The sequence below is a fragment of the Triticum urartu genome, chromosome 3A, assembly GCF_056163025.1.
Source record: "Triticum urartu cultivar PI428250 chromosome 3A, HENAU_Tu73, whole genome shotgun sequence".
NCBI classification, from domain to species: Eukaryota; Viridiplantae; Streptophyta; class Magnoliopsida; order Poales; family Poaceae; genus Triticum; species Triticum urartu.
Genome location: NC_141875.1, coordinates 502,620,370 through 502,692,458, shown reverse-complemented (window position 1 = coordinate 502,692,458; position 72,089 = coordinate 502,620,370). Strand labels below are relative to the sequence as shown.

Genomic DNA, 72,089 nt, shown 5'->3' with positions numbered 1-72,089 from the left:
CGGGCAAACTTGAGGTTTGGTTTTACTCGTAGGATGTCTCATCCGGTGTTGCCCTGAGAACGAGATATGTGCAGCTCCTATCGAGATTGTCGGCACATCGGGCGGCTTTGCTGGTCTTGTTTTACCATTGTCGAAATGTCTTGTAACCGGGATTCCGAGTCTGATCGGGTCTTCCTGGGAGAAGGAATATCATTCGTTGACCGTGAGAGCTTGTGATGGGCTAAGTTGGGACACCCCTGCAGGGTTTTGAACTTTCAAAAGCCGTGCCCGCGGTTATGGGCAGATGGGAATTTGTTAATATCTGGTTGTTAAAAACCTGACACTTAACTTAATTAAAATGAATCAACTGCGTGTGTAGCCGTGATGGTCTCTTTCCGGCGGAGTCCGGGAAGTGAACACGGTTCTTGTGTTATGCTTGATCGTAAGTAGTTTCAGGATCACTTCTTGATCACTTCTAGTTCACGACCATGCTTTGCTTCTCTTCTCGCTCTCATTTGCGTAAGTTAGCCACCATATATGCTAGTGCTTGCTGCCGCTCCACCTTACTACCTTTTCCTACCCATAAGCTTAAATAGTCTTGATCGCGAGGGTGTGAGATTGCTGAGTCCCCGTGACTCATAGATTACTTCAAACGGTTGCAGGTGCGGATGATAACCGTGCAGGTGACGCAACCGAGCTCAAGGAGGAGCTCGATGAAGATCGTGTTCATTGTGTTGTTTCATTTCCAGTCGATTAGTAGTGGAGCCCAGTCGGGGCGATCGGGGATCTATTGCATTAGGGGTTGTCTTTCTTTATTTGGTTCTGTAGTCGGACCTTGATTGTATTCTAGATGATGTAATGCTATATTTATGTATTGTGTGAAGTGGCGATTGTAAGCCAACTCTTTATCCCTATCTTATTCAGTACATGGGATGTGTAAAGATTACCCCTCTTGCGACATGCCTACTATGCGGTTATGCCTCTAAGTCGTGCTCCGACACGTGGGAGATATAGCCGCATCGTGGGTGTTACAATTTGGTAATCAGAGCCTTCCCCGACTTAGGAGCCCCCTGCTTGATCGAATCGCTGGCGTTGTTGAGTCTAGAAAAATGTTTTGAGTCTTATAGGATTATATATATCGGAGAGTAGGATTCTTTTTACTCCTCAGTCCCTTCGTCGCTCTGGTGAGGCCTCCTGACATAGAGTTTTGACTCTTCTCTTCTCAAATTTCACAAAAAAAAATTAGGATCACGCGGGTATCTTGGAATCGTTCCGATGGTTTTGTGACGAGAACATTGTTCTTGGTGCCTCCTGACATTTAGGGGTTGTGGCAGTGTCCCGGGGAGTTGAGCTCCGAGGTGTTGTCGTCACAATTTTATCGTTGCAGTTCTGGAATACCTGATTTCGCCGACATTGAAAATCTCTTTTATGCAATTGTTGGTGACATAACCTCGACGCCACCCAGTACTGGGGCGGGAGTTCGGGAGTATTGCCATAACTCGTATAATGGATGCTTTTCGAAGGTTGAGGTAAATGATTTCCGAAGGTTTCTTGGTTATGTGTTGAAGGATGGATATAGCTGGATGTAGGATTTGCTAGTTTTGGGTGAGATATTATGCTTCCCCTGTATCCCTAATACCTGATTGCATAACCGGAAAGTTTCGGGAGTTTATAGGTGGGAATTCAAGTATATCGTATGATATCTTTCCAACAGACACATGATACGATATGGGATCTATCATACGTTTGTTTCAGCTTACTTTGCAAGCCAATCCTTTGTTTTGTTTTGGTTTGTGGTATTCGAGTTGCTTCAATGTCAAGTGTTGATTCCATGCCTTTTCCTAAGTGGTGTTCTCATACTTCTATGTGAATACTAATCCTTCATGATCATCGAGATTGTCATGCCAACCCTTTTCAACCGGCATGTTTCTCTTCAAGAGGATCCGATCATTTCAACATTCGCAAGATTACCTCTCAGTTTTTCCCAACGTTGTTTGTTTCATTCGTCCCAAATTGTCTTTATTTTCCCGCCCTCCCACCCTTTTTCTTCAAGGACTTGGATTTCTGAATCAAGTATCCATTTTATTCATGTGAAGTCTCTCCATTCTTTTCTGTCAATAGTCTTATCCGGTGATTCTCATGAAGATTCTAACGGAGCTTCAAGTTCATCATTCTTCGTTTTTTTCCTTCTCCGGTGGATTCAATGCAAGCTTTCGGTGTTGATCATATGTTTTTCATTGGTTCACATGCTTTCCATGTTGGAAGTGCTTATCGAAGACTCTCTTATTTATTCACCTCTCGCTATTCATTTGTTCCGGAGTGCTGAAGATATCTCAGAAGATTCGTGTTTCACTACTAATCCGTTCAACCTCTTTCGAGGATGTTATCTCATACAAGCTATTTAACTCAACCGGTGCAATCTCCTTTTCAAGCAATCTCTTCAACGGTGTTTCTTTTGAGTGGGCCCTAACCCACAGGTCTTTTCCCAGGATCTTACCTGGCTCTTCTAATTTTCCCGGAGTTATTCTCAAATTCATTTCTAAGTTTGACGTAAGAAGGAATTATCACTAGTCATATGTATTTCTCCAAGATCTGTCAAATTCTTATCACAGTTGGCTCAAACTTTAAATTCGTCATCCCGGAGTATCTCAACAATTCATGGTGGTGTTTCTCGTCGTCACTCTCATATTTTGAAGACCGAAGAAGAGTTTTCCTCCAAATTTTACCCATTCTTTCAAAGATTCGTGATTCTAACTTGTTGCCATCCTCTCATAATTATTTTCGATTGTGAGAATTCTTTCCACCTATCCGGAGCAATTCAAGATTCTTTTCAGTTTGATTCTCCAGATCCCATCATCTCAGAATTATGCATTCCACCTTTCAACTCTCGTTCTCCAAATCTTACCGTTGCATCGTTCAAGTGTTCTCTAATCAGCTCGTGATCTCTTCGTTCTCTTGTACCAAATTCCCTCAAGTATTTTCATTCGTTCTCTAATTCTTCCCGGTGTTTTCCTTATCTTTTCTTTGTTCATTTTTAATTCTTACGGTGGTTCTTCCAAGATTCTTCTTCCTTCGTTTGTCATATCAATGCATTCGTGCTTTCCAAATTCTACCGGTGGATCGTTGAAGACTTTCTCAAGTTGCGCTATATCTATCTTCATCCTTGCCACGAGAATAAGTAGTGTGCCAAATCTGTTGCTTGTCATCAATTTAAATTGGTGAAGGATAAGCATAATGTAATTCTTATTCTTGTTTCATCGAGTAACTTCAATTCCTGCTTTCCGGAGTGGTTCATCATATCACATTCTCGGTTCGAGATGCTTTATCTTTTCTTTTCCCGGAGTTCCAAGCTCTCTCAATTATCTCGTCGCGAAGCTTCATCTAAATCATCGGAAGGCTTCACCTTGTGTTTTCAACTTCTCTTTCCTTTTGTTTGATCGTCCTTTTGGTTACCGGAGTTGTTCATGGAGGCTACATGGTGGTTCGTCAAGGATCCTTTTCACTCTTCAATTGTTCTTCAAGATACCTCTCGAAGCTATGATCCGTCAAGCTAGACTTCAAGTATTCTTCATCTTGTGTTCCGAAGTCCAATTCGTTCTATCTTATCTTTTGAGGTGGTGTTATGTCATTGTTGATAATTTCCCTTCGTGTTTCATGATTCACAAGTTTTCAAGAGTGACATATCTAAATCCATCATTTTCTCTTCGCTAAAGACATATTTTCAACCAATCAACCTCGTCATTGGAATTATCTTGGTTATATTTCACCTAAAGCTTTCCCTAAGGATTGTTGCTATTTATGGTGCTTATAAATGATCCAAGTTCTTCATTTATCCTCCCGGGGAAATAAGTTTCTCGTCTCCTTGTTGATATCAATCCAATCTAGCGTTTTCGTCAGTGGCGGAATTTCACCTCAGTTTTGAGATGTTTTCCATAAGCCCACAACAAGCTTACTCTTTTCTTTGTTGGTTTTCCAACAACTCCATTCGACCCTTCTCCTAAGGATGCCTTTTCAAGCTCTTTTGTGGCAGAAATTGGCATTTTCTTCTCCATTCTTTTATTTCAATTATCTATCTTCTATTCTTTCATTCCGGAGGCATTGTGATGTTGCTTTTTCTCTCATCATATCGAATGGTGTTCTTTCGTGCTTATCCATTTAACCGGAGTGTTGTGCCCTCTGCTCTAGTTCTTTTCATCTTATCAATTTTCATATCACTTTTCAACCAGAGTGCTGCCCGAATTTGTTCTTCCTTGTTCCTCTTTCCTAACGGAGTGCTTTCAACTTCGTTCATCTCTGTTGTATTCTTTCTTTCTATTTGTTCAACCTTTCAAGGTTCTTTGGTTTCACTCATTTGTCAAAGAAGCAACTTAGTTTTTACCTCTTCTCTTCCTCTTCTATTTTCCCTCCGGTGCCATCCTAGATCTCGGGACGAGATCCTCTCGTAGTGGTGGAGTGTTGTGACGCACTGAGACCGTTGCGCCAGGTGTCTTCCAGTTATTCGCTGTTGTTCCCTTGTCATTTTTTTGCGTGTCATGCATTTCATATCATGTAATCATGTGCATCTCATTTGCATACGTGTTCGTCTCAGGCATCCGAGCATTTTCCCTGTTGTCCAGTTTGCAATCCGGCGCTCCTACGTCCTCCGCCATCCCCTTTTGCCTCTTTTCGTCAGCGGGTGTTAAACATTCTCGGAATGGACCGAGATTTGCCAAGCGGCCTTGGTACACCACCGATAGACCGCCTGTCAAGTTCTGTGCCATTTGGAGTTCGTTTGGTACTCCAACGGTTAACCGGGGAACCGTAAAGGCCTCGTGTGTGTTGCAGCCCAACACCCCTCCAAAGTGGCCCATTAAACCCATCCAAACCCCCTCCATCCTCTCGGCCGTTCGATCACGATCGCGTGGCCGAAAACCGCACTCCATTTGGACTGTCCTAGCTCCCTCTACCTATATATTTGTGTCTCCCCCGAATTTTCGCGGACAAAACCCTACATCTTCCTCCTCCGCGCGTCGGACATGTCCACTTTGCCGCCGGACATGTCCGCCTCCGCCCCTCTCGTCCAATCGGATCGCGCCACGTCGACACGCCGCCGCGGCCTGCGAAGCCCATCCAGGGCCCGCGCGAGCCCGTCCGCGCCGCCGCCCGGCCCGCGCGCGCCCGCGCCCCACCGCCCGCCGTCTCCGCCTCCTTCGCGCCACCGCCCGGCCCGCGCCCCACCGCCCGCCGCCTCTGCCTCCTTCGCGCCACCGCCCGCTCGCTGCCGGCGACCTGCTCCGCCGCGCGCCACCGCCGCCTTACTCCGCCCGGCCCGACGGCACCGCCCTAGCGTCGCCGCCGCCCTGCTCCTTCGCGCTGCTCTAGTCGCCGCCCTCCGCCGCCTTGCCAACGCCGCGCCGCCCGCACCTCCTCCGGCCGCCGCCACCGCGCGAGCTCGCCGGCCCCGCCACCGCGTCGTCCGCCGCGCCGGAGTGCGCCCCGATGCGCTCGTCCTCCGCTGTCGTGGCTCCCCGGCTCAGATTCGGCCGAGAGAGCCCCGGATCCGGCTGCCCCGACCTCCTCTGGCCATCTCCGGCGAGAACCTCCGTCGTTGACTTTTCCCCCTCGAGGTGATTTTTCTTCTAAGTCCTTGGATTTGTAACATTATATGCCCCTGATCATCATGCCATAACTCCTCATTCGTAGATCCGTTTTGCATGCATGATATATCAAAATGTTCATCTGGATGTGCTCTTCATTTTGTTCCATTGTACCATGCTTGTTTGAGTCCATATTGATGCCCTAATCGTTGATGCAAGAGTGATATAAAATGTTAGTTCCTCATTCTTATCAGTTTATGAGCATTTGTCATTTTTGCCATGATTATTGTGTGCTGCATATGGGCATGAGCTCTACATGTGCTTTGGGCTATGTCATGCCATCTTTACAGGGGTGTATGCCATGTATTTTTGTGATCAATGTGGTGAGTAGCACAAGCATGCAAAGTAGCTCTCGTGATATTGCTGATTTCACAGACTTAGAATTTCACTAAGTCATTTCCCTGCTGTTATTTTAATGCCATGTATTCATGTTGCTACAGAGAGTTTCATGCTTCTTTTGAGTATGTTCAGTAAGGATGATTTGGACATATGGTTGTGCTCTATCCATCCATGCTACTGTTTGCATTTATGGAGTAACCTAGCATGACTCAATCTTGCTTTACTTTTGCTATAAAATGTTCCTGGCAGATTGTTTACGTGTTAATCAATTTTCCAAGGTTGTTGCAGTTGATCCATGCATGCTATGAGATGGTTCTTGCCATGGTTAGCTTCTTGAACATGTATTCTTGCTGGTAGTATGCTTAGTTTGTCATGCAATGCCTTGTGTTGAGTGCATCGAGCTTGCAAACATGCCATCATAACTCTGTTTATGCCTTGTCCAGTTTTCTGCTAAATCTGAATCTGTTAACGAAACTTTCTATGTTTACATGGGTGCCATCATATTTTCTGTGCCCTTTTGGCTTATGGTCAGTAAGGGACTTTTGTTATATGCTTTGAGTAGATTCATGCCATGCCTTTGTTTGCTATGTTCTGTTCCTGTAGCATGTTGTTATCTTGCTCTAAACATTGCTTCCTGATGTTAGTTCCTGACATGTTAGTATTTTCACTAAGTCTGTCATGCTGTTATCTTTTGCACTTTTGTCATGCCTGTTTGAACCTTCTCTTGTGTGATTTAGCCGTAGCTCAGTGTGCATATTTTGTCAAGCATCTTGAGTAGATCACTGCCATGTGCTTTGTTGCTATGTTGGAGTGCAGTAGCTTAGTTTCTTGTTGCATTCTAGATGGCATCGTGCTGTTAATCGCAGAATTGTGTCATTCTTGTTTTGCTTGTCGTTTGCAAATCGTGCATCCGATTCCGGTGATCTTTAGATCGATTTCGACCGAAATCATCTCATCTTTCCAGCGGCACTCTTGGTTTGCAAAGTTGAGTCATGGTTCAATCTTTTCCTTCCGGAGCATGCATATGCATTGCATATCGCATCCCACATATCATGCCGTGTTTTGCATCATGTTGCTTGCGTATTGCACCATGATTGATTGTTGGTACTTTGTTTGTGTTCTTGCCTTGGGTAGAGCTGGGAGACGAGTACGTGATCGAGGAACCCGTTGAGTACGCTTACGAGGTTCAAGCTTTCGTCAACTCGGAGAACTTTGCAGGCAAGATGACCATACCCTCGAAATCACTTCTATCTTTGCTTGCTAGTTGCTCGCTCTTTTGCTATGATGTGATACCTACCACTTGCTATATCATGCCTCCCATATTGCCATGTCAAACCTCTAACCCACCTTGTCCTAGCAAACCATTGTTTGGCTATGTTACCGCTTTGCTCAGCCCCTCTTATAGCGTTGCTAGTTGCAGGTGAAGATGGAGTTTGTTCCATATTTGGAACATGGATATGTTGGGATATCATAATATCTCTTATTTAATTAATGCATCTATATACTTGGTAAAGGGTGGAAGGCTCGGCCTTATGCCTGGTGTTTTGTTCCACTCTTGCCGCCCTAGTTTTCGTCATACCGGTGTTATGTTCCTTGATTTTTCGTTCCTTACGCAGTTGGGTGTTATGGGAACCCCTTGATGGTTCGCTTTGAATAAAACTCCTCCAGCAAGGTGAAAGATCGTGGATGTCGCCTAGAGGGGGGTGAATAGGCGTTTTAAAATAATTATGGTTTAGGCTTGAACAAATGCGGAATAAACCTAGCGGTTAATTTATCAAGCACAAAACCTAAAACAACTAGGCTCACCTATGTGCACCACCAACTTAAGCTAAGCAAGATAAGCAACTATGTGATAGCAAGATATATGACAAGAAACAATATGGCTATCACAAAGCAAAGTGCATAAGTTAAGGGGCTCGGGTAAGAGATAACCGAGGCACGCGGAGACGACGATGTATCCCGAAGTTCATACCCTTGCGGATGCTAATCTCCGTTTGGAGTGGTGTGGAAGCACAATGCTCCAAAAGAATCCACTAGGGCCACCGTAATCTCCTCATGCCCTCGCACAATGCAAGATGTCGTGATTCCACTAAGGGACCCTTGAGGGCGGTCACCGAACCCGTACACTTTGGCAACCGTTGGAGGTGGTCACCGGTACCCGTCAAATTGCTCGGGGCGATCTCCACAACCTAATTGGAGAACCCGACGCTTTCCTGGAGCTTTACACCACAATGATTGAGCTCCAGACACCACCAACCGTCTAGGGTGCCCAAGCACCCAAGAGGAACAAGCTCTAGGGTGTCCAAACACCCAAGAGTAACAAGCTCAAGGGTACCAAGCACCCAAGAGTAATAAGCTTCTCAACTTGTAACTTCCACGTATCACCGTGGAGAACTCAAACCGATGCACCAAATGCAATGGCAAGGGCACACAGAGTGCCCAAGTCCTTCTCTCCCAAATCCCACCAAAGCAACAAATGCTAGGGAGGAAAATGAGATGAAGAACGAAAAGGAGAACACCAAGAACTCCAAGATCTAGATCCAAGAGGTTCCCCTCACATAGAGGAGAAAGTGATTGGTCGAAATGTGGATCTAGATCTCCTCTCTCTTTTCCCTCAAAAACTAGCAAGAATCCATGGAGGGATTGAGAGTTAGCAAGCTCGAAGAAGGTCAACAATGGGGGAAGAACATGAGCTCAAAGGATAAGGTTCATTGGGGAAGAAGACCCCCTTTTATAGGAGGGGGGAAATCCAACCGTTATGTGCTCAGCCCGCACACGAGCGGTACTACCGCTCCACGAGCGGTACTACCGCTCGGGCGGAAAAAACAGGGAAATGGAGCAACAACACATGAACCTTGGGGCGGTAGTACCGCATATGAGCGGTACTACCGCTCACCCCAGCGGTACTACCGCTGGAGGAGCAGAACATGGGACCAAACAAGGCAGGGCAGAGCAGGGTACGACGGCAGTAATGCAGTAGCGGTACTACCGCCCGACCGGAGTGGTACTACCGCTTAGGCGGTACTACCATGCCTTACTATCGTGCAACTACTGCTAAACCCGACACGAAAAGAGAAGGACCCAAAATCGAGGCGGTAGTAGAGCGGTACTGCAGCAGTACTACGGCTGAGAGCACCAAGCGGTACCACCGCTGGGACCAGACAAAAGCCACTCTCAAGAAAACAAGAACTGCCATAACTTCTGCATATGAGCTCCGAATTGAGCAAACTCAAGCTTGTTGGAAACAAGACGACGAGTAGCATCAAAACAGCGAAACCTCCAACTGAGAAGAGGCAGGGTAGCTTATAGTAAGAAGAGGCAGGGGAGGTATGCCTAAAAAATAGAGTAGTGAAACCTCCAACCGAGAAGAACCGGCAAAACCTCCAACATCGAAAACATCATAGAAGATGCGAGTGGACTCCGTTTTTGATGAACTCGAGCTTGTCACCAAGATGACCATAAGCTCCAAAACTCACAAAGAGAAGAACCAAACAAGAACCAATAAAGATGATGCAAGGATGCAATGGTTTGAGCTCTCTACGAACGATACGATCAAGCTACTCATCGAGAGCCCCCCTTGATAGTACGGTAATCGATCCTATAACCCGGTCTCGCAACTACCACTATGAGACCGGTAAAATAGAAAACCTATCAAGGGCAGACCTTTGTCTTGCACATAGTCCACTTGAGCTAGATGATGACGATCTTGACTTCCTCAAGTTGGACCACCTTTCTTGATTGTGTTGGCTCGGTGAAGACTAGTTGATTGCTCCCCCATACTCCACTATGGGTGAGCCACTCTTCGGCACATCTTCATAAATCCATTGTTACCATAGTGGACGGCAAGCTTCAAGCATTTGATCTCTTCATGATGCTCCACTTGAACTTGCACATCGCCACCTAACCCCACAAAGAACTCTCACGAAAACCATGGGTTAGCAAGCAAAGCGTAATGGACAATGCTTACCATACCATGGGATCACTTGATCCCTCAGTACATCTTGTATGCTTTGTGTGTTGATCAACTTGATTCATTCTTGACTTAATCTTGATCAACCTTTAATCTTTCCAATTCTCCTCATTTGGATGATGTCTTGAAGGTAGACATGAATGATCACACAATCTTCTTCTTCAAGACATGCTTGCAATAAGCTCAACACTCACATGACCAATCTTTGGATAATTCCTTGGATAGCGCCTTGGTCGACACCAACTCTCCTTGAAACCAACACATGTACTCCAAGAAAAGCCTATGGACAAAACCTTCAAGTATAACTCAAGGCAACCATTAGTCCATAGAGATTGTCATCAATTATCAAAACCAAACATGGGGGCACCGCATGTTCTTTCAATCTCCCCCATTTTGGTAATTGATGACAATCACTTTCAAGAGAGTTTATATAAGGAATTATGCATCACCATGCAATGCAACAACCAATAATGCATGTGAATGAGATGCAAATGCTTAGGAACAAAACCAAAGCAAGGAGAAAACTCTAAAGACTTCTCCACAAAACTCTCTGAAACTTCTCCCCCATTGGCATCGATTGCCAAAATGGGCGAAAAGCTAAGAAGACCAATATAAAAGGTGTTCCTCCAAAAGTTGTGTATTTCTCAACAAGAGAGTGGAATGCCATACACATATCCAAAGGTAATACTTGGAGGAAGACCAACTACATTGAGGCATCAAGATTGCTAAAGGAGGATATGCCACAAAGACATAACCGAGAGAGACACAAGCAATCAAGCAATCAAAAGAGACCGATTGAAGCAAGCTATCAAAAGATACCAATTGAACCAACTAGACCAATGATCCTACGTGCCACATGAATAAAGGAGTGTTCTAGAGAAACTAGAGAAGCTCCCCATGATTTGTGCACGCATAAGAATATTTGTATTTGGATACAAAGTGCACAAAATAGGATCATAGCTCCCCCAGAATCAATAGAAACTTATAACAAGTGCAAGTGAGCATATAGGAAACAAAGCCTAGAACTTGCAACAAACACATGGTTGAGCAACAAATAAAAGAGGCAATTTAAGAATGGGCTCAACCAAAAAGATGTGTGTGAGTCAAGGCAATGCACTTGAGAAGACTAATGTACGGATGAGCATTAAGCATCAATAAAGTCTTGAAAGAATGAGGCATATGGTGCAAGACCTATCATTCCAACACACCACTAGCAAATGGGTTCACAAGCTTACTAATAAGCAAATAAAGAACCTATGCTTGTGACAACCCGTGGTGAAGATAGAAGATGAAAGCCTCATCAAGACGAGGGATACCAATTAAGATTGCAAAAGCCTCGTAAAGATAAGCATGAGGAAAATAATCTCCACCACACAAGAGTGCATCAAGATGCAACGAAAGAAGACACGCACTCAAGGCAAAAGCTTTCACGGAGCCACCAAAGAAATAACATAAGAAAGACAAGGTGGATGTGAAAGAAAGGATATCATCTAGAGATATAATTTCTCTCAAGTGTATAAGGTTCTAGGTAGACGAAATCATGATGATATATATCTACAAAGAAGGATGTACACCCAAAATAGTTACAACACGAAGGAACAAGATATCCAAAAGGAAGTCATACATATACCAATAAGATATTTGCTTGGAAGCATAGCACTTGGCTAGATATGGTCTTATTGTATATAAATGAATTCCTACCACACCCCCATCAAAGACATCACAACTAGCAACATGAGATCATTGTTGAGATGCTTTGAGAAAGAAAACAAGTATCACACGATGGAATGAATATCATGCCAAGATGCAACCTACACAAGGTTGAATGCAAGAAAAGAATGCATGAATAGATACTTGTTACCGAGATATCATTGGAAGGATGTAGTAGATACCAATTAAAGGTAGATAGTAGTTCATTGATCATCCTAGCTTGACTCCAGTAAGTACATGGTGACACCACCTTCCTTGTGAGTGAGCCGAGCATCCAATGCATCTTCAATTGTTCCTAGAACAACAACACAAACAAAATGGTACACAAACTCATTGGGACCAAAGAGTTAGAGAACCAACAATACATAGGACAAACTCCACATAAATATGTGCATATAGAAATGAAGTAGAATTTCATGCACATCTCATCCAATTTGAGACTTGGTGGAGTTTCCCTTATATATTGGGTCAAGGAAAGAAAGCATGCCAAAGATACTACACGAAGAAAATATGCATGCTCAAGACTTTCAAGAACCGATACCAAATGACAAAGAAATGCCAAGATAAGAAAGGATACGAAATGAATAAATCATCACTTGGAGGATATCATTAAACGATACATCAAGGAATGAGATATCCATTGATACACAAAAAGAAAGATGTACAACTCCCAAAAGAGAGAATGGTTCCAAACAAAGCAAGTGCTCTACAAAGTTTCATGATGGCACAAAGTACCAAAAGAAACGATTTGCATTCCACCAACACACACTTGAAAAGGATCACAAGGTGAGCGTTCTAAGAAAAATAGGATAGCTCCCCCAAGCATTGTGCATTGTAGAGAATTTTCATTTGAATACAAAATGCACAAGGTGGGATCACCACTTTCACTATATCTAGAAAACACTAGACAAGATCAAGAAATAGACAAGATCCACAAGAAGTATGGAATACAATGGGAGTTGACACAAACTAGGCAAGAGATAAGGCAAATAAAAGCGAAGGCTAATGTAAAGATGATCAATAATTTCTACCACACAAGTGAGTACCAATTGTCAAAAGACAAGAAGTATTTGGAAATAATTCCCGGTGGTAGATTGCAAGGATATCCAACATCATCTTCACACCAAACACAAGCAAATTGCAACTTGTAGAGCTAACATGCCACCTAGGAACAAGATAATTTACAATATCAACTCTAGGTGACAATATCTCAAATGTACACATTTTCTAGGCTAGTAATATAAACATAGCATATTACTCCCCCATAATGTGATACCAATAAAGGATATACAAGAGGCAAAAGGAGGATCCAACAAGAGATAATTAATGGACTATTTAGAATTTGAATTTCTCATGAGAAGACATACCACATAGTGACTAGATAAGCTTGCAATATCAATTCTAAGTGGTATTTCCCATGTACCCACCTTTATAGAATTGTGAAGTGCACAAAGCACATCACTCCCCCATAATGGATATTCCATTAATCTCTCACAAGAGCCAACTAAGAAATAAACAAGATGCAAAAGGCTCAACGCATGACACACACGTACATGATGTGCAAACCAACACACACATACTTGATTGCTCAAGATAATCAAGTTGGAAGCACAACATATACAAACACATGCAAGGAACAAAGCCAAACATGGGGCACCGTATGTTCTTTCACAAGGCCCAACCTTGGTTTTACATTTGCACTAACAACCTATCACCTTCCCTTGGGTTCTGCAGACTCAAGGGTCATCTTTATTTTAACCCCCCCCCCCCGGTCAGTGCTTCTCTAAGTGTTGGTCAGAACCGAGTAGACTGCGGGGCCACCTCGGGAAACTTGAGGTTTGGTTTTACTCGTAGGATGTCTCATCCGGTGTTGCCCTGAGAACGAGATATGTGCAGCTCCTATCGGGATTGTCGGCACATCGGGCGGCTTTGCTGGTCTTGTTTTACCGTTGTCGAAATGTCTTGTAACCGGGATTCCGAGTCTGATCGGGTCTTCCTGGGAGAAGGAATATCCTTCGTTGACCGTGAGAGCTTGTGATGGGCTAAGTTGGGACACCCCTCCAGGGTTTTGAACTTTCGAAAGCCGTGCCCGCGGTTATGGGCAGATGGAAATTTGTTAATATCCGGTTGTAAAAAACCTGACACTTAACTTAATTAAAATGAATCAACCGCGTGTGTAGCCATGATGGTCTCTTTCCGGCGGAGTCCGGGAAGTGAACACGGTTCTTGTGTTATGCTTGATCGTAAGTAGTTTCAGGATCACTTCTTGATCACTTCTAGTTCACGACCGTGCTTTGCTTCTCTTCTCGCTCTCATTTGCGTAAGTTAGCCACCATATATGCTAGTGCTTGCTGCAGCTCCACCTCACTACCTTTCCTACCCATAAGCTTAAATAGTCTTGATCGCGAGGGTGTAAGATTGCTGAGTCCCCGTGACTCACAGATTACTTCAAAGAGTTGCAGGTGCCGATGATAACCGTGCAGGTGACGCAACCGAGCTCAAGGAGGAGCTCGATGAAGATCGTGTTCGTTGTGTTGTTTTGTTTCCAGTCGATCAGTAGTGGAGCCCAGTCGGGGCGATCGGGGATCTATTGCATTAGGGGTTGTCTTTCTTTATTTGGTTCCGTAGTCGGACCTTGATTGTATTCTGGATGATGTAATGCTATATTTATGTATTGTGTGAAGTGGCGATTGTAAGCCAACTCTTTATCTCTATCTTATTCAGTACATGGGATGTGTAAAGATTACCCCTCTTGCGACATGCCTACTATGCGGTTATGCCTCTAAGTCGTGCTCCGACACGTGGGAGATATAGCCACATCATGGGTGTTACAAGTTGGTAATCAGAGTCTTCCCCAACTTAGGAGCCCCCTGCTTGATCGAATCGCTGACGTTGTTGAGTCTAGAAAAATATTTTGACGCATATGGAGTCATATGGAGCAGTATGGAGTCTTTGGAGTAGCAGCGGTACTCATGGGATAACTCAAGTCCAATGTACATGGAAGTTTGACGCATTGACGAATTCAAGGTGGTGGAGAATATTCGCCAAGTTGGAGTTTGTTAGATTTGTGCCGAATATTCTGTATAAGGTAGGTTACAGTTAGACTAGGAGTTGTATTGTGTTTACATAGGATGTGGAGTTGTGTCCTAATAGGACACTTGTATCCTAGGCCTTTTATATATAGCGGGGATAGACACACGATGTAACCTATGCCAACATAATAGCACAGGCGCGCAAGGGGGAGCCGGCGGCGTGTGCCGGCGCCCGAGGGGCGGGTGCGGTATTGTGACGGTGTCACGGGGAGGAGCATCCGTAGTCAAGCCGTGGGGATGTAGCCATATCGGTGAACCTCGTTAACAAATCTCGGTGTCGTGCTCGTGTGATTGCTTGGTCCTCGGATGATCGACGGAGTGCTTTGGATTTATTCTAACAAGTTGAATTTGTAATTTCGATAAGTTAATTTTTTGAGAGAAGAAATGGTTGTAGAAGGAATAAGCCTAAGGAAAAAGAAAGAAATACGATGATTGGATTTTAATCTAAACTTATCCAAAATAAATTTTCACGCGACTTACATATAGCTAGACCCTAATTTATTGGTGAAAGGAAAGCGGTTGAAGCAAAACGAGTTCTCTACTCTCTCAATACTGAAAAAATTTATTGGGGGAAGAGTTGTTGTTGAAGATGCTCTCCTTTTTTTTTCTTATGAAAACTAGTGCTAAGTCCCCTGCGAGAGCGAAACATTACTACTACCAATTTTAATTTTCGTTGTGGCCGCCTGTCTCCCTTTTTATTTAGCAAACTAGCCGCCTGTCATGAGTATCATCAATTAAGTACTTGGCCTGCTCGGTTGATTCTGAATTCACGATAAGCATATCTAGCCTGCTAGCCACTATAAGTCTCTTTTTCAGTTTGCCAGTTCCACTCAGTCTCTCTCCTTCAGTTGCGTGACACAATTTGCAAAGTAGGCAAGGAACACAACCACCTATGGGAAGCACCGTCGTGCTCTACACATGGATGGTCAGGGGTCACCTCCACCCCATGACGCAGCTCGCGAATCACCTCGCCGGACATGGCGCTCCCGTCACCGTCGCCGTCGCCGATGTTCCGTCCACAGGTGACTCCTCACAAACTATTGCCCGCCTCTCTGCCTCCTACCCTGCTGTATCCTTCCACCTGCTCCCGCCGGCAACAACCCGCTCCGAGGACGCGGCCGATCCCAACGCCGACCCTTTCATCACCCTCATCGCCGACATCCGCGCCACCAACGCCGCCCTCCTCGCCTTTCTGAGGTCTCTCCCGTCTGTGAAGGCTCTCATCACCGACTTTTTCTGCGCGTACGGGCTTGACGCAGCCGCAGAGCTCGGTGTCCCAGCCTACGTGTTCTTCACCCTTTGCGTGTCGGCTCTTGCCACCTTCCTGCATATCCCCGTCATGCGCTCCGCCGTCTCCTTCGGGGAGATGGGGCGCTCCTTGCTGCACTTCCCTGGAGTTCACCCAATTCCGGCGTCCGACTTGCCGGAGGTCCTGCTCGATCGTGACAACAGGCAGTACAGTACCACTCTTGGTCTCTTCAAGCAGCTTCCCAGAGCGAAGGGCATTCTGTCGAACACGTTCGAGTGGCTGGAGCCCCGCGCCGTGAAGGCGATAAAGGAGGGAATTCCCCGCCCCGGCGAGTCACTGCCGAAACTGTTCTGCGTCGGCCCATTGGTCGGCGAGGAGAGAGGGAGCAACGCGAATCACGAATGCCTTGTGTGGCTGGACAAGCAGCCGGCGGGGAGCGTGGTGTTCGTCTGCTTCGGGAGCGCGAGCTCGGTGCCGGCGGAGCAGCTAAATGAGATAGCCGTGGGGCTGGAGAAGAGCGGTCACGCGTTCCTCTGGGCCGTGCGCGCGCCTGTCGCGCCGGACGCCGACTCGACGAAGCGGTTCGAGGGGCGGGGTGACGCGGCGGTGGATGCGCTGCTGCCGGATGGATTCTTGGACAGAACACGGGGACGCGGAATGGTGCTGTCGTCCTGGGCGCCGCAGGTGGAGGTGCTCCGGCACCCGGCGACTGGAGCGTTTGTGACGCACTGCGGGTGGAACTCCACGCTGGAGGCGGTCATGGCGGGGGTGCCGATGCTGTGCTGGCCGATGTACGCGGAGCAGAGGATGAACAAGGTGTTCGTCGTGGAGGAGATGAAACTTGGGGTGGCCTTGAACGGCTACGACGAGGCGATGGTGAAAGCGGAGGAGGTAGAGGCGAAGGTGAGACTGGTCATGGAGTCCGAGCAAGGGAACGAGATCAGGCAGAGGATGACGAAGGCGCAAGAGATTGCTGCCAATGCACTGGAGATCGGTGGATCCTCGGCGGCAGCAATCATTGACTTGCTGGATAGTCTGAAGATTTCGACAAACGACTGAATCGTTCAAGGCATCAAGGATTGCAAAGAGCCTTTTTAACAACTTTATTATTATTATTGAAAAACAAATACGACTCTCTCCGTCCTAAATTATTTGTTCTAGATTTGTCTAGAGACACGAAAATATGTAGACATGTTAATTTGGGACGGAGGTAACACTGGTAATTTGCTTTTCTTTCGTGTAGTGGAAATGTGAAATGGAGGTGGTATGTGACTGTTGAGTGAAAACTGTGAAACATATGTTTCTTTTGCGGGGCAATGAAACATATGTCATGGAATAATTACCAAATAAGTGCTCTTATACGATGTTTTGTAACATCCTTTTCATCAAAGTAGTGACTCTATTGTATATTGGCGTCAATACTAGTATAACTCTTCAATCATAAATTATTGCAACCTTTCGTTTAATCAGTCCTCTCATCTATGACTATATGCCTAGATGTTGAAATTCACTTGGATGCCAATATGCTTGGTGAACTGTAATAGAAAAAAAATAAAGCATCAAGCCATGATTTTTATTTTACACCATCTCCAAGAAGGTTTAATAGGTGAATATCATGCAAAAAAATACCCATTATTCTTTGGGCAAATTGAAAGAAGAGACAAATACACCCGTGGTGCATGAAGTTGCACAGGATGACCACTTGGTGTCTAAAGTTGAAAAATACATAAAACAAGTGCATAAACATGTGTCGTGATACAAATACGGTGCAACTTCTGTCCGTAGACATCAACGGTGCCTACATGGCATGCCAGCGTGGCCCCTGAGCCACTGCCAGTAACTAGAATATGGCATTTTACAGAAAACCCATCGAATTGGCATTGAATCTCGCCGTAGGGTAGTGCTTTTTTTGGAAAACACCATGAATTAGTGTCAAATCGTGGAAAAAGGAACCCAAAACGATTTGAAAAATAGCAGCAGCTGGGGATCAAACCCACGCAGTGGTTCAAAAATAAAGTAACCTAGGCACTGCACCAACCCATATTTGACGAGTAAATTGGACAACCCACCTCTTCGTTTATTCAAGGGAAGTTTTTATATGGAAGATGACACACTCGTCAGCTTAGAATGGTCTGCCGTCGTAGCGGCCCATTTTACATGCTAGTTTTTTTTTGTTGAGTTAAAAATTGACATATTATTTTCTTTGAGTTAAAAGTTGTCACATTATCTTACCAAACTTCACATATGTATGTCATATGTGACCTCTACATGTGTGGAACTTTGACCATTTTTTATAACATAAAACTATCATATGTCTTACTAAGTTGAATATAGTGATCGAGGTTAAATGATTAGTTTTAATGTTGAAGAAGAAGTAAGTTGATCCCCGCAAAAAAAGAAGAAGAAGAAGAAGAAGAAGTAAGTTGATGTGTCATGGGAAATTATTATACATTACTAACTGAGTGACATATATTTTTAAGAGCAAACAATAAATTGTGTGTCACTTGGAGTTTTTTTTTTGTTTGAGCATGTAACTTGAAATTTTGATCTAGGAATCCGATAAAACTATTACAAAAATATGGCACCGGATCTACAAAAACTATTTTTAAATTATCATTTCCAAAGATAGAGTTCAAAAATGTATGTTTTCATAATAATTAAAATGGGCGATTTAAAAATAATAACTTAGTAATATACGCTTCAAAATGTTACATGATAAAACTCGCATTAAAAATGATATTTCAGTTATCAAAATCTTTTACAATTTTAATACATGTTTACATATTTAATTAAAGTATTAACGTAATTTGTTAAATTATAAAAATATATGTGCAGGTAATTTCTAAAATGTTAAAGAAAATGTGCATTCCTTCTTGAAAAGTGTTCACATGTTTTTAATAAAGTTTGTCTGTTCGCCAATTCTTTTTTTACCTCTCAAACAAACGGCAATTCTTTTCAGATTTATGCTTAAACAAAACTAAATAGGAAAAGATGTATGGAAAACTAAATACTCTAGTGTGGCTCAGACTGCAGATATGTTATTTTTCTGTATGAATAATTTTTAAAATAATATTTTATTTTCATTTGGAATATATTCAAGTATTATTTTAATATATGAAAACGTCAACACCATGTATGTAAATATATAAACATTTTTAAAATTAGGTCGGCATGTTTATTAGCTATGTGGTTTTTTAAAAATTATACCAAAAAATTATAAATCATAAATATATATTTTATCATATGAGTATTTCTTTAAAGTAATACGTGAATATATTTTAAATTACTTGAAGATTTTTTAAAGTAAGTCATGTTATTTGTATCTATATTATTCATAACACATGAATATTCTAGTTTTATCTTTTTACTGTGGTTTCTAATTCGTATTATTATTTTTACATATTTCTGAAAAAGTAATAAAAAAGCTAGCATGCGAAAAGTGGCCGCTCTGAGCACAGGCTATTTTAGATTCACGAGCATGTCCATCTTAAAAAGTTATGCACATGGTTGTCTTATGTTTCCGTCATACATCAAGCGGTGGAGTTTCTTAGCACGATGGATTTATGCCGCGTGTGAAAACACGATCCTCCGGCCAGATTTGATACCAATTCAGGGTGTATTCGCAAAATTTGATATTTCAATTACTGCCAGTGGCCCAGGGGACATGTTGGCAGGGCCCGTTGGCTCATTGATGTCTACGAATAGAAAAATTGCACCGTATTTACACCATGACACAAGTTTATTGATCAAGTTTATGTATTTTTGAACTTTAGGCACCAAAGTGATAATCCTGTGCAACTTCATGCACCACGGGTGTATTTGCCTCTTGAAAGAAAGGTATGTGTTGTGGGAATGGCTAGCCCACCTGGGTCCATGGTCTTAGGCCAACTCCAACGCGGCGGCTCAAACACAGATTTTGTCCGCTTGGTCTGGCTAGACGGACGTCAATATCTATTTTTGTCCATCGAACCTTAGGTGCGCAAACGTGGACGGGCGCATTTCACATTTGCGCCAAACTTCGGTATTATAAAGAAATAAACTAGCCACCAGAAGTCTAGTTTATATTAATTAAGAAAAAAAATATTAAAATAAAAAGCATCCAACGGTAGGGCGTAAATCTTGGCGGTGGCAGCGTCCTCTTGGTCAGGTCGACGTAGGCCGACGCCTCCATCCAAGGGAATGCCTATTGGAAGGCCGCCAACGCCGTCTGCTACTGCTTCACCTACCGCCTGGCCTCTATCTCATGCTTCGCCGCCTGGTGCTCGGCCTTCTTGTCGGTCATGCCCACCTACACAGGCATACGCGACACGTACATAGGCACTCTGCTCATCCGCGACCAATGTCTGTGCATGCTCGGGCGCGGACGGTGCTGGTGGCAGTGGGGGCACGTTGGCCGACACACCAGCCGCCGATTTAGCCAGCGCCTGCGCAAGGCCAGGCCACCTAGGGAGCTCGTCGAGCTCGGACTCCTTGATGGCCCTCCTTGTGGCCTCCTCGACGTCCGCAATGTAGGCCCCATCGGCCTCCTCATCCCCCTCCTTCACCACGACTGGTGGTGGTGGTGGAGTGGCGAGGGCGTGATGCACCGGGCGGTCCCTTGAAGCTCAACCGGTATCACTGTTCGTGCACGGTGGCGAACCATGTGTCCCAGTTCGGCGAATCCACTGCATACACTGGAATAATGAAGTTTGCTATGAAAGAATGAATTAGTAGCATTGATTTTACCTTTTAAAAAGAAACAAAATAATGAAGTTTTCTATGGAAGAATGAATTAGTAGCATTGATTTTACCCTTTAAGAAGAAAGAAAATAACAAAAAGAAGGAATGGCAAAATTTGTGCATGACTTACATAGAAATTGTGCTTTTTTATATAATATGCAAGAATAAGCATATAATGGTGGATTTTTCGCAAAAAGAAGTGTCCTTAGAAGGAAAGAATTAATCGTATGCTTAAAGAAGAAAGAAAATGATATAAAAGCAAAATAATGAGGTTTTCTAAGGAATAATGAATTAGTGGCATTATTATTACCCTTTAAGAACAAGGCAAATGAAATTAAAAAAATCAAAACAATGAAGTTTTCTAAGGAAGAATGAATTAATGACATTGTATTGCCCTTTAGAGGAGAGAAATTAAAAAAGAAAACAAATGAAACAATTGCACATGATATACACAAAAATTGCACTTTTCTATAATGTGCAAGAATAAGCATATGAAAGTGGAATTTTCACACAAAAAACACTAGAAGGAATGAATTAGTGGCATTGATTTTAGTCTGAAAGAAGAAATAAATAAAACAATAACAAAAAACAAAATAATGAAGTATTATAAGAAAAAATAAATTAGTGGTATTGGTATTGCCCTTTAATAAGAAATACAACAAAATAACAACTAAAGCAAAATTAAAATAATGAGATTTCAAATGAAGAATGAATTGGTGACATTGGTATGACCTGAAAGAAAATGAAAACAAATCTAAAACAAAGAATGACAAAATTTACACACAATATACACAAAACTTGCGTTTTTGAAAGAATAAGCATATAATAGTTGAAATTTGGCCAAAAAAATCCTAAGAAAAGGAATGAAGTAGTGGCATTGGTATTACCTTAAAAAGAAAAAATATGAAATAATAAAAAATCAAAATAATAAAATTGTATACGGAACAATGACTAGTGCCATTGGTATTACTCTTTAAGAATAAAGATACTAAGAAAAGGGAAAAAAACTTACACACAACTTTGCACCAAAATTGTACTTTTGTAGAATGCAAACAACAATCATATAATAGTGTGATTTTGCACATACATAGATTGTGTATATATTTACACACACCCAAGATTCCATAAATACCTACAAAGGAAAAAAGAAATAAAACCAACTAATAAAGCAAAAAAAGGACAAACACATAAAAACTGAAAAACAGAGAAAAAAACAAAGGGAAAGAGGGATGTGCTGGAAGGTACAGGTAATGGGCTTCAGCCCAATAGCAACTTGACTGACCAAATATATGTTGCCAGTCAAAAATATAGCAAAACCCAACTCAAAGTTGTCTAAAAGAAACCCAACTCAAAGAACAGCCGAGAAAAAAATCACAAATCTTGATTAAGAATCATCGGCCAAAAAATTGACTGGCCCAAATTTAAATTCAGGGTACTTACATATAGCTCAAGTGAATTACTACGCGTATACCTAGGTTGTTAATTTTATCACCTTAATATAAACTATATAATACAAAAATTATACGGTTTGAAAATAGAACATCTGAAGTTTATATTGATATATTTTTTGTAATATATGACTTGTATTAGGTTGGTCAAATTAATGACTTAGGGACACACGCACGCTCTGTAAATTGAGAGAGAGGTGGTAGTAGAGACAATCATGTATGAATGACAATGGTGCTCTTTAATGACCATCGTCATGGCCAGCCCGTATAGGCAAGCAGAAGCAGCTGACGATGTAATGCAGCCCGTATAGACAAGTCACTCGGAGAAAAGCGGACCTGTGTGACGGCAGGCCGGTTCTTTTCTTATGTGTGTTGGGCAACACATTTAAACTATTCGCTGGCATGGTTGCCGATTGCGGCTGCTGCTCCGGCCCCATTTTAGTAGAACACTCTTTTTTTTTAACATCAGTACAAATACAAACATTCGTGTACATAAGCGTACACTTATCCTTATAAACAGACATGCACATCCGGCAATACTATATCAACAGACAATTACGGGCATTTTACAGGGTGAGGATTAGTTGGCAATCTGTAATTGGATCAAGGGGGAGGGAGAGGCCCCACCCCACCCTGAAAATCAGGGGGAGGGGGGGGGGGGGGCAAGTTTAGTTGGTTAGGAGGGTCTGTTGATTCCCCTAATTGTCCGTTGATCTAGCATTTTTGCACGCACATCCTATTTCTATGAGTATCTTTGAAAGACTAAGGCCCTGTTTGGTTCATAAGTCCTAGGACTTTTTCTAGTCCCAACTAAAAAGTCTCTAGTCCTTAAAAAGTCCTTCCCTGTTTGTTTGCAGAGACTACAAAGTTCCTAATCCCTTCCTAGAGGTTATTAAATGACCATATTGCCCCTAGTATATAGAAAAATAACAATCAAACAACACCATGGAATGGCGGGCCATTAAATGCATGGAGGGGCATTGTTGGAAAAGTTCCAAAAAGTCCCAAAAAAGATTCTCCTTGAAAGTCTTCTTCATTTAGTTCCAAATGCCTAGTTTAGTCCCTAAAAAGTCCCTCCTGTTTGGTAAAAAAGTCTCTAAGTGGGACTTTTTCTAGTCCCTACACAAAAAAGTCTCTGGAAACAAACACCCCCTGAACCGACATATCATTTTGAAATTTATGAAGTCATCGTAGACACCTCATCGTCGACGGAAACGTCTCCTCCCACTGAATGCGCATCGTCGGAAATCTTAGAATAAATTCAGAATAAATACAAGCACCAGGATTTTAGTAGTACACTCTTCTACCATAGAACTTATCCTCACTTCCGGAAATGCCCACGTCTCGCGCGCCTTTTAAACCACACCATGGCCTCTCCCCGCTCTCACATCACATTTGTCCAGTTAGTCCAACTACGAGGAAGAGGACATACACGCGATGGGCTCGTCACCTCACGTCAAATTCCTCATGATGGTGAGCCGACTTGTCGTGGACAACTTCTTGGGGGTCTTGGCGGTGGCCGTCGCTGCCGCCGTGGTCGGGAGGGCGTGGCCCATTCGCCCCGAAGAGATCCTAGACCAGATGCTCGCCTTGCCGCGTGTCTACGTCTTCATGGCGGCGATCCTGGCGGCGGCCATGGAGAAGATGCGGCGCATGCGGCGGCTGCGGGATGTGTACCTCGTGGAGTACGGCTGCTTCCGGCCCAAGCCCTGCTACCGCACGCCGTTCGCCACGTGTCTGGAGCATGCGCACCTCATGCCGTACCTCGTCGACGAGGAGAGCGTCGCCTTCGCGATGCGGCTGCTCGAGCGCTCCGGGCTCGGCGAGGAGACATGCGTGCCGGACGCGTACCACTACATGCCCCCGGACCGCAGCCTCAAGGCGTCCCGGGACGAGGCCGAGCTGGTCATCTTCGCCGCCGTCGACGACGTGTTCGCCAAGACGGCCGTCATCAAGCCAGCCGACATCGACGTGCTCATCGTCAACTGCAGCATCTTCACGCCGGTTCCGGTGTTTGCTGACATGGTCGTCAACAAGTACAAGCTCCGCTCCGACGTGAAGATCATGAACCTGTCGGGGATGGGTTGCAGCGCCGGGCTCGTCTCCGTCGGCCTCGCCAGGAAAATCCTCCAGGTGGCGCCGCCAGGCACGCGCGTGCTGATAGTGTCCACGGAGATCCTCTCGTCGCAGTACTACGTGGGCACGGAGCGTGCGATGCTGCTGCCCAACTGCCTCTTCCGCATGGGCGCCGCGGCCATGATCCTCTCCAACTCCGCGAGTGAGGCGCGGTTTCGTCTCCGGCGCGTGGTGCGCACCGTCACCGCCGCACGGGACGCGGACTACCGCTGCGTGTTCCAGGAGGAGGACGACAAGGGGAACACCGGCATCCGCCTCTCCAAGGACCTCGCCACCACCGCCGGCTACGCGCTCAAGAACAACATCGCGGCTTTCGGGCCCCTCGTCCTGCCGGCCACGGAGCAGCTCCTCGTCGCGCTGTCCCTGCTCAAGCGGAGGCTCCTAAGAGGGCGCGCCAAGGTGAGGCTGTATCGCCCGGACTTCCGCACTGCGTTCGAGCACATCTGCATCCACGCGGGCGGGCGTGGAGTGATCGACGAGGTTCAGGACGGCCTCGGCCTCTCCGACGACGACGTGGAGGCGTCGCGGATGACGCTGCACAGGTTCGGCAACACGTCCAGCAGCTCGGTCCTGTACGAGCTGGCGTACCTGGAGGCCAAGGGGCGGATGAAGAAGGACGACAGGGTGTGGATGATCTCCTTCGGCGCCGGATTCGACTGCAACAGTGTCTCGTGGGAGTGCGTCAAGCCGGCCGGCGACGCCGACGGGCCGTGGGCCGAGTGCGTCGCCCGCTACCCCGTGCAGCTGCCCGAAATCGACAAGGACATGTGAGGGGGAGCTCTCTGCTGCACTTAATTTACGTGCATTGTATACCTGTCTAGATTTGGATCATGTCGCATGGGGAAGGGTTTAAGGAATCCTAGCTTCATACCTTACTTAGTACCAGTAGGCTAAAAGTACAGGCCAATGATGTTGATTTGATGTATTTGTATTAATTATTGATTGAATCCCACAATATTGAAGTCCGTTCTGTACGTGTACACGGCTCACCGACTACAACTTTGTAATTTCAAGATCAATAATGCTACACGCACGGACTAATACGGGCGTTTACGGGGCGCGACGCTAGCAAAAAAAACGTCACGCCCCGTAAACGCCCGTATTAGTCCGTGCGTGTAGCATTATTGTTTCAAGATACTAAAATAACTGTTATTTTTGCAAATAAAAAAATTTAAAATATGTTTGTGCAGCACGTGTGTGGAATTGTGGATATATGGTTAAGTTTTTGCATTCGGTCGTGTCTTCCAGCAGGATAACACTGGCTTCAACTGTTAAAGTATGGAGCAACGAGTGTCGGCGAAGGCAGTACACCTTTGTTTGAAAACTCGCTCGGCGTGCATGCGCTGCTCACGGCATTGTTGTACTGCACTTATTTAATAAAGTGTTGGTTATGGCATCCTATGTTGCAATGTTGTAGAAGCAGGCTAATACTCAATTTGAAAGTATATCTTTAAAAGCATCTCTAGTGGCTTGTGCAAATGGTGGTCTATACCAAATTTAGACTACCACATGCCAAAAAACGTCTTCAGTGACTTGTCTATTGCGTCATCTAAAATTTAGACAATGTCCAAACTAGCTACCCGTCGTCCACATTTGGACAACCAAGCCACAATGTCTAAACCAAAAATGTTGGCTCATGAGCTCAGCCATTCACCAACTCGGAGCAATTGGAGGACGTCGGCAGGGAGGCGGCCGCGCCGGCGCTGGACACGGAGGTCGTTGCGCCTGGACCGTCGCCTCATCAGGGTTGAACCTGTTGCTATTGTTTATTTCTCGTAAATTATATAGGGTGTTGTTAGTGTTGAACCTAAAATAATTTCGCGGCTGGTTTATTTTCTCCTTTATATGTCTTGCGGATGAAAAAAATAAATGAGAACAACTTATAAATGACCAACATAAGATTTTTAGAAAATATAGCTGCTATAAGATACTATTAAAATATATGAAAGAGAATATAGACATCATGTATATAGACAATCCGCTGGAAAACTTAGGTTGTCTAAAAGAAAATCTTTTTACACCATTGTGTGTATATGTAGATATAGACTATTAGGCCTCTTTTGGTTCATAGGATAGGATTACCATAGGAATATGAATTTTGTAGGAAATGAAATGTCATGTATCTCAAATCCTATGAGTAGGAATAGGAAACGAGATGTCATTTGGTTGACACCAAAGGAATTTTTCCATTGAGTCTAGGCTCATTTTTATTTTCCTATGAAATGTGGAGGATAGGAACCAATCCTACGGAGGAATATGAATCTATTCCTATGAACCAAAAGGCTCTAAAGGAAAAAAATCCTATAAAAATCCTATCCTCTAAAATTCCTATGAAATTTCTCCAAACCAAAGGAGGCCTCAAATTTAGACAAGCCACTAGGAATGCTCTCAGATTTCAAGAGATGTTTTTTTCTACGCGAAAACTTCTGATCTATTCCTCTTTAATCATGGCAATACATCGCACCGAATGGAGTAGAAGGCATGCCGCCGTCGTCGTTCTTCCCTCGCCGGATCGGGCAAAACTTTTTTTTACGAGAAACTTTCAATCTATTCATGTTCAATCATGGCCGTACAACGAACAACAAAAATAATAAAAATTATAGATAGATCCGTAGACCACCTAGCGACGACCAGTGGCGGAGCTACGCTGTCAAAGGTGGGGGTGGCAGTACAAAGGAATCCACTATTTTTCTCTCTCACAGCTCAGCCTACCCTCAATCCTCCAGTGCATTTGCTACCGGCTGGGCGGGCCGTAGCCTCTTTTTGTAACACGTAGCTCCGCCAGTGGCGACGACTATAAGGACTGAAGTGAGTCGAAGACGCGCCACCGTCATTGTCCCTCCCTCGCCGGAGCACGGCAAAACTTGTTGTAGTAGAGAGTCGTAAAGTCGTCGTGCTAAGGCCACATAGAACCAGCACAGCGAACAGCAACCGCCGTCGATGAAGAGTAACGTAGATCGGAACGATCCAAACTGAAAACACATGAACGTAGACGGACAACGACCAGCTCCGAGCAAATCCATCAAGGACAGATCCGTCGGAGACACACATCCACACGCCCACCGATGATGCTAGTCACACCGTAGGGACGAGACCTAGATGAGGAGAACCCTAATCCATCTTCAGGGGCCGCCGTCGTTTCGTCTTTTTCAGCAGGACGCAAACCTTAACAAAACACCGATGAATAGTAGCATGAATTGGAAGGGATGTCTTTTTGTGCGATATAGCTTTTCACGGACGACCCACACATGCTCTCACTGCCCCGTGTACATCGCGCTGTATGGATATACGTAAGATGGCTCACTAATTAAGTCCAACTTATATGAAAATAAGGAGGCGATAATATTTCTTGCGTTTCATAAAACAACGGAGGAGAAGAACGTTTGATAAACAAGAGAGGGAGAAAAGAGAGGAACAGTCTATCGGAGAAATGGTGCCACCTTGTAGATCCAAAATAATAAAGCGGCCCATGACATGCACGCATGAACAGCACACTAGGTAGGCAAGTCTTTAGATCGGGTCTGCATACGATATAAATCCCTAGTGGACGGGTGCAGGTAGTATCCACGGCCATGCCGGATCCAGACTCCAGAGTGGTGGAGGGCGCTATACCGAACAGGCGGACGTGGGGGAACAGTCAAACATGCACACACGCATGAATGCTCGCAGCTAGCTAGTGGCGGCGAGCTGGGATCTCGATCGAGGTAGCGTGCTCGATCCGACCATCCTTGCAAGTGTTAATGTTGCCCCACTGGTCCAGACCCCGGCCGCCTCATCGCGCAAGTTGGGACAATGGAGCTCTCGTCGTCCCATTGGGTCACGCGCGTGCCCGATCGCCCCATGAATTATTACTTTGCTTGGTTTTGAAAACGGAACACGTAGAACCATCGTTTGGCCACGGCGAAAACAGTAGAACGTGTCCATGTTATGGTTTAAAAACGAGCACTCACCCACCTCTCTTTTTACGATTGCTGGCGTGTTTGGTAATGGAGTCGACCGGCAATGTTCCGCATTAAAAAGAACGATGGGATGGATCCACGGGCAAGTGGGCATTCGAAACTGTAAGGTCCTTAATTGTGTCCACGTTGCACTTTAAGAATGCTACCTACTCATGGCCCGGTCAGAGCATTGTTTTTTTTTTTTGAGAAACAGAGCATTGTTAATAGTTAGCCAACTGTTGGCTATAAGAAAATGTCATGTCAAACATGTATAACAATTAGCTATAGATATGTGCTACTTTATTAATACATGACTCATCTTTCACTCTCACATAGTGACTAGGAGCACGTAGCTGGCTCTTGCATGAGAGCCCGCTTACGTGCTCTCTTTTATCCTCTCCCCTCCAACTAAGCATAGAAATGTTATTTTACTCCTTACAGTCTGCTGACTGTACCTTACTGTACTTGCCCTCATGAGGGAGAGGATTTGTGGCACGCAGGTGCGGGGGCACCGAGCCCCTCACGCTTGATTTTTGTTTTGGCTCCTGATTTTCATAAAATTTATATCTTGAACAAAAAAAATTAAAATTAATTATGTTTCCATATTTGTGTTTCTCGTGAGAAAGGATTCCGAATGAGATTCATTTTGAATACATTTTGATGAATTTTTAAATTTTTGTTAAGTTTCAAAAGTTGAAACTTATTACGAGCGACCGACAAAATCATAAATTGTAGTACCTGCGACCGACAAAAACATAAGCTTAGTTTCAACCATGAAGTGGCCGACAAAATCGTAAATTTCAAAAGTTAGAACTTAAACCTTATTGTGCTCTTTTGCGGGATCCAACCACTTTACGGATCGCAAAGCAATCGGACGACTTGGTAGGGCCGGGCAGGTGTGTGCTCCCGCACCTGGTTTCCCTGTGAATTTTTGCCGGCTACGAAATGACATGAACCGACGATAAACTTTTTTTTGCAGGCTAATAGAGAGCTTTATTGATTGAAGGTATTCGCTGGGCATTCCGCCAACATGGCACTGACCAGGAAACCGGGAGTGTTATCGGGCCAACTATCGGTCCTGTCAATCGTGCAAGCATGCTTAGCACAGATGTGAGCAGGCCCATTAGCTGATCTTACAACATGACAAATATCAAAAGATGAAAAACAAGTGGTAAGCTCCCCAATATCTAACAAAATAGGAGCCACGACCGAACGGGAGTCGTGACGAGTTGCCCAAAGGTTTACAACCTCCAGAGAGTCCGTCTCCATGATGACGTTTGAGAAGCCCCTTAGTTTAGCAAAGATCATGCCGTCCCTCACCGCCAAAGCTTCAGCTATGAGGGGATTTGTTACCCAGGATAGGGCTTGCTCCACGCTCCTTGGAAGGCGGTCGGGGAGCGAGCGACGCCTCCTGCACTACCCTTGCCGCCATCAAGATGTATGGCTGCGTCCGTGTTGATCTTGATGAATCCGGGGTCTGGAGGGCGCCAACCGTGTCCCGGCAACATTAGCGCCTGCTGCCAGGGAATGTCCAGGAGCGCTAGTGTCTCCCTCGTGCGGCGGACCGAGGTCACCGGATCAAGCTTGTCCTCGCCATGAGTCAGCTTGTTCCTTGAGTGCCATATAGACCACATCACCGAGACTAGTATCGAGCGATCCCTAGTGGTGAGTGTGTCGCTGCAGATGACATCCTTTGCCCAGGTGAGGGGTTGGAGTGTGGGCATGTCGAAGTCGAACAGCTGCTCGGCCTCTTCCCAAAACTGCTTTGCATGGCTGCATCTAAGTAGAGCATGTTCCAAGTCCTCATCATAAGCCAAGCAAAGCTTGCAAGTTCCTTGTTCTCACAGGTGTCGATGTAGCAAAGTGCATTCATCAGGTAAAATGCCTCTCAGCGCCTGCCAAAAAAATACCCTGACCTTGGGCAGCACCTTAAGTTTCCACAGCTTGTCCCATACATGTTGCTCATCGATTGGAGTTCCGGTATCCTGCCCTTCCTCTTGAGCTTGACGCTCGTCGCGAGTCACTAGAGCTCGGTACGCCGATTTAACGGTATAGTTGCCTGAAACATCATGTGCCCATGCTAAAAAGTCCTCGCCACCGCCGGTTCTCAAAGGAATGTTCAATATTGCTGCCGCATCGGATGGCTGGAATGTCTCTTGAATAAGATCCCGCTGCCATGTCCAGTTATCCGTATCAATAAGATCACTGACCTTTGACACCAAATCTGCTATCCTGGGAGTGGGAATAAAGTTGGCTATGCCGGGCACCCATGGGTCAGACCACGCGGATATAGAAGATCCGTCGCCGACCCTCATAATGAGCCCCGTTTGCAGCGCTTCCTGCCCGGCGATAATCGCCCTCCAAGTCGCCGAGGAGGAGCCCGATGCTGAAGCCTGCATGAAATCAGAATTGGGGTAATATTTTCCTTTCAGAACTCGGCCACACAAGGTGTTAGGATTTGTCATAAGCTGCCAGCCTTGTTTGCCAAGCATTGCTAAGTTGAAAAGATGAAGGTCCCGAAAACCCATTCCTCCTTTGCACTTAGGTGTTGCAAGCTTCTTCCATGATATCCAGTGTAAAGCATGTTTATCAATGGAGCTACTCCACTAGAACTTGGCCATGCAAGTCGTTAAGCTCTTGCATACCTTCTTTGTCAACAGAAACACACTCATGCTAAATGTGGGGATGGCTTGCGCGATGGATTTAATCAGAGTTTCCCTTCCCGCACACGCAAACAATCTCTCTGACCATCCCTGCATGCAACTTCTTGATCTTTCCCTTATATGTTCGAATGTGCCGCTGGTGATCCTGCCCACGGCTGTTGGGAGACCAAGGTAACGCTTGCTGAAAGTTTCAGCATGTACATCAATGGTGGTTTTGATAAGCTGTCGCTGATCAAGTGGGGTGTTTGGACTGAAGAAGATGGCACTCTTCTCTCTATTCACACGCTGACCAGAGGCACTACCATAGATGCGCAAAATCGCATTCAATCTGTTCGCACTCTTAGTATCAGCCTTCATGAACATGAGGCTATCATCTGCGAAGAGCAGATGATTTACCCAAGGGGCGTGATAGTTGACTCAAATCCCTCTATCCACTGTGCCATAATATTTGAGCAAGGAAGAAAATCCTTCTGCACAGAGTAGAAAAAGAAACGGCGACATCGGGCAGCCCTGCCGCAAACCCCGAGATGGGTTGAAGAAAGGCAATAGTTCTCCATTAACTCATACTGAGAAGCGCACTGATGTCACACACTTCATAACAAGTCTGACAAGGTCTGCGCCAAAACCAATCTTGGATAGGATAGCTTCCAAATAACTCCATTGAACTCTGTCGTAAGCTTTCATCATATCAAGTTTGATTGCGCAAGAGTAATTCTTCCCCTTCCTCCTTCGCCGCATGGCATGAATGCTTTCGAATGCAACCAGAACATTGTCAGTAATGAGGCGTCCGGGGACGAAAGAGCTTTGCTCCTCGCTGATGAGCTCATCCATGAAATTCCGCATCCTGTTGATGATGACCTTGACAGCCAACTTGTACAGAACCGGGCATAACGAGATAGGTCGATACTGTGAGATGGTTTGTGGGTTACGCACCTTGGGGATGAGTGTGATCGAGGTGTCGTTCAAGCCCACTGGTAGCTCCCCACCATTCAAAAATCCCAGAACCGCAGTGGTCACCTCATCGCCAAGAAGTTTCCAATGCTTCTGGAAAAAACCCACTGTGAATCCATCGACTCCTGGTGCCTTTGATGGATGCATCTGAAACAGAGCCTTACGCACCTCGGCTGGTTCGAAAGGCTTTTCCATAGCCAAATCCATGCCCGGCGTGACGCGGGCAGGTACATGTGATAATAACTCGCTGGGATCAGAGATACCCTGCGATGTATAAAGCTGTTGGTAGAAACCCATAATTTCCGGCTTATCCTCTTGTGCATTCACACAAACCGATCCGTCTGCTCTCCGAAGACCCATGATCTTATTCATCCTCTGCCTCTGCTTTGCTTGGGCTTGAAAATATGCGGAGTTACGGTCGCCATCTCTCAACCACAGCACGCGTGACCGCTGCCGCTGCCAAATCTCCTCCTGCCGTAAGGCTTCCCCTAATTTCAGCATGGTACTCTTCTCCTCGTCAGAGGGTCCTCGCCCTACAGATTGTTTCCATAGTTTCTCCAACCGTTGTCGGAGCTTTCGAACTGTCCTTGCAAGGCATCCAAACTCTTTCTGCCCCGAAGGTGCAAGCCTGTCTTGCATTGTGTTCAAGGAGTCAAGAACTCCTTGCAGATCAGGTGCACGGTGCTGGCCTTTCCAACACTCTGCCACCACTGTTTCATACTCGCGGTGCGTTTGCCAAACGTTTTCATAACGAAAGGGTCGGGTCCCTATAGAACTCCCATTCCCCCGCTGCTCCGAGAACACTAGATTCACAAAGCAGTGGTCTGATTCCGCTGCACTAATGTGCCGAACCTGTGTGTGTCCGTACATTTGCCGGAAAGCCTCATTGGCAAAGGCGCGGTTGATGCGGGCTTTAACATTAGCATCTCCCGCCTGTCGATTATCCCAAGTGTAGGGAACCCCTGTCCATCCCAAATCTTGGAAGGCACACTCTTCGATTACTTCACGAAACGCTCTCATCTGCCATTCTGGCCGGGCTGCCCGGCTGAAGTGTTCATCCCCATACAGTGTTTCATTAAAGTCTCCCATACAAACCCATGCTCCATGAGGGGACATGAGCAGGGTACGTAAAAGTCGCCAACTGTTGTGACGATCACTAGCTCTTGGAGCACCATAGAAGTTGGTGAATCTCCACTCCGTTGCACCTTGATTCCGTTTCTGCACCACAACATCTATGTGGCCAGTACTATAATTTGTTAGGCTGACCGATACATCCTTGGACCAAAAAAGTCCGATGCCACCACTCAACCCCACACTGTCCACCGCAAAACATCCATCAAAACCTAAACTGAACTTCAGGTTTTCCACCCTTGCAGCCCTCACATTTGTTTCCATGACAAAGACGAGGATGGGCCCTTCTTGCTTCACCACATTGCGAAGCTCACAAATTGCCTCAGGGTTCCCAAGCCCCCGGCAATTCCAACTAAGGATACTCATTGGGACGGGCAGCTCTGTCCTGCAGAGGCTGCCGAATTTTCAGGTGTTGGTTTCTTCTTCTTGGTTTCCCTCTCCCCCACACCCTCCTCACCTTCCTCTTCACGGTCTACCTCTCCAGAGGCTGCACCTTTTGTCCCAAGCACATTATTGTCTCCATTGGTGAGGAGGAGGGCCCGCCAACCGAGCGATACACCTTTTGAGGTGCCTCTTTGCGTTTTACTCGTGACCGATTTTTGACAGGGGAGGTCACCTCTGGGGGGGTCCGCCGCGTTGCTCGAGTTCTTTGATTCACGCCTGCTGCTTGGGCCCGAGGATTGTTCATACTCTCCGGATGAAGGTTTCTTCCTTTCCTCCGGTGCCCGCAGCTTCACTCCAAAAGGAAGTTCACCATTCTTGTCTCTAGGCCCCGGAGTGGGGCAGAAGGCATCATTGTGCCCCAGGCGGCCACAAGAGAAACAGAAGTGGGGCACATGTTCATACTGAATATCATAAGCCTCCTCCTTCTTCCTCTTGGCCGAGTTGATCAAGATCCACCTCCGAAGAGGTTTATTGACATCTATCGAGACCCTTGCTCTCAGGAATCCACCCACGTGATCAAACTGGACCAATGAAGCTTCCTTGTCAATCTGTTGCGCAATCAGCTTGCCCCATGCCTCGTTCCTGAGATTATATGGCAAATTGGGCACTCTAATCCACACGTGGAGGCGGTCAAACGAGACATCATCGGGCCTCATGTGATCCTCAAAATCTGCCAATATGATAGCATGCTTGCTAATGTGCCATGGCGACCCCATCCAAATTCTGTCTCGATCTCTCTGGGAATCAAGCTCCGCCGCGAAAGTGTTATCTCCCGTGGATCTGAACTGTAGTCCTTTAGGGTTACCCCATGCCGGCCGAAGAGCGTTGGTGATCGTATGAATATGGAGCATCTGGCGGTGAAGGACCTTGCCCGCGATCAACCACTTCCTCGGTTGGCCCTCATCTGCATCATCGATGATCAGAGGTGTAGCCTCTTCCTCGGTGATACCCATCTTTCCGAGTGCTTCTTCCAGCTTTGCCCTAGCCGTCCGAGGGGATTCGGGCGTCGCCCCCTTACTTGCGCTTGCGGACGCCGTCTCCATCCCTCGCCGGAGTATTGGGTGCGGCCCGCCGATCCAATCTGGCGGCCGCCGTCGAGTCCACCGCGAAACCCTAGTCGCCCAAGCGGGTTTTTAGGTTGCGAGAAGAAACAGAACGAGCGGCGCCGTCTAACGGCTGTCGGACCAGCTGACAGCGCCACGTCGAACCGACGATAAACTAGCTGCTCGTGCTCGCAGTGAGGAGTGTCGTGTACTAGTAGTCTAGTACTCCCCTTTCATAAATATAAGATGATTTAATTTTCTTCTTCTAAATCGGATGTATGTAGATACATTTTGATGTGTTTGTTCATTTATTTTATTTTGTATGTAGTACCGAAAATGGCCTTTGGTGGCCGAGCACCGTGCAGGCCGGAATCAGTGCCGTCTCTGCTCGTGGCGATCGGTGCAAGCCATTAATACGCGACCGTATTTCCAGCGTATTCGTGCCAGAGACCGTTGCCGAGCCTTCGTATTTGCTTTTTAAGTAAATATTGCGGGCACACGTACACTATCAGGTACATCAATGAAGCACAGCATCTAGACAGGCACTCACGTACACGGCACCGGAGTTGACCCGTCAACATGGGCTACGGCAGGGAGCCGTTTGAGTCGAACGTTAAGTATACTGCCGTTGCCTTTGCCTGGCCGGCTATTTATAGGAGAGATGGTTCTCCGTCGCAGCCGCACCCTGCCCAAACAAGCTCGACATGGCTTCGTCTTCATCCTCAGTTCGTTCCAGGCAAAGGCACCAGCACTTGCCGCTCATCATGTGCCCGGACTGCGGCGAGGTTCAGGTGGAGACCAACATCAGTCGGAAAGAAGGCGAAAACGAGGGCAAGCGTTTCTACAAGTGCCCGATCGACAGTGTAAGCCTCATTTTGTTTCCTAGAATCATGCCCACCGCGCACGCGCATACAAACTCCTGCATGCACTTTTTTCGATGGACGTTCAACCTGCTTTTGGCATACCGAACGCCAAACCCCATCTCCCAGGAATATAGGTTGTAAAATTCATACGCTTCTTCAACCGTGTCAAAGCTAGTTCCGAGCGACGGGTTAACAACTGTGCCACCCTTGTTTTCTGCATAAGCTCTCATCGAAGCCTCGAGGGCAGGGACTCTGCTTGGGTTGGCATCCCTCTCTTCTGGTGCGTTGCCAATCCTGACTCTGCATACCCTCCAAAAAAACGTTGTTACATGTACTTCCTACTTGTACAGACCGATTCTAACAGTGATTTTTCTGACAAAATAATGTGTTCTCAGTTGATACGGAAAATCAGCAAAAGATGATATAGCTTAACGAAAACTGAATGCAAGCATTATGTTGCCCCAGCTAGCAAAAATGATCAAAACGAGTTGGAAATAAAATGATTTTTGTGTCTACACGGCGGTGAACTCTGTATATGTTTTTTCTCTTGCTACAGGCAATTTGATGGAGTTCCAAATTTCTGGCCCTACAGCAAAAAACGATGTCCTGGAGGTACAATTTCTGTTCCAGCAGCAAATCAATACCATATGAGTGTGTGTTTCTTACCGTCGAGTCCAACATGAAGCCTTTGTTTTGTTGACAACGACGCCTTCTACATCTCCCTCCTCTCCTATTGATGCAGAGGAAGTGTTCTGAGCCTTCACATCGTTCGAGTCGCCAACGACCTCGCTCACACCGTTGTTGTATGACCCGAGATTCGCCCCCACCACTCTCAACTGCTCTTTGGCACTGCTGTCATCCATCGCCTCGGAAGAAATCACATCAGAGGAGCGCCCGCGCCCTTCATGGATGGAAGCAACCACAGACTCCACAACATCGATTCCTCCACCCAACAAATCACCCGCATCAGCCCTGGATACCAATCTGTAGCAGATATAAAATCCTCACCTAGTTAGATCCAAAACATCATCACGTAGAAAGAATTACTGAAGGACAGATCAGAGACGATTTCAAGATTTTGAAGGCCAAAATCAAATAAACACACCCTTCTCTTGGGCAAGCAACGCAACGAGGAAAAGGGAGCGAAATTCGAGCTCACCCTGATTCTGCTTCCTCAAAGAAGAACTCGAGGCCATCCATGGCGAAACGCCGCTCCGCACAGCCACGAACTGGAAGGGGATGAATGACTGACGAGGGTAGGAAGAAGCACCGCTCTGGGGCGTTAAGTCACCTGCGTCGCCAGTTGGGCCCAGGATTAATATCGCACCTGCCACCCATCACCTACATGAGCTGTTTTCTAACGAGCCCAGCAAGCACAGGAAGTGCCTGTGTATCCAAGGCGCACCCGAGGCCCACGTACAAGCCTGGCACACCAGCCCAGGGCACCGATGTATTTCAAATTAGCAGCTACCGTATACATCTGACAAAATAAGTGTGCACGCATCGCAGCGCTCTACTGCACGGCGCCAGATTCCTGCCTGCAGGGTGCTCGGCCACCAAAACGCCACTCTCATGTAGTACATACTAAAATATCACATTTTATATTTGTGAACGGAGGGAATATCATGCATGTAATACCCTAGCAGATAGTATCATATGTTAGATTTTAGACAACTTCATTCATTGTCATGCATAACACATATCAAACTTTTTCTTTGTTAATTTAATGGTATGTCACCCCAGCAAAATTATCTTGTTGACATGCAGGATACTACTTGTAACGATACCCTCAATACGAAAGGTTTCTGGAGTATATGCACTCAGAGTTGCATCTACAAGACCAACTCTTGCGGTACATTTGGTTGCACGAATTTAATGGCGTGAAATGTAATTAACCGGCCATTTGCCTCAGGAAGACACAAGAGAATTGTGTGTGATTACATTGACGAGAATATTGATAAAGAACATGACCGACACATCAAATTAGTGAAGGTGTGGCTGCTCTGGCATGCAGGGACAGGCAAACAGAGCGTGTCAGACTAGCCATAATGAGTAGTAACATAGAGTAGTAACATAAACATATTACTAGTCTATGTTATTATCTCTATAGTGAGGAGTAACATATGTGTGATAACATACAATACTTCATTTATTAAGCTATAGACACATCTTGCCTTGATATGTGTGATGTTACTCATACTACTAGTAACTAACTATGTTACTATTTTCTTCTTTTTCGTCATTTATTACTTGCCACATCATTTATTCTATCTAGATATGTGTGGTGTTACTATCTATGTTACTCCTATTATGAATAGTCTCATATGATCTCTGCAAACCACTGGAAAAAAAAAGGCCTGTCATATGATCCACCTTTGCACGAGCTGCAGAAGTGCCGCCGTGGAATCCCCACCGGCGCTGAGGGCCTCCCTTGCCTCTCTCATGGCCACCAAAGTACGCTCCCGAAGCTCCCTCCCGCCATCAGAACTCATCAGCCAAGTGACCTTCCCCTCGATCTCCTTTGCCGTCACGAAGCCATCTGGGCCTGGTTCCATCGCCACGCCTAGCTGCATCCCCTCCACCAAAAATACCTTGTTCATCCGCTGCTCCGCGTACAGCGGCCACCCCAGCATCGGCACACCCGCCATGACCGCCTCCAGCACCGAGTTCCACCCGCAATGGGTCACGAACCCGCCCACTGTTTCGTGGGCCAGCACTTCCCGCTGCGGCGCCCACGACGTGACCACCAGCCCTCTGTCCCTAGTCCTGTCCAGGAAGCCATTCGGGAGCAGCACGTCCAGCTCCGGCTCGCCCGGCTGCTCGTTGCCGCCCGGCGGGCTGCGTACGACCCAGAGGAACCGTTGGCCACTCATCTCCAGACCCGCCGCCATCTCCTTGATCTGCTCGGCGCTGAACCGGCCCATACTGCCGAAGCAGAGGAACAGCACGCTGGCCTTCGGCTGCGTGTCTAGCCACGCAAGGCACTCTTCGCCTTGCTTCTCGGCTACCTCCGCAGATTGTACCAGTGGGCCGACACAAAATAAGGGCGGTGTCGTGCGCCCCGGGGGCGTGCAGAGGCCGGAGGCGACGGCGTCGGTGGCGCGCGGCTCCAGGGATCGGCAGCTGTTCACAATAACGCCGTGCGACTTGCACAGCTGTTCGGACAAGGCGAGGAAATGCTTATAGCTCAGGCTGCTCCGATCGAGGAAAGCAGCGGGGAGGTCGTGCGCCGGTATAGGAGTGACGCCAGGCACGTGCACGAGCTCGCCGCCGAGGTCACGCATGCTCACATCGTTTTGCCCGTGGATGACGGGCAGGTGGAGCAATACAGCCAGGCTGGCCGTGCAACTCAGGAAGAAGAAATACGCCGGGATGCCGATCTCTGCCGCGACATCGGCGGCGCTGTAGCAGAAGAAGTCGAGGAGGAGGGCCGCCGGGGAGGTGACGCGGAGGAAATCACGGAGCTCAGGGTTGGAAGCGCGTGTAAGCTCGAAAACCTTGGCCACATGGTCGCCCTCCGGCACCCCGTGCGGGAGTGGCGGCTCCGGGATGTAGTGGAAAGAGAGAAAGGGGCTGGCTGAAGCGTCGCCGTTGCCGTACAGGGAGGACGCGGGAGCTGTGGCGTTGCCGGCCGGAAGGCCACGCTGAACGACGATGACCGCGAGGCCATGCGACACAAGCAGCCTGCCAAACTCCACCGTGGGGATCAAATGGCCTGCGCCAGGCGCAGGGTACATGAGGACTGTCCTCCGCGACTCTCTGTCGCAGGCTCCTTGGTTTGCCTCTTTCATTTTAGGACGTGGCTGTGGGAAGACGAATTGATCACGGATTATTTTTTCAGTTTCCAGAGCGAACGTGAGGATAAAGTATGCTATGCGCTTCATTTCTGGCCACAACCCGTACCTACCTACCTACAAGGTGATATGACGTCCAACGGAGCGTAACCTCGACACGTCGAAAGGCATATTTCTTCTTCTAATCAATGTGTGATTGAATGGTTAGATAGACTGTAATATCTCCAATCCATCAGAGTTTAAGTCTTGGTGCTCGCATTTATTTTTGGACGAGGTGTCTATGGTGACTTCGTAAATTTCAAGATAATATGCCGGCTCAATCTTTTGAAGGTGTTCATAAGGATATGATATGCGTGTGTATGTTCATAGATATGAGTGTATGCGCGTGTATATGAGCGCATGTGCCTATATACTGTTAAAAAAAATATAGCACACAGCCAAAAGATACATGATAATGTGACCCTCTTACAAAGCCGAATGAATCACGCACACTCAGGACCGGGCCGCTGAAATCACTGGACCTATGCCAATTTCTAAAATGGGGTCTATCTCATTGCAAAAAATATAGTCTTCTTTATCGCTTAACAAATGTAATTTTTAAACAAGATATAGCATCTTCTTTGTCAGAGCTGAACTGAACTCAATTTGATTATATACAAAAAGAGTTTAGTTTGATTTCATAAAAACAAGGTTGCTACAGACTTACTCATATGCAGTGGTTTTTCAGTTAGTGATACTTCTAAGAAACTAGCTCTAACAATAAAATCGACTAGTTATACAGGGTCTTACGGGCTGACTAGTATAGGGTAAAATAACCTACTAGCCCATTCAGCAACACTCAAATTAGATGGAAATGATACGCAAAAAAAATGATGGACTATTGTTTCCATTAGAAAATACTGCGAGACTAGGAATTGATAGACTTTTGAAAAAATGATTCGTAGACGATGGATTGCAGAATGTTGTACAAAACAATTTGGTGTACTTGTGAAAATTCAATACAGTACATAATTAATAATATGGGCTTGACATTACCATGAACTAGGTTGTGACTTGCCGGAAGAGCTGTCGGCGGCAGCGAACAAGAAGTGGCATTGGTAGCGCCGGTGGTGCCTCCATGACCTACTCCCATGTGGGCTGGAAGGTCAGCCGGAAGCGATCTTCGACGAATTGGACGGGACGACAACTGCAAAATGGGAGCTTCGGCGGGGCAAGGTCGATTGGCAGCCGCCATAGACTATTATTGTGTGGATGAAGAAGATCGTGTGTTGAGTCTACATTTCTCAGAAATGCAATGCCCAAAAGATTAAATAAATTTGAATATGTACCTTCTGTGGGAGCATCAGGTGGATTATTGGTGGCCTGGAATGATAAGATCTTTGAAGGACATAAGATGTTTCGGAATACTTTTGCTCTGTCGATAGAATTGACCAAAAACTGTAATGGAAACAAATGGATCTTTTAACCAACATATATGGGCCATGTCATACTGAGAGAAGAGCAGAATTCCTTGATTGGTTTCAAAATATTGACATGCCCACAGACTGGGACTGGCTTGTAGTTGGGGATTTTAACTACATTAGATATTCCAATAACAGAAGCAGACCAGGTCGGGATATACAGGATATGATGAACTTCAATGCTGTAATCAATAATCTGGGACTGGTGGAAATCCCAATAAAAGGTAGAAGCTTTACCTGGAGCAACATGCAACAAGCCCCACTTTTGAAAAAATTGGACCGGTGCTTTTCCTCAGAATCTTGGACACTCAACTACCCAAATACCAGTGCTTACTGTTTGGCTAAACCAATTTCTGATCATGTCCCATGTGTTAGTCCAAATAGGAACAAGCATCCCCAAAGCAACTATTTTCAGGTTTGAAAATTTCTGGTTAAAAATCCCAGGATTCCAAGATACAGTTAAGAATATTTGGGAGCAAGAAGTTCAGGCTAGTTCAAGTAATAAGAAAATTAAAGCTAAATTCAAGAGACCGGGGAAGGGATTAAAGATCTGGTCAAAGAGCATATCCCAATTAGCCATGCTGATTAAAAACTCCAACCAGCTAATTCTGCTCCTTGACATTTTGAAAGAATATAGAGCACTATCCACTGCAGAAACAAATGGAAGGAATATTATCAAGTAGCACTTAAAAAATCTCTTGTCCTACCAGAACATTTATTGGAAACAAAGGGCAACAATTCGTTGGATCAAATTTGGAGATGAGAACACAAACATTTTCCAAGCCAAGGCCACCATTAAGTACAGGAAGAATAGCATCAAATCCCTCCTGGATGAAAATCAAACAGAGCACACAAAACATCAGGCCAAATCTGCTATTTTATGGAGAGCTTTCAAAAACAGGATGGGGACTTTCAATCCAATCAGCAATTTCTTTAACTTAGAGGAATTGCTGACAAACAATCAAAATCTGGCAGAGCTGGAAGCTCCTTTCACAAAAAAAGAAATTGGTGAAGCGATCAAAGAATTCCCTGCTGATAAAGCACCAGGACATGATGGATTTAATGGAGCATTTATAAAATCATGTTGGAACATAATTGCTGAGGATTTCTATGAGCTAATCAATGACTTCTATTTAGGATCCAAAGACCTTCAACCTATCAATGGGTCTTATATCACTCTGGTACCCAAAAAAGACAATCCTCAGAACCTAGCAGATTTCAGGCCAATTTCTTTGCTCAATTTCTCAATTAAAATCATTATAAAATTGCTGGCCAACAGACTTCAAGAAATCATCCTATAGCTAGTTCATACAAGACAATATGGTTTCATTAAAAATAGGTCTATACAAGACTCTCTTGCTTGGGCATTTGAATTCATACATCAATGTCAGCAATCTAAGAAACCAATGATACTTTTGAAACTAGACTTTGAGAAGGCATTTGACATGATTGAACATGAGACAATTCTGGACATTTTAAAAGCTAGAGGATTTGGACAAAATTGGATAAGGTGGAGCAAGATGATATTCAGCTCAGGTTACTCCTCAGTTCTACTAAATGGGGTGCCTGGGAAGCAATTCCACTACAAGAGGGGAGTGAGACAAGGGGATCCATATTCACCTCTTTTGTGTGTATTAGCTGCCGACTTCCTACAAACTATATTGAATAAAGCAATGGTAGAAAATCTCATTCAACACCCACTGCCTTGAAACTCCAACCAAGATTTTCCAGTAATTCAGTATGCAGATGATACAACTCTGATTCTACCGGCAAGTCCAAGACAACTCCAACAAGTGGATAATCTTCTGAAACATTTCTCAGCACACACATGCCTAAAAATCAACTTCCACAAGTCAACCATGATCCCTATCAATGTGGAGACCTCCATGGTTCAACTACTACTGAATGCATTAGGCTGCAAGCAAGGAAGCTTTCCTTTCACCTACCTAGGGCTCCTTCTTAGTGCAAACAGGCTGAGGGCTGAGGATTTTACACCCATCTGCCAACAAATTGAGAGGAGACTGACAGGTTGTTCAACCATGATTTCGTTGATGGGAAACTATTGCTTATCAAGTCAATATTCTCTGCTTTGCCAATCTTTTTTATGAGTACACTGCCACTACCTGCTTCAATCTCCTCTCAAATCAACAAGTACCTGAGGGCTTTTTTGTTGAGAAAGTTTGGGCAAATAATTGTAGGACATGCTGGACAAAGTATGTAAGACAAAAAGTCAAGGTGGACTAGGCATTTTGGATGTGACAACACATAACAAAGCTATGCTCATGAAGAACATCCAAAAATTCTTAAATAAGCAGCCTCTGCCATGGGTAAACCTGATATGGGAGATTTATTACTCAAAATCAGTCCTAGGAGACAAATTGGAAGGTTCATACTGGTAGAAGTGTCATCTCAAACTTCTGTAGGAGTACAAACACTAGTACAACGAGCTGCTAAACAAACGGTTTTTAACCCCTTTCCGCGACGACCTTTGAAACTGTCGCCAAGTGAGTGTGGGCGATAGGGGGGTCCTTTCCAAACGACCCAGAAACCGTCGGGGATATGCCCTCCTGACACACACGCTCGGTAAAATGAGGTCGTGTGTGACCGGCGAGCACTCAAATACAAAAATACATACAGTAGTGCTAAAAAATACAATTATATAGGTGAAATCATTTCCGGTTGTAAGTACATCCCACACAGTCAACCAGCGTTAAACGTTTCCGTTCGTATATACATCCCACACAGTCGCTCCAAGAAAAACGTTTATGTTCACAAGTACATCACAAACAATTTTCCCGGTTAAATCGTTTGTGATAACGTTTCCATTACACACGGTATTAACAATTTTATCGTTTGCGTTATTGAATTCATCACACACGGTGCCTAGAAGAAACTTGTGTCAAGGGTTTTTCATCACACAAAGTTTTTATGTGGTAAACGTGTGCGCCAGGTGGCCTAACGCAAACAGTTTTCAAGAGGATGTCGTGTGTGATTGTTCATTAATCTAACATGGTTTATTCCTAGAAACTGTGTGCGTTATTGAATGAATCACACACGGTGTTTTCTCAATAACCGTTTGCAATAGAAAAACCCAATTAGCAGGCTAATTATATGATTATTCATAATCCATTTATTAAGCTAATTGACATTTCATATTAAGCACACAATATATTTCATTTTCATAATTGAAATACATCAGAGTACAATATCATATAGTTTCAGCACTCAGCTACCCCATTACACAACTACACCAGGACCAAGTTTCACATAAACATCTATAACCTTTCGAAATTAGTATCATAGACGGGACACAGACAGATGTATCTCATCTGTAAAACTGCTGAAGCAGATGGCGAATATTGAGCCTTCATTGATGTTGAAGGTCTTTGTAACTTTATGCCAGTGTCTGTGGATGATTGACTGTCCATCCTTCCTTCTCTTCAGGAACACTTCAATATTGAACTGTGGGTGTTGTATGAATACCTTCCTCGCCTACTGACCATACAAGTGGTTTGAGAGGTAATCATCAGTGAACTGCTTTGGAAAGGCCTGAAAACAAGGATGGGCATAAATATCTTCTCTATATTGGAAATGGGGCAAAGGAATAAAAAAGGCAAGGTATAATAGTGCATAAACGGGGGTTTCTTTTCCACAGGCCTTTTCCGACAGCCTGATCACAGGCCCTTTGAAATGATAGATACACCAAGACGGCACAAAGTACTGACGTATAAGGGAATTTCTAGGTGGTCTCTTTAACGATCACTCTACCTGCTTTCAGGACCCGCACGCAGCTCTACCTTGGTTGTGGCATATTAAATAGCCCTGTTGCTTATTGCACTACTTGTACAAATACGCATCAACGTATTAATCAAACTATAATGGAAACCGTTTGCAGCCCAACTTTTGCGGCACTAGTTTGCCCTTTTGATAATGTTATCAAATCACACCCGTACACTTTGGTACGCTTTAATCCGCCAGGAGCTTCATTGCGCCTCATAATACCGCAACAAAGTCCGAACACTTTTTACAGTATAGTCTGGCACCCCGAATTTAGCATTATATGCATTGGCTCCGAATCGTGTCTTTGGTCAATAGTTGGGTTGCCCGGCTCCTGTGCTTACTACCTTACGTTCCACTATATCGGTTAGGGTAGCAAAGGGAGAACTACTGCGATTGTGTCCTGGTTTATCCGGATGAGCACCTTAGTAGAGAAAGCCGAAAACTGACTGTCATGATGCGGCGAGAGCCGGTCAACTCTTCGGAGGTTTCAAATCTTTAGCGATTTTTTCTGCATTGTGCGATGAATCGGTTCCTATCCGATCAGGTGTTTACAGCACACTAGTATGGATACTAGGGGCTACGCATATATTTTTATTGTCAAACTCCTAAGGCTAAGTGAGGGTGGTAAAGCCACATAGTCTGATTGCCTGGTTTGTTGTGCTAAACACTTCCTTCAAGGACCAAATTCTTGGATAAAGAGTGTTTAGATTCATCCCGAGCACCCTCGTACTACCTACGTGGGGGCTGAAGCCGACGACTGACCAACTCTCAGATATGATAAAATGGCCACACAAGAGGTAAAACTTTTAAATAGTAAACAATAAAGCATTATATTACATATCAGCCTTGTTTTCATCATACAAGACAGGATTACATGAATGTATTCATTCAAAAATAATGTCCTTAGCACATTGCTCCGCCACAATGCGGGATCCCTTGAGAACATCTTCAAAATACCGCTCGGGCGTGCGGTGCTCCTTGCCCGCGGGCGGTCCTTCGGTCACGAGCTTGACGGCGTCCATCTTCGCCCATTGTATCTTGACATGGGCAAAGGCCATCCGCGCACCTTCTATGCAGACCGACCGCTTGATGGTGTCAAGCCGAGGGCAGGCATTGACCAGCCGCTTCACGAGGCCGAAGTAGCTGCCGGGTATAGCTTCTGCAGGCCATAGCCGGATTATTAAATCCTTCATGGTTAGTTCGGCCACCCTATGCAGCTCGACCAACTGTTTTAGCTGGTCGCTAAAGGGCACCGGATGTTCTGGCGCAAGGTATTGCGACTAGAACAGCTTCTTCGTTGAGCTCCCCTCTTCGGCCCGGAAGAATTCTACAGCGTCAGAAACACTGCGCGGCAAATCCGCAAACGGCCCTGGAGAACTTAAAACCCGGGTCAGTAAGAGATACCTCTTGCTCACATACTTCCTTTGCATAATAAAAGCCTTACCCGCCGCGATCTTCTTGGCCTCTTGGATCTCCTGGAGGGCGCCTTGGGCTTCGGCCCGGGCCTCTTGTACGCTTTGGCGGGCCTTAGCGAGTTCGGACTCTTGGTCCGCATTCTGGCGCTCCAAGGACTCGCATTTCTTCACGGCGTCCTGAAGCTCCTGCTGGACCTCACCAACCATGGCCTCATGCTTTTCTCAGGCGCCTTTTTCCTTTACCGCTCTCTCCTTGTCCTCGGCCAGCGCCTTCTTGAGGGCCTCCACCTCGGTCGCCGCCCCTATGAAAATATCACGGCACTGCGGTCAGCGCAAAAACATTCATACTTTCCGGACATGCATAAAATGATTGAATACCTTGATTGTCCTTCAGCTGCTTTTTTGCATGATCAAGCACTTCCTCGGTATGCTACATCCTCTGCTTCAGTCCGAAGACTTCGGCAACATGAGAAGTCGCGGCTAGCAACGACACCTGCTTATTCACATAGACATACATGGTTAGTCTCCTGCGAAAAAATATTTGATCCTCTGTTCGGCTCTTTTTTCTGAACACCGGACAGAGTCTCACGGGATATTGTCCATACTGTGACTTTCTTTTCACAAAATTGCATTGCTTACCTCAAAGCCTGTTAAAAGGCTTGTGCAGGCTTCGGTCAGTCCGCTCTTCGCAGACTGAATCTTCTCAATCACCGCACCTATAAGGGTACGGTGTTCCTCAGCAATGGAAGCACTTCGCAGCGCTTCCAGTAGAGTATCCGATGCCTCTGGTTGGATATAGGTCACCAGCGGAATAGGCACACCTCCTTCTGACGAAGGAGGCTGCTTGCTGGACTCCGGATCCGTATAGGTCTCCGGGACCGTATTCGGCTGTGGGCCGAACTGGACATGGCCCCATCACCTGTCTCCATGGGGATCTGCTCCCCCATGTGTCCGGCGGCCGAGGTCTCACCCTCCGGCGCCGCCCTGACGGCCTCCTGCGTCTCTCCCTAGTCTGGGATCCTTTGGGACAACACCTCGGTGTCATCCATGGCCCTGGAAGAGGAGGCCGTCGGAGGGGACCCGCTGTCCATCACCTTCGGATCCAGCGAGTTCCCCGATGACGAGGATCGCTCGAGGGCGGAACAAGCCGGACTGCAAGTGCATGATTCCACATGTAAAAATAATGAAGTAAAGAGGCTGATATATGAATGCGTATGGGTCTTTGAATACTCACGATTTGGCCTGAGGCTTATCTCGGGGGCGCCGCTCTGGGCTGTTGTCGACGTCCCATGCGGAGCTATCCGCGAGGGAGACCTTCCCCTTCTTGGATGCCTGCGCCTCCAGATTTGTGGATGCCGCCCTCTTCTTCATTCCCCCCTCCGGGAGGGGGGAGTTGCTTTCCTCTTCCTCTTCCTCCTCCTCGTCATCTTCGGCGGTGGAGTGAGTTTCGGCGTCTTCGGACACCATGCCCAAAGTACCCTTGGGACGGAGGCCACCTTTGATCCCCTTGGCCTTCTTCTCCGGTGCCTTGTAGGGCGCCGAAACCAGCATCTTCGTCAGACGCGGGATGGCTGGATCCTATGGCAGCGGAGCCGGACACTGAATCCGCTCCGCCTTCTTCGTCCAACCATGAAAAACAGATGGGGAAGTTCGGACACCCTCCTTGAATAAGCAAGTAAGGAATACACCTTGAAACAACGGAAAACTTACCGAACTGGCGGGATGGGCCAGGTCATGCCCACGGTCCTCGGTTGTCTTCGGCCACGTCTCGTTGGCCTTGAAGAGCACCTTCCAGATATCTTCGTGTGTAGTTTCGAAGAACCGTTGCAGGGTCTTGTGCTCGGCCGGATCGAACTCCCATAGGTGGCAAGCCCGGCTCTGGCATGGAAGGATCCGGCGAACTAGCATCACCTGAATCACATCAACAAGCTTGACATTCTTGTCCATCATGCTCTTGATGCGTGTCTGGAGCAATGTCAGCTCGTCCGACGAAGACCAATCCAAGCCCTTCTCTTGCCAGGAGGTAAGCCGCATCGGGGCCCCGGACTTGAATTCGTGAGCCGCGGCCCAGGTAGTGTCGCGGGGCTCTGTGACGTAGAACCACAACTTCTGCCACCCCTTGATGGTATCCACGAAGGTGCCTTTGGGCTACGGGACGTTGGACATTTTTCTCACCATGGCGCCTCCGCACTCAGCGTGTTCGCCGCCCACCACCTCCGGCTTCACATCGAAGGTCTTCAGCCACAGTCCGAAGTGGGGGGGATGCAGAGGAAAGCCTCACACACGATGATGAATGCCAAGATGATGAGGAAGAAATTGGTGGCCAGATCATGGAAATCCAGCCCATAGTAGAACATGAGCCCGTAGACGAAGGGGTGGAGTGGGAATCCCAGCCCGCGGACGAAGTGGGGGATGAAAACTACCCTCTCATGGGGCTCTGGGGTATGGACGATCCGTCCCTTGGTCGGAAGCCGATGGGCGACCTCCTTGGCCAAATATCCGGCCTCCTGGAGCTGGGTGATGTCCTTCTCCTTGACGGTGGAGGCCATCCACTTGCCCTGCGCTCGGACATGGTTGGAGTGCTCTCTTGGGGCAGGAAAGACGAGAACTTGGGCGCTGGAGCTCGAGAGTGGGTAGGCGGAAAGAGAGAGGGCGTGGGTGAAAGAGGTGAATCCTTATCTCCTTATAAAGGCAATGAATATCAAGCGCTTCCCCACTCTCCATAAAACTCACCTATTCCCCAGCGGCCGTGCAGGCAGCATGGTTGGATTACCCATACCCGTATTGATGAGAATTCCGCAATAAGGGGACACGATCTCTGCTTTGACAAGACGTACCAATAAAGCCGCATCTCAAAATATGGAGCGGCAGACCAAAAAACGGTTCGAAATAATAACCGGGCAGGGACGTGATATCACGTTACAGAAAGTTGTCAGCAGATTGGACTCGTGAAATATTATACTCTTTATGGTGGTATGTGGTACTTGTTTTGCAGATCCGGACACATTCGAAGACTGTGTTGGAGTATTCGGAGGAGGAACCCGCCTTGCAATGCCGAAGACAATCTGCGCGGCGAACACCTCGTCGTTGAAGCCTGGTTCAGGGGCTACTGAGGGAGTCCTGGACTAAGGGGTCCTCGGGCATCCGGCCTGTTGGACATGGGCCGAACTGATGGGCTATGAAGACACAAGACCGAATACTCTCACCCGTGTCCGGATGGGACTCTCCTTGGCATGGATGGCAAGTTTGGTGTTCGGATATGAAGATTCCTTTCTCTGTAACCGACTTTCTATAAACCTAGTCCCCTCCGGTGTCTATATAAACCGGAGGGTTTAGTCCGTGGAGACAATCATAATCATATAGGCTAGACTTCTAGGGTTTTAGCCATTATGATCTCGTGGTAGATCAACTCTTGTAATACTCATATTCATCAAGATCAATCAAGTAGGAAGTAGGGTATTACCTCCATAGAGAGGGCCTGAACCTAGGTAAACATCGTGTCCCCTGTCTCCTGTTACTATCAACCCTAGACGCACAGTTCGGGACCCCCTACCCAAGATCCGCCGGTTTTGACACCGACAACCATCCTGTAGTGAACTGATGTCTTCTTCATTGTGTAGACAAAGATCTTGTTGTTTTTTGTCGCTAATTTCTTTATCCTAACAATCTTTCTGAGTTTCTTGACTTGACTGATATTCATGGACAACTCATTTCCCCATATGCAAAAAGGGTCAAACAGTGGGTCAAAACCTCTCACAGCAGGACCTACATGTGCAAGACCAAATTGTTAAGAACCTAAATATTAGAATGGTTTCTGCAATTGCACAATAATGTGCTATTAGACAACGGACCATGCACGTTCTAACCTCGATTGTAAACCTTAGTGCTTCCCATTGTTTCCCTACAACACATATAAGGTAGTTAGTCATCAGGTTAAGTAAGGGTTCGCATGCTATCAGTAAAACATGTTGATGAAAAATAAGCACATTGACGATTCATCAGATTAATTCAAGCCACATGGAAAACCCATTTATCCAAACCAAGCATGATTAAGAACTAGGAAATATAGCACTTGTATATGTTTCTCATGTATTAAGTGCAACCAAATTCGATTTATTCCTCACATGCACAACAATACAAAATTCTATCCACGACAATTGGACATCGCAGTGTAGTTGAACCAAGCAGTTAGCTAAACACCACAACAAATGAACCAAACATTAACTGAGCACCACTTTGCACAATATAACATACTCCTAATAGAAGATCAGATAGTTAACCAAACCAAGTATGCTTAACAACTTGGAAAATATAGCAATTGTATTTGTTTCTCAAGTTTTAGTACAACCAAATTCGATTTATTCCTCACATGGTATACAATAACATAATGCAGCCACAACAATTTAACATCGCATTGCAGAATTGAACCAAGCGGTTAAGTAAACACCACAACAAATGAACCAAATGTTAACAGAGCACCACGTTGCACAATATAACATACTCGTAATATAAGATCAGAAAGTTAACGAAACCAAGCATGCTTAACAACTTGGAAATATTGTACCCTGAAGAATTGAACATCACATTTTGCAGAATTGAACCAAGCAGTTAACTGAACACTGCATTGCACGACATATAGAACATATACACTATAGCAGAAGATTGCATGGTAAAAGTAGATAGCACAATTCACTAGAATTTGTTATGGAAAGGCAGTAGCTAGCAAACGATGGCCTCGAGAAAACGCCACGAACTGTCATTTAAAGCAGTCAACCGCATCGCGGCGTCGGTGCGCGAGGCGTCAACGGTGGCCTTGACGGCGAGGTGCTCCTCCAAGATCTGGGGTCGTCACGAATGGCAGCCATCGCGACCTCATCCGTGCGTGCGGCCGCGATTTGCTTCTCCGCTGCCAAATGCTCCTTGAGATCCTGGCTATACTGCGTGCACCATGGCTTAGGGCGGTGCTTATTTGGTGGAGGGGTTGGTGATTTGGGTGGAAGGTGTCGCGCTCGTGCAGGCGGTCAGGGCATGTGGGATGTGGAAGGAGGAGGAGGATGGGGGTCGGGTGTGGATTACCTGCCTGGATAGGCGAGGCCGAGCAACGTGAAGGAGGGTCGCCGGTGAGGAGGTGGCGCTGCAAGTAAGGAGTGAAGGTTTCATCTTGGAAAGGAAGGCAGAAATAGGGGAAATGTGGTTTTCGGTAAGGGGGAGGGGGTGGGGAGGTAGATATTTCTGCGGAAGCCGAAAATTTGGAATCGCTTCAGCGAAAAAACTAGCGCGCAAAGTGTCATTAGACACGGTCCCTTATTCAGAACTGTGTACGATATGTGAACATCATAAATGATTCAGATAGCTTAACCTGTGTGTGTTGAGTTTGAACGTCAAAAATTTTGGTTCTAATTTCCCTGGTTACAGTGGTCATCCACGTCATTGCATAATTTGGGTACACAAAGGAGACTAACTTCTTAATCGAGCAAGTTCAGCAATTAAACAAAGCTAGCCGACCTAAACATTACTCTAACAATTAACGATCGGCGCTCTTAATTAAACAAAACAAAGAGTACTACTACGGCTGGTGCTCATCGATCTCCGCCGCCACCTCCATGTCCAGCTCGCACCCGACGGTCTCCAGGGGAAGGGGCTCCATGGCATCAATTGCAGCATACTCGACAAGCATCTCGCCATCCGCGTCCGCCATATCTTTGGCATAGGCCGCCATGAGCTGGGCGTGGGCTGCCGCGATCTGGGCTCTGGCGGGCTCCATCGTGGCAAGGTATGCCACGCAAGAACGGATGGCTGCTCGAACTCTCTCGGCAATTGCCAGCTCTTCGGCCGTGGGTTGCCGACCGTTGTCGGAGAAGCTTCATTCGATTTGTGCGGTGACCGCCACGAGCTGGGCGTCGACGGCCTCGACATGGTAGTGGGCGGCCTCCATCAGGGCTAAGGCCACCGCTGCGGAACGAACAACTGTTGTGCCGCTCTCGCTAGTTTCTATCCCCGAGGCAGATGCTGCTGCCACCACCTAAGAAGCAACAACGGCCGTTTGGGCTGCCTTGGCCGCCCGGACGCAGACTGTGATCGCCCTCACAAAGCTTGTTAGCACGTGTCAGGCGGCTGCGGCCGCGCTCTCGCTGGAGTGGGCCACCGAAGTTGCCCTCACGACGTGGGTCCACGTCCCCATTTTCACCGGTGACGAATGAGCAATGAAATGATATTTGGGGAGTGAGCTAGTGTGCTTAACATGCCGGCTGTGGACTGTAGCCGACGCACCTTCTCGCGTAAACCATAGGCGTACTGTACACCGACGGTGCTCCAAGATATTTTGTCCTGCATCTCACATGGTTGGTGATAATAAACTGTGTGCGATCTACTTGATTTATCATCTTGATTTGAATTACGTAATGGGGTCACAACTACAAAGGATGGTGTTTGAATTGTTAGAACTTTTATCTGCAGTGAACATCAACTATAGGTGTGTCGTCAAAAAAATTGGAATTATTCAGGGTTCGTTTGGACGTTTTTATACATTAACTTAGTTTTGTAGGCATTTCAGGTGCATAATTCTAATTTGAACTACATGCACATGCTCCAGTGCATATAAACGGGTTGAAAAATCAAATATGTGTCCTTGGTTGCATGCTTAGGTCCCATGCAAGAAATGGGAATGAATGTCACACACCATGCCACCGTCACTCTGCCGCAAACATTGAGATACCTAGTTTTTAAAGTCTAGTAAATACAAAACTCGTTTGAAATTCATGAAACTTGGCATGCTATCATGGAGTGGCATCAACATGTCGTGGTAAAAAAATTGTCCCATTTGGGGCAGGTTTGGGTATAAGCTTCTCACAAACCAGAGCTTCTCACAACAAGCATGATGGTTTCGGTAGGGAACGTGCCACCTTTGGGGACGAAACGATATCCGTTGCCTCTTATTGTTTTCAAAAAATTTCGAGTGTCAACATAGAACAACAGGAGTGTTGTGTTCAATTTTGGAATTTTTCGGGTTCGTTTGGACATTTTTATACATTAACTAGGTTTTCCAGGCATTTTATGCGCATAATTCAAATTTGAACTACATGCACATTCTCCAGTGCATATAAACTGGTTGAAAAATGAAATATGTGTCCTTGGTTGGATGCTTAGGTCCCATGCAAGAAATGGGAATGAACTTCAAACACCCTGCCACCGTCACTCGGCCGCAAACATTGAGATATATGGCTTTTATTTCTAGTAAATCCAAAACTTGTCTGAAATTCATGAATCTTGGCATGCTATCATGGAGCAGCATCAACATGCCATGGTAAATTTTTTGTCCCATTTGGGGTAGGTTTGGGTATAAGATTCTCACAAATCAGAACTTCTCACAACAAGCGTGATGGTTTCGGTAAGGAACGTGCCACCTTTGGGGACGAAACGATATCCGTTGCCTCTTATTGCTTTCAAAAAATTTTGAGTGTCAACATAGAACAACAGGAGTGTTGTGTTCAATTTTGGATATTTTTTGGGGTTCGTTTGGTCATTTTTATACATTAACTGGGTTTCCCAGGCATTTTATGCGCATAATTCAAATTTGAACTACATGCACATGCTCCAGTGCATATAAACGGGTTGAAAAATCAAATATGTGTCCTTGGTTGCATGCTTAGGTCCCATGCAAGAAATGGGAATGAATGGCACACACCCTGCCACTGTCACTCGGCCGCAAACATTGAGACACCTGGTTTTTAAATTCTTGTAAATCCAAAACTCGTTTGAAATTCATGAAACTTGGCATGCTATCATGGAGCAGCATCAACATGTCGTTGTAAAAAGTTTGTCCCATTTGGGACATGTTTTGGTATAAGTTTCTCACAAACCAGAACTTCTCATAACAAGCGTGATGGTTTTGGTAGGGAACGTGCCACCTTTGGGGACGAAACGATATCCGTTGCCTCTTATTGCTTTCAAAAAAATTCGAGTGTCAACATAGAACAACAGGAGTGTTGTGTTCAATTTTGGAATTTTTCGGGGTTTGTTTGGACATATTTATACATTAACTGAGTTTTCAGGCATTTTATGCGCAAAATTCTAATTTGAACTACATGCACATTCTCCAGTGCATATAAACTGGTTGAAAAATCAAATATGTGTCCTTGGTTGCATGCTTAGGTCCCATGCCATAAATGGGAATGAATTTCAAACACCCTACCACCGTCACTCGGCCGCAAACATTAAGATACATGGCTTTTAATTTCTAGTAAATCCAAAACTCGTCCGAAATTGATGAAACTTGGCATGTTATCATGGAGCGGCATCAACATGTCGTGGTAAAAATCACTAGCAATATCTAATTTTTGCAACTAAAATTCAGTAATTAAGCATAGATTTCATTCATAGATTAAGCAGTCGTTCTTAATTTGTACAAACAGTTCAACTCGACAGCTGAACCGACCAAACTTCTCCCCAATTCTTGCCAACCACGTACTGAAATAGCTAGTTCAACTATATATACTAGCTAATTTTAAGTATGTTCTACAGTTCGATCTCACATCTATAGTCAGATGAACTGAACAAAATAGCCCCTAAATACTACTACTACTACCACAGAAGGGGCTTTGTGCTACTTTCGGCTGCCTCTCCTCTGCCGAGCGCGCTCAGTAAGAGGCAGAGGAGGAGGGGGAGTCTACCGACGAGCTGGACAAATGCAATATGGTGCTTGCCGCTGTTGCACGTTCAGCGACGCTCGCCAGCTAGAACGGCCACTGCCGCTCCAGACGATCCCTCTCGAAGCGGCCGAACTGCTCGTAGATCTCTTGATTCCTCGCCTCTGCGTCGGCGTGTGCTGCGGCCACGGCTGCGGTAAGGCCCTTTGCATGCTCGACGAGGCGCTCCTCCTCCTCCCGCAGGAACTCGATGTAGCGTGCAAGGTCACTGACGCACGTGCGGGCCTCCACCTCCGCCTCCCTCCTTCGGGCCGCGGTAGCGGAGCAGGTGATGGCCATGGTGGCCGGCAGTGAGGTGGCGGCCACGACGACGACCTCCCGCCTTCGGGCCATGGCGGCGGAGTGGGAGATGGTCCTGGCTTTCGACGGTGGTGTGGCGGCAACGGCGACCGACAACATTTGCCGATGGTCAGCGGCGACGGAGCGTGTGGTGGTTGTTCCATGCACACCCAATAGGGACGCCACGCGCACTACACTATGCCGGGTACTGCACCGCCGCTGCGGTGTAGCCTCCCAGCTGGAGCTGTCCTCTGATGACGGTGGAGTGGCTGAGGGACGACGACGGACCGGTGCCATCGGCGATTGTGGGAGAAGCAGATGAGATAAGCTACAGGGAGGGAGGGGAAAATGCGACGTAGGACTCGCCGACCATGAGGGTTTTTATAGCAGGCTGGTAAGCATTGGGATTTTGGGGGATTTCGCCGATTCAGGCGGGAAGCTTGCGCGGGAACCTACGAGGTTGCGCGGGAACAGGCTCACCGATGATTCATTGGCACCACAGTTTGGCCAAAAGAACACCCCCGCGCGCTGCACAAGCTTGCGCTGTAAGCCGTCTGCGGCAGCGGGGTGACAAGACGTGCGAGAGGAGGACAAAAGGACACGTACACATACAGTTAACAAAAAACGTTTGCAATTTAATTACCTACTATACCCCCATCCTGGTTTATAAGTAGCATTTAACTAATAAAATACGAATGCATGTCGCCAAAGATTATATCGTTGGAGTTGTATTTGAACATAGTTTCCAGCTATACAATTTTTGTAACATGCATTAACACTTTTTTGGTTAAACTTAAGGTTATATACCAGCAAGCGTTTGCCTGCAACACACACGGCTTACTCCATCACAAATAGCTCGGATGGATGTATGCCACGCATCGCACACGCAACTCTAATCTGATTCGTGCTTGATGTCTCCGATATCACTCGCACAGTTCGTCTTATTTGCCACGTATCACTGTGCCGGCCTCTGCTCGCGTCCCTCGGCAAGCTCTGCTCCCCGTTAGGCGCTGCAGCACACTATGCTCGTTGTTAGGCGCTGCGACACGCTCTGCTCGCGTCCGTCGGCGCGCTCGGCTTGTGGACAGCTTTTCCTTGCACGTTCAACTGCTATATATATATATATATGGTTGCTCGCCGTTGAGGCGACCGCGGAGCGCTCTGCTCGCGTCCCTCCACGCGCGCTCTGCCAGTGGTTGGGCGTGCACACAATCACGCCGGGGCCCCCATATGCATGCGGTTGCGCCGCGCGCATTGCCACGCGATGCAGTTACGTGCGACATGATGGAGTTACGTGCTGCAAATTAGAACTGCCATCAAGGCCTATCGATATTCCCGGCCGTCTAGCTTCCCCTTTAATTCCCGCGGCCATTATAACCTTAGTCTCTTTAACCTTTCAATCGGGCCCCACGACACAACAGGCACACCCACGATGACACATAGAGAGGGGATGTCCAGCGACGCTCCAATGGAGTTCGGCGAGCATAGAGTGGAGACCCACATGAGGGATACGGATCTCTCGGTGGTGTACACCATCGACCCGGCTGTGGTGGACGACTACATCAACAGCGTTGAGCAGTTGCTTGCTCGAGACAAGTACAAGGTGGTCGGCATCGACCTCCAGTACACCGCTGGTCGTCCCGGCATAGATCAGAAGGTTGATGTCGCTCAGTTGTGCATGCGCCATCATGTCCTCGTCACCACTACTGCATGGCCACAAATCCTTGCGACCGTTTCAACAGGTTTGTCAACAGCACCGACTACAAGTTCGCCACGGTGGAAACCAAAGACGATGTAAATGCGCTCAGTGTTACGAGCTTGGCCTGCAAGAACCTTGTTGAAATTCGTGACCACTACAGGGTTTGGGGCAACACGAAGAAGGACTCCCTGGTCGAACTCGCCTCGGCCATCATCGACCCCTACTACGAAAAGATGAAGCAGGATGCCCAGAGAACAAGTCCCCTATCCTGGCACAGGGCCTGGATGCGGCAACTGGATGAACCTCACCTCAGGTTCGCGTCCAAGAGCGTGTACACATGCTACGAGATGCACAGACGGATCATTGACATGAGGAAGTGCCTCGTTACCCAAATCGACAAGCCTGGATCGAGCCATAAGCAAAGCAAGCATCACAAGAAGTAGATGATGATCAGATGATCGTTTATGCTAGTTAATCATGCATGTAATATATAGTTTACTTTATTGGTGTGTGGAAATGTCATGTGTGTAGTAGCCACCTATGTAATTATGCATGCAATAGTTTACTTTGGTGTGTGCAAATGCCATGGCTGTTGTAGCCACCTATCACTACAAAAAAAACACTTCCGTGATGATACATGTTTGTCACAGTAGGTCACGTTTTCTGTCATGCATGTACATCCATGACAAATTTATGACAGAATCAAGATACTCATACATGTGCTGTATGACATTACCAAAATTATCATCACGGAAGTGTCCACTTCCATGATGATAAATCGTAAGTCACAGAAGTGCTTTTGTCAAGGGTGACCGACACGTGGCTTCCATTGTAACGGAACGCCGTTAAGCTATCGGGTCCGGTTTTGGATCCGATAACCCGTTAACAGCATGGACCAATGGGGATTTTCCACGTGTAAAATCATCATTGGCAGGAGGGAACACATGTTGCCTCACCGTTGGATAGATGTCATCCACTCATTGGACAGGGGGCGCCTATGATAGGTCGACACGTGGCATGGCTCAACAGTGGTCCATTCCGGTGAAAAAGGCCGGCCCAGTATAAAATAGCAGGCCGGCCCATATAAGGCCTACTTGTGTTAGGTCCATTTAAGCCCACGGCCCATACGAGATGTGCCAATTCGGCCTGTCAACGGCCCGTTAAAGATTTGACACCATTGCAGCCCATCGTCAGTTCGAGCCCGTTAACAGCCCGCTATATATTTGGGCTCAATATCGGCCCGATGAGATTTCAGCCTATTAATGGCCCATTCAGTGGATGGGCCAATTTTCACGATGTACATCTTTCGGCCTTTTAGCGACCCATTTAAATGTTTGGCTAATTTCCGGCCCGGTGTGTCTTTCAGCCTGTTGACGTCCCATAAATCAGTTGGGCCATTTGTAGTTGGACCTGAGTTTTGGCCTTTTAGCGACCCATTTAAGTGTTGGGACAATTTCCGGCCCGGTGTGTCTTCCAGCCTGGTGACGGCCCATATATCTGTTGGGCCATTTGTAGTCGGACCTAAGTTTTGGCCTTTTAGCGACCTATTTAAGTGTTGGGCCAATTCCCGGCCCTGTGTGCCTTTCAGCCTGTTAACGGACCATAAATGAGTTGGGCCATTTGTAGTTGGACCTAAGTTTTGGCCTTTTAACGGCCCATGCCCTTCATGGTCCAATACCAGCCCGGTTTCTCTTTTGGCCTGCTAAAGGCCCACAACACAGTTGGGCCATTTACAATACGACCTGACTTTCGGCCTCTTAGCGGCCCATGCTCTTCATGGTCCTGTACAAGCCCGTTGTCTCTTTCGACCTGCTAAAGGCCCACAATATAGTTGGGCCATATGTAGCCAGAACTTAGTAATGGCCTGTTAACGGCCCGTGAAATCAATTGGGCCCACCTGTTGCCGACTTCGATGTCAGCCTATTAACGACCTGGGAGTTAAGAGGGCCGACCATTAACTTTCGGCCTGGTAACGGCCCATTAACTTAATGGGCCCACTAAAGTTCGTACATGTCTTTAGGCCAAATTAGATAATTTGTGCCCATTACGACGAGCAATTATGCACAGGACCAAAACCGATCAAGCAAAGGTACGTCATACAGGAAAAAACGTTGCACATCCAGCATATATTATAGGAAATTACATCCACTGGGCAATCAAAGATTGATGCTAGTGCAAATAAATGAACAGAACCTAACGATCTACAACGTCACAATCTGTAAACTCAGCACAGATGATGCCCATAAGCATGTGGGCAAGTTCTTGCTGCTTTGCTACACTGTCTCTGAAAACATTGATCAGTTGTTGTGTCGCATGACTCTGCACCTCTGATTCCTCCACCATTTCCATCATTCCTTCAGCCATTAATTGGTTCACAAACATACATTTTTCTGTTGCATTCGAGACAAAGGATACTGAACATATTCAGATGGCGATTCTGGCAGGCTTGTATTATTGATAGTGGAGAGTGTCTCGACCACTGCATCATAACATAAATTAGGAGGCGAACCAAATAGATTAATCATGAGTTATTGGCATATTACCTGACCTAGATTTATTGGAAAGAAACAATGGGGTTGCCTTGCTGTTTTTAGAGTTTGTCTTCTTATCTTCAGCAGCCTGCACCAAATTAAGACACTAGCATTGGCCAAGTCAGATAATACGAAAGCAACATTGGCACAACGAACATTTGGGCAACTAGCCAACACCAAATTAACACAATATGGCACAACTATCATCAGCCAGGTAAGGTAATACGAAAGCAACATTGACACAATGAATGAATGGGCAACCAGAGCAGCACTACAATTTAGTAATGTGCATGATATGAGATAGTACACTCATGCAGCTCAGTATGCAAAACTACCAGGCAGTTTTCTTTACAAAAAACAACATTGGCGCCTTTAACATTTTGCTACAACTAATTTTAGATCAGATAAAGGTTGGATTCACGCCGATTAACAAAATGCATGCTGATGTAAAAATATAGTGATATACAACAGGTACTTACATCAGCATTGGAGCACAGAGAATTCCTGCAAGATATTTTCCTCGAATACAATCCCAATGAAGTAAGTCTTCTATCATTTAACTGTATTTTCTAAAAGAGAGATGGGTAAGAAACATGTAGAAAATATGATCAAAATGCTATAAAATTTCATGATGCGAGGATACGCACAAGCTTCTTAGAATGGAGTTGACATTCTTTTGCTGGACTGGAGCGGACTGGTTCTTTGGCCACTGGAATCTGCTTATTATTAATGGGAGTTGGGTTTCTCTGTGCTGGAGCAGTATCTATGAAAAATGGAGTTGGTTTATTATCTCCTAGCATTTGGATCTTTTGCAAAGACCTGGTTTGTAACCCTTCAGATTCTAACATAGCTGTCTTCCCCTTGCATGCCTTATATAGAAGAATGGTGCTTCAATTATAAAACATGCTACAATAGAGATGGAATAGGTACTAAAGAATAGAAAGGCATGACATATTGACATGTATTCCCTCCATCCGGAAATAAATGGATGGGTCTAAGCGTATTTCAGTTCTAGATACATCCAGTTTTATCCATTTCCGCGACATGTAATCCAGACGGAGGGAGTATGATGTAAGAGCTAGGGATACAACATGACAACACAGTAAAAAAACACTGAAAACCCACTGCAGAACCAAAGTAATCAAACCCACTGATATGAGATAGTACACTCATGAAGCTCAGGATGCAAAACTACCAGGCAGTTTTCCTTACAAAAATCAACATTGTGGCCTTTAATCATACATTTTGCTACAACTAAATTTAGATCAGATAAAGGTTGGATTCACGTCGATTAACAAAATACATGTTGATGTAAAAATATAGTGATATACAACAGGTACTTACATCTGCATTGGAGTACATATAATTCCTGCAAGAATCTTTCCTCACAGACGATACCAGTGCAGAAATTCTCCTATCTGTTAAGCTTATTTTCTAAAAGAGAGATGGGTAAGAAACATGTAGAAAATATGATCAGCACGCTATAAAATTTCATGATGCAAGGATACGCACACGCTTCCTAGAATGGAGTTGACATATTTTTGCTGGACTGGAGCGGACTAGTTCTTTGGCCACTGGAATCTGCTTATTATCAGTAGGAGTTGGGTTTCTCTGTGCTGGAGTAGTATCTATAAAAACTAGAGTTGTTTTATTATCTCCTGGCATTTGGATCTTTTGCAAAGACCTGGTTTGTAACCCTTCAGATTCTAACATAGTCGTCTTCCCCTTGCATGCCTTGTATAGAAGAATGGTGCTTCAATTATAAAACATGCTACAACAGAGAGATGGAATAGGTACTGAAGAATAGAAAGGCATGACATATTGACATGTATTCCCTCCATCTAGAAAAAAATGGATGGGTCTAGGCGTATTTTAGTTCTAGATACATCCTTTTTATCCATTTCGGCAACATGTAATCCGGAGGAGGGAGTATGGTGTAAGAGCTAGGGATATGACAGGACAACACAGTAAAAAAGTACTAGTTGAATGTAAAACTGTATGCTAGCGGAATACGTACAGAAAAAACTAAGGCAACATACACGTGTATGATTGGCAAACTAAGATGGCATTGCAACAGAGCACTAGAACAACACTTCAATGTAAAAAACATGGTATGGTAGACAGATGAAGTACATACTGATGAATAACAATGCATAAGATATTCAGAAGCATGATGTCCAAATTAAGCAGATGGCATTGCGATAGAGTAGAATGACAGTACTTGAATTTGAAAACATGTTATCATGAATGGAATAGGTATTGAAAAACAGGAAGGCATGACATATTTACATGCATGATCAGCATGCTAAGCACATGGCATTGCAACAGAGTAGATACACTCCAGGACATTATATGCATGTTGTACCCATATCATGGGCCAAGTTAGAGCAAGGACATTGTGGGGTGAAGAGGATTCAACATCTTTCTGCAAGTCTTGTGAAGAACTGCCTTTACATGTTCCATCATATTGGGTATCATTGACATCAAGTTTACTGGCCTTTACATTGCTCCGTGAGGTTCTTATGGATATATCAGTGTGTGCAATTATATCTAACATGCATGGAAGACAACTAGTAGTTAGATTTATGTAATGAGTGCCTATAGGAGACGACATAAATAGTAGGACTGGGGTTAACTAGCAGTAACAGGTCTCAAAAACTAAAGGGAGAACACGGATGAAAGCTACAGAATATGTATCGTTTGTACTCGAGATTAACTAGATGGCACACAAAAGTATTAAAGAACAACATAGGTAATACTAGAAGTGGTATAATACTATAATCACCAGCCTATGGGATATCATTGGCTGATGGATGATAACTATGGAACAACGTTACCTAAAGAACAAGTATCTTAGCTGAACTATGGAACAACGTTAACTCCTGAACAAGACCCGTAAGAGATCAGCATGAATATACAATCAAATGTGATAATATATTTTCCATGCTTAGATGAATAACAAAGCCATAAATGTTGCACACAAGTAAGATGAGGGTATAACCTATCTGGCCGCCATCCATAGGAGTGAGCATCATGTGCTGACTTGTCGATGGCCCTGCAGTTGTTGTGGCTATCCATGTCGGGCACGCGCATTCAATGTAGGGAACTGTTGAGTGGGGACTATAGCTCCCTTCTGGTGTATGCTTCCCTTGTTGGAGCAGCTGCGGTGAGTCGGAAGACGGTGTGGCTGAAGATGCAGATAACACATAATGTTAAGAACGACACATCTCTTTGATCTGAAGAAATACACTAAGAGATCAACAGCAAGGTACGAGAGTGGTCACACGTCTGTTGACTAAAGACTAAATTGGGGTCACACGATTTTATTTTATTTTGGTACTGTCTTTCGTGGTTCTAACTCTGACAGTGATGTAGGGGGGTGAGTATGGAGAGGCTAGATCCTAGCTATTGGGAAGTTGTTACATGCGAGGTTTACGAGTTCAGGCCCTTCTTGGAGGAAGTAATAGCCCTACGTCTCGGAGCCCGGAGGCGGTCGACTGGATTATGCGTGTATGGATTACAGGGGTGCGAACCCTTCCTACTGAGGAGGGGGGTGGCTTATATAGAGTTCGCCGACCCCCTCCTGCCCTCAGTAATGCAGGGTTTTAAAGTACATTTAAGATGGGGCGTTACTGGTAACGCCTCTAATAAAGTGCTGTAATGACCATGAAGACTACTTAACAGCTGACCGTTTGCCTACGGAGTGACTGTAGATCTCATGGCAGTCGAGTGAATAGCTTCATGGTCGAGTGGTAGCTTCTTGGTCGAGTGGTAGCTTCTTGGTCGAGTGTCTTGAACCTGTCGAGTGGGATGCCTTCAAGTCGATTGAAAGGTGATTTCTCCCAGGGGTGTCCTAGAGTAGGACTCTTCGGTCAGGTCCGTGTCCCTACCCTAGGTACATGTCTTCATCATTAGCCCCCGAACGGATCGAGGTTAGAGTGGGGAAAGAGTTGGAGATCTTTCCGACTGGTTCTTCGGGCTATGTGAGCGCCTCGTTTCGGGACGATCGTCACGGATGACGTTGCCAACCTTTTTCAGTCGCCTTGATCCATTCCAGGCCTTCCGTCGAGTGAATTTCTTTGTTTGTGCCATACCGAGTGCCGACGCAATCGGGGTCTTCTGTTTTTTTAGCAAGTTGTTCTGCGGCCCGCGGATGTCGCGGGATTTGGATTTTGGGAAGCGCGCGGGACGGGAGCCGCCGCAGTAATCGGGAGCGATAAAGCGGAAGTTCCTCGATCTCCGCGTCGCCTTTTTCGCCACGTACTGCACGCGCGTCTGTTGCAGGATTTGACTGGATGGCCTAGGCCTACCGGTCAGCCACTCGGGAGCGGCCCCTTATAAGTTGCTGGCTTGGGGTTTCCAAGCCGTGCGCTCTCTTCTCCTTCCTTCTTCCTCTCTCCCTTTGCCAGTCTCTCTGCTACCTCCGCTCTCACCCTAGCGCCGCGAGCCCATGCGAGATCTCTCCGGCGATGATGGTGAAGGGCAAGACCACCGCTTTGGAGCGCGTGAAGAAGGCGGCGGCGGCGGGGAAAGGGAAGAGATCGGCTCGGGGCGGATCCTCCTCCAGGACCGCTCTGCCCAAAGGTTGGATCCAGGGCGGCTGGATGCCCTCGGTGCTCCGGCAAGACGATCTTGACGACATGGTCGAGGGGGGAGCCATTCCCCATGAAGCTGCGTGTCTTCCGGAGGGAGAGATCGAACCTCAACCCCGTGACGGTGAGTGCGTGCTCTTAGCCACCCACATCGACCGAGGGTTTTCTCTGCCGCCCCATCCTTTCTTTCGGAGTTTCTTGAATTTCTTCGGAGCGCAGCTCCATCACTTTACCCCCAACTCCATAGTCTATCTTGCCGCGTTCATTTCCATGTGCGAGGCCTTCCTGGGTTGCCGTCCGCATTGGGGGCTTTTCAAGCATATTTTCACTTGCCGCTCTTAGTCGGTTAAAAAGGCCAAGTCGAGTGATGAAAAGACGCAAGTGATCCAGCTGTGCGGGGGCCTGGCGATCCAGACGAGGGGGAAGAGCTGTTTTCCCTCTATCACCTTCCCGGAGTCGGTTCGCAGCTGGCAGTCGACCTGGTTCTACTGCCAGGACCAGGCGACCCCCGGACAGTCGACTGGTCTTCCTCCTTTTTCCCTCGACCGAGCCGAGAAGCCTGTCTCTCTGAAAGTCACGTCGGAGGAAAGGGCCCAGGTCAAGGTGTTGGCGGGTCGAGTGGTTGAGCTTGTCCGTGAGGGGGTGACTGGGATGGACCTGTTAGAGGTCTTCCTCCAGAGGTGTATTCAACCGCTCCAGGCGCGAGACCACCCGATGTGGCTGTATTCTGGCATTGACGACACCACTCGGATCCACCCGGAGGAGGTCACCGATGAGATGCTGGCGGGGTGGCTGTCAAGTATCACGGGGAACAAAGACAACCCCCGAGGAGCCATAAGGGTGATTCCACTCGACAACTCATATGAAGTGGATCAGGTATGTCTTTGTGTCGGATATCTGGCCTTCTGTATTAGTCTTCTTTGTATAAGTCGACTGACTTTCGTCCTGTCCGTTGTCCTCCAGGCTACCACTGAGATGTACTCGACACCCAGCGGGGCACAAGGGCCGACCGAGGAAGGTGAGGGGAGCGGAGGCGAGAGCGGGGACGACCAGGTCGAGTGGGAGTCCGACGGTGAGGGAGAGGAGGGCGACGACATCTTCTCCAGTGAGGAGGAGGAGGAGGCTGAACCCTCCCGCCCGGAGGGACGGTCCAAGCTCGCCCACGATCCAGCGCAGGAACGTGGCAAGGCGGCCGCTCCTATTGGGCAGTCGTCGAAACGCCCTCGGACTTCTTCTCCTCCGCCGACCGGGAAGGCTCCCAAGCACCCACGAACAGCGCCATCTAAGCCGCCCAAGGCCTTGCCCAAAATGAAGATAGCTGTTCCCACCATTTCGGGGTAACAACAACACTTGCTTTCCTTTGTCGACTGTGGATGGATCCTTGGTCGATTCACTAGGCCAACTGACTAACTTTCGAGATTTGCAGTGGTGCAACTTCTGAGGTCTCTACCAGGAACGACGACCAAGAGATGGAGGACGCTGTCACCTCCAACCCTGGTACGATCACTGCCGTCCTGCTTATGAGTCGACTGAAGAAGGTGTTGGTCGATTGAATGTTTTCCTTGCAGCTCCTCCTCATGTTATCGACCTCCCGGACGACGACGACAACACACCACTGAGGGTGAAGAGGAAGAAGAAGGTGTTGGCTGGCAAGGCTCCGCAATCCACTCCCGCGCCTGAGGCTGCAGTTCGGGATGATGGCGAACCCACTCGGGCTTCCATGACTTTCGCTGTTCCTTTGATGAGTGTGCAGCCTTCAGCATCGACTGCAGATCCGTCTTCGCTTTTTGCTGCGTACCCCGTCCCTGAGGACCAAGCGGCTGTTGCGAAGGAGGCTGTACGCCAGGCTGGAGTCATGATGGAGCAGGTAAAAGTGGCTTGGGAGGCTTGCCAGGCGGCTTACGACGCAAGCTCGACTCTTTAGAGCAATGTCCAGGTCAGTCGACTTCAACACTTGGTCTGTTTTGGTATGTTCTTTGAAGAATCTCTTTTCCGAAGATCTTTAGGTTTGTACACCCACTGGGTGTTTTTGCCAATTCTTGGACGAGTGGGGGCACGCTAAGTGCACCCACTGGGTGTAGTCCCCGAGACTACGGTCGACTGCTGGCAGTCGACTGTAGTCTTTTTAAATTGAGTCGTAGTTGAGTTTCTTCGCTCTGTCTGATCGGGTCATGCCGAATGGAACCTCGTCGACTGTGGGCAGTCGACGTCTTTTCTCTCTCTTTTTTTTACTGTGGGGGCACGCTGAGTGCACCCACTGGGTGTAGCCCCCGAGGCTACTGTCGAATGTTTTGCTTCGGCTGTAGTCTTAGAAACTCTGTTATTGTCTCTTAACTGCTCGGAAGCAGCTTGTCTTGGACTCGACTTCAGGGAACGGTCGAGTGGGATAGGAACCGGTGGGGGCACGCTAAGTGCACCCACTGGGTGTAGTCCCCGAGACTATGGTGGACTGCTGGCAGTCGACCATAGTCTTAGTATTTACTGCCTTTGTTGCTTTTTCCTTTTTACTGAAATTGTAACTCCTCCTCTTTGATTTCAGAAATCTTGTGAACTTGGAACCCGCTTGGCTGACTTGGAGAAGCAGCAAATTCAAATGAACCTTGATCTGGAGCTGGCCAGGACAGAGCTGCAGAATGTCAGAGACGGCGCCGCAGGTAAGACACCTTTGTCGACTGGTTGGTTTTTAGGCTTGAATATCTTTTCGCTTTCTCCGACTCAACCGTCATTTTTTTTTGCAGAAAAACTGAAAGAAGCTCTGGCGAAGAAGGATCAGGACTTGGCTGCTGCCCGTAAGGAGGCTGATGACAAGACCGCTCTGGCCGCGCAGAAGCTGGCTTCGGTCGACCAATTAGAAGGGGAGAACACCAAGTTGAAGACCGCTCTGAAGGAAGCCAACAGGGAGTGTTCACGTTGGAAGAAGGAGCACCTCACCCTGAGCGAGAAGATGGAAAGCGTCGCTCGCAGGAGAGACGACCTGGAGAGCTACTTGAGGAGCTTTGCCAAGAAGCTGTACATCAAGCTCGAAGGTGCACAATCAGTTCCGACTGGTTCTTTTTGTGTCGACTCAGTTTTATGAAATTTGACTTATCCTTGGGCCGTGCATGCAGAACTTTGCCAGAACTTCGAAGAGGAGACCGGGCGGATCGAAACAGGTTTGGATCCAATCAACTCTCCGGTGCAAGACGAAGCTGCCATGAACCTGCTCCGACTGGAATCCCGCGTTGACGGCGTCGTGGATTATTTGGCTCGACTGAAGGTCGCCATGACGCGGATCGACCCGACGCTTTGGCCAGAGTCCACGCTCCAGAACGATCTCGAGTCTCTGATGACTCGACTCAACGGGATCCCTGACCGAGTGCAAGAGTGGAAGAAGTCTTCAGCTCGGTGCGGTGCCGACGTGGCTCTGTCTCTGGTCCGCGTCCATTGCAAGGAGGCGCGGGAGGAGAAGCTGGCCGCCATCCAAGTTGCCAACACGAGGAAGCACAACTTCCAGGACTTCATGGAGACATTTATTGCTGCTGCTACCCGCATCGCAGATGGGATCGACTTGGATGAGTTTGTCGCCCCTGCCAGTCCTCCTCCTCTTGAGGAATGAAAAAACTTGCCTCGGGATGCCGAGTGTATTTTGTAATCCGTTAAACTCTGCTTTAAATTTGCCTCGGAATGCCGAGTGGAAGTGTAACAGTTAAACTCTGCCGAGCTGTGGGCTCGAGTACTTCGATCTGAGGTCTCTCGGATATTTTAGGCTTTATTTGAACTTGATTTGTCGTTGAATCTCTTTGTGGATGACCCGTCGAGTGGGATTTGATCTTCACTCGAAGTAACTTTGTGTCTGTGGTGCAGCTCCGAAGGAGAAGGTGGCAGTCGACCTGCCCCTCGTCGTCCTTGGGACATGAGAAATGTTTCACACTTAGGCGAGTGCTGGGCTGCAGCTAAGTCTCCGAGCGGGAGGTTTGCTCTCGCTTGGTAGGATTTCAAACTTAGGCGAGTGCTGACTGCAGCTAAGTCTCTTCGTAAGAGAGGTTAGGCGAGTACTGGACTGCAGCTAAGCCCCCGAGTGGGAGGTTTGCTCTCCACTCGGTAGGATTTTAAACTTAGGCGAGTGCTGACTGCAGCTAAGTCTCTTCGTAAGAGAGCTTAGGCGAGTACTGGACTGCAGCTAAGCCCCCGAGTGGGAGGTTTGCTCTCCACTCGGTAGGATTTTTCAAACTTAGGCGAGTGCTGACCACAGCTAAGTCTCTTCGTAGGAGAACTTAGGCGAGTGCTGGACTGCAGCTAAGCCCCCGAGTGGGAGGTTTGCTCTCCACTCGGTAGGATTTTTCAAACTTAGGCGAGTGCTGACCGCAGCTAAGTCTCTTCGTAGGAGAACTTAGGCGAGTGCTGGACTGCAGCTAAGCCCCCGAGTGGGAGGTTTGCTCCCCACTCGGTAGAATTTTTCAAACTTAGGCGAGTGCTGACTGCAGCTAAGTCTCTTTGTAGGAGAACTTAGGCGAGTGCTAGACTGCAGCTAAGCCCCCGAGTGGGAGGTTTGCTCTCCACTCGGTAGGATTTTTCAAACTTAGGCGAGTGCTGACCGCAGCTAAGTCTCTTCGTAGGAGAACTTAAGCGAGTGCTGGACTGCAGCTAAGCCCCCGAGTGGGAGGTTTGCTCCCCACTCGGTAGGATTTTTCAAACTTAGGCGAGTGCTGACTGCAGCTAAGTCTCTTCGTAGGAGAACTTAGGCGAGTGCTGGACTGCAGCTAAGCCCCCAAGTGGGAGGTTTGCTCTCCACTCGGTAGGATTTTTCAAACTTAGGCGAGTGCTGACTGCAGCTAAGTCTCTTCATAGGAGAACTTAGGCGAGTGCTGGACTGCAGCAAAGCCCCCGAGTGGGAGGTTTGCTCCCCACTCGGTAGGATTTTTCAAACTTAGGCGAGTGCTGACTGCAGCTAAGTCTCTTCGTAGGAGAACTTAGGCGAGTGCTGGACTGCAGCTAAGCCCCCGAGTGGGAGGATCGCTCTCCACTCGGTAGGATTTTTCAAACTTAGGCGAGACGGATTCGCAGCTAAGTCACCCACTAGGGGTTCTCGTATGTAAACAGAAGTGCCAACAATCATTGGAACACTCTTGACCTTGATAAAAATGAACTGCGGAAGTTTCTCTTATTACATCTTTATGGGAAGGAACTTAAGTGTAAAAGGGGCGGAGTAGTTCCGCATTCCAAGCTCGAGGCTCGTCGATCTGGCGATCAACATTGAAGAGGTGATACGCTCCATTGTGGAGGACTCTGGTGATGATGAAGGGACCTTCCCAAGTGGGAGCAAGCTTGTGTGGTTTCTGTTGATCCACTCGGAGGACCAAATCTCCTTCTTGGAAGGCTCGACTCTTCACATTCCAGGCGTGGAATCGACGCAAGTCTTGCTGGTAAATGGTCGATCTGATCATGGCCATCTCCCTCTCTTCTTCGAGGAGGTCGACTGCATCTTGCCGGGCCTGTTCTGCTTCATCTTCGGTGTAAAGCTCGACTCGGGGCGCGTTGTGAAGAAGATCACTTGGCAGAACCGCTTCGGCTCCATAAACCAGAAAGAATGGAGTTCTTCCAGTCGACCGGTTAGGGGTGGTCCTCAATCCCCACAGAACTGACGGAAGCTCGTCGACCCAAGCACCTGCCGCGTGCTTGAGATCATGCATCAGCCGAGGTTTCAGTCCTTTAAGAATCAGACCATTTGCTCTTTCAGCTTGCCCATTCGACTGAGGATGCGCGACCGACGCGTAGTCGACTCGTGTGCCTTGAGAGGCGCAAAAAGCTCTGAACTGGTCCGAATCGAAGTTTGACCCATTGTCGGTGATGATGCTATGAGGGACTCCATATCTGAATGTTAGTCCTCTGACGAAACTGATAGCAGTGCCAGCATCGAGGTTCTTGATAGGCTTGGCTTCGATCCATTTGGTGAACTTGTCGACTGCCACAAGCACATGCGTGAACCCGCTCCTGCCTGTTCTCAGTGGACCAACCATGTCCAGTCCCCAGACAGCAAATGGCCAGATGAGAAGAATGGTCTTCAGGGATGATGCAGGCTTGTGTGACATGTTGGAGTAGAACTGGCAGCCTCCGCACTTGTCGACTATCTCTTTTGCCATCTCATTTGCTCTAGGCCAGAAGAATCCTGCTCGGTATGCTTTAGCCACAATGGTCCGAGAGGACGCATGGTGGCCACAGGTTCCCGAGTGGATATCATCAAGGATTATCCGACCTTCTTCTGGTGTTATGCACTTCTGACCAATTCCAGTCGCGCTTTCTCTATACAACTGCCCCTTTATGACTGTGAAGGCCTTAGATCGGCGGACGATCTGTCGAGCCTCTTCCTCGTCTTCTGGGAGCTCTTTCCTTAGGATATACGCGATGTACAGTATCGTCCAGTCGGGAGTTATTGCCAAGACTTCCATGATTAGGTCGACCATAGCAGGAACTTCGACTTCAGTCGGATCTGTGGCACTTTTCGGTTGTGGGGCTTCTTCTGTGAAAGGATCCTCCTGGACTGACGGCGAGCGGATGTGCTCCAAAAACACATTGCTGGGAATGGCTTCTCGCTTGGAGCCTATCTTTGCCAGGTCATCAGCTGCTTGGTTTTTCAGTCGGGGGATGTGATAAAGCTCTAACCCCTCGAATTTCTTTTCTAGCTTTCTCACTGCATTGCAATAACTAGTCATAGCTGGACTTCTGACGTCCCACTCCTTCATCACCTGATTAACCACCAAATCTGAATCGCCATAGACCATGAGGCGACGGACGCCGAGTGAAATGGCCATGCGCAACCCATACAAAAGTGCTTCATACTCTGCTTCATTGTTGGAGGAATCAAAGTGAATCTGGAGAACATATCTGAGCTTGTCTCCTCGGGGGGAGACTAGAACTACCCCAGCACCGGAACCATTCAGCATCTTAGATCCGTCGAAAAACATGGTCCAGTGCTCCGAGTGAACTTGAGTCGGAAGTTGCTGTTCAATCCACTCGGCGATGAAATCTGCGATTGCTTGGGACTTGATAGCCTTCTTTGCTTCAAACTTTATATCTAAGGGAAGGAGTTCAATCTCCCACTTGGCCACTCGACCAGTTGCATCTCTGTTATACAGAATCTCTGACAGTGGGGCGTCGCTGACGACTGTAATGGAGTGGTCAGAGAAGTAATGTGCAACCTTCTTCGTGGTCATGTAAATCCCATATACAAGCTTCTGGTAGTGAGGGTATCTTTGTTTTGAAGGGGTCAAAACTTCAGACAGATAATAGACTGGGCGCTGAACTCTGAAGGCCTTTCCTTCTTCTTCCCGCTCGACCATGAGTACTGTACTGACAACTTGTCCCGTGGCCGCAATGTACAGCAGCAGAGGCTCTTTGCTGATTGGGGCAGCAAGCACCGGCTGGGTGGAGAGCAGAGCTTTGAGTTCTGCAAACGCTGCGTCAGCTTCTGGAGTCCACTCGAACTTGTCAGACTTCTTCATCAGTCGGTAGAGAGGCAACGCCTTTTCACCGAGACGAGAAATGAATCGACTTAAAGCGGCCAAGCAGCCTGTAAGCTTTTGGACATCGTGCACGCGTACATGACGCTTCATCCGGAGTATGGTGCCAATTTTCTCAGGATTGGCGTCGATCCCTCGTTCGGAAACGAGAAAACCGAGTAACTTTCCGCCTGGAACTCCGAATGTGCACTTTGATGGATTGAGCTTGATATCATACCTCCTGAGGTTGGCAAAGGTTTCGGCAAGGTCAGCTCGCAGGTCGGAACCTTTCTGTGACTTGACCACAATATCATCCATGTATGCCTCCACATTCCGACTGATTTGAGTGAGTAAACACTTCTGAATCATTCTCATGAACGTGGCTCCGGCGTTCTTGAGGCCGAACGGCATGGTGACATAACAGAAGCATCCGAATGGGGTGATGAAAGCTGTTTTGATTTCGTCGGGTCCATACAGACGGATCTGATGGTACCCGGAATAAGCATCTAGAAAAGACAATCTTTCGCACCCCGCAGTCGAGTCGACTATTTGGTCGATGCGAGGGAGAGGAAAATGATCTTTCGGGCAGGCCCGATTGATATGTTTGAAATCAATGCACATGCGAAGTGACTTGTCCTTCTTGGGGACCATGACGACATTGGCGAGCCACTCGGAGTGGTAAATCTCTCGGATAAACTCCGCTGCTAAGAGCCGAGCCACCTCCTCGCCAATGGCTTGCTTCTTCTGGACGGCGGACCGTCGAAGGTGTTCCTTCACAGGCTTGAATTTTGAGTCGACCCGCAGACGGTGCTCAGCCAGGCCCCTGGGAACTCCAGGCATGTCAGAGGGTTTCCATGCGAAGATGTCCCAGTTCTCACGGAGGAGCTGGATGAGCGCTTCTTCCTATTTGGATTCAAGCGTCGTTGAGATATGAGTCGGGGCAGCATCGAGGTCGGTCGGGTGAATGTGGACTGTCTTCGTTTCACCAGTCGACCGAAAAGCTGACTCTGAAGCGGGCTTCTTGGCCCGTAGCAATTCACTCGGATCG

General features: G+C 46.8%; 1 protein-coding gene and 3 pseudogenes across 1 annotated transcript; 2 read left to right on the top strand and 2 right to left on the bottom strand.

Annotated features, from left to right (window-relative positions):
* The first annotated feature begins 15,528 nt into the window (after positions 1-15,528).
* LOC125544672 (anthocyanidin 5,3-O-glucosyltransferase pseudogene) lies at positions 15,529-17,279 on the top strand (annotated as a pseudogene).
* A 6,100-nt stretch (positions 17,280-23,379) lies between these two features.
* LOC125548585 (3-ketoacyl-CoA synthase 6 pseudogene) lies at positions 23,380-25,243 on the top strand (annotated as a pseudogene).
* Positions 25,244-34,901: 9,658 nt separating this feature from the next.
* LOC125544688 (uncharacterized) lies at positions 34,902-37,834 on the bottom strand. Its single transcript, XM_087547480.1, has 4 exons — positions 37,685-37,834; positions 36,471-36,602; positions 35,978-36,295; positions 34,902-35,611 (listed from the first exon to the last, which is right to left on the bottom strand). Exons 2-4 carry the CDS (start codon positions 36,509-36,511, stop codon positions 35,290-35,292), a joined length of 681 nt encoding a protein of 226 aa, XP_087403606.1. The 5' UTR covers positions 36,512-36,602; positions 37,685-37,834; the 3' UTR covers positions 34,902-35,289.
* Positions 37,230-39,210, bottom strand: LOC125544670 (anthocyanidin 5,3-O-glucosyltransferase pseudogene; annotated as a pseudogene).
* Positions 39,211-72,089: the final 32,879 nt, after the last annotated feature.

Excerpts from the sequence above, each read along its gene's own strand:
- LOC125544688 (XM_087547480.1), bottom strand. The coding sequence starts at position 36,511 with ATGGATGGCCTCGAGTTCTTCTTTGAGGAAGCAGAATCAGG. Across the intron at positions 36,296-36,470 it reads TTTGAGGAAGCAGAATCAGG|ATTGGTATCCAGGGCTGATG; the intron begins GTGAGCTCGAAT and ends TATCTGCTACAG. Across the intron at positions 35,612-35,977 it reads GCTTCATGTTGGACTCGACG|AGTCAGGATTGGCAACGCAC; the intron begins GTAAGAAACACA and ends GAGGGTATGCAG.